A 60,469-nucleotide genomic window follows, 5' to 3' on the forward strand; every position below is an offset into this window, starting at 1 on the left:
TGCTTGTTTCCAGAAGGTATCTCACCAAGTCTAGCGATCAAGCTATGGGCATACTCACATCTTGTATTTCTTGTACTTTCCTTCCACATTTGCATTTGCATATGTTTGCCTTTCTCAGATGTAGTGTACACAATGAATTGGTACAGCATCCTGTGGTACCTTCACCTAATGCAATACTTATTACATGCTTCCCCTTTTTAGGCAGAATTGCAAAAACTAACCTCAAATTTGCAAAATTTAGAATTTCATGTTACCATTTTCTGTCAATGTATCTCTTTTTCCTTTAGCTTTGAGGAGAGATTTCTTTCTCAAATTATTACTGTTCAATAGGTAGCTATTTAGCAACATGTTTTTTGACCAGGCACAGTGCCTATCTCAGAGAGCTAATCACAAGAACAAAGCTGTCCTCCTACACATTTGATTGCAGCATCAAGGCAACAAAACCCAGAACATTAACTTTTTCAGGCTACCTATGCTTGATACACTTCAGAAATTAGTCTCCATTTCAGTTGAGAAGTTAACAAAATAAATTGACATGTTGGAATTTGACAAGATAGATGAGTTGCTTGCAATGAATCTTAGAGAAATGGAAATAATGATATTCCTAAAATATTTCTTTGATAAACTGTCAGGCGTCTTGTGTCAAAGTATAGGTAATTTAAGATGATAGCAGAAAAATACGGAAAAGCAAACATAATCCCTCTGAGTCAGCAAAGGCAGTTTTTCCTCATTGACAATTCAACCATGGCGGCATCAAGCTCTTCTCTCAGCTCTTTCCCATCACTGTTATTCTTTGTGGGCGTGAGCCATTTCCCTCCAGTCTGCCCACAAAGCCCCAGCAGCCACAAATTCTGATGAATGGGAGCACGGATCTGCATCTCACAGTCTAATCCCATGGCTGGAAGATTTATTTTAGGGACTACGTCAACAACTCATTTGCACTGCATGAACAGGAGGGGGATTGTTCCGCATGAGTAATGCTTGTTTGAACTGTAAGAATTACAGAGCGCTGTGGGTAGGGCAAAGGGACTGTTCTAACAGTTTAGAAATTTAAGTGTCTGTTCATGCCTCTGAATCTGAGGTGATGACAAGATGAATACAGCACAGATTTTTAGTTTACTAGTTCATAGCATAACTTCCTCAAGCTCATTTGAGAATTTGAGCCCACATTCATTTAATCCTGTTATTTCAACATAACAAATTTACTGCAATTACTGCAACAGAAGAAAATTTACAAAATATTAAAATTAAGAACAAAACTATGAAATTTAAGGGCAGGATTTCCATGTGACACACTCAACTTCCATAAATGAGAGGAGTCACACAACCAAATCTTCATGCATTGTTTAACAATTACATTCTGTCTCTCGCTCTCTGGATATACTTAGTTTCACAGTCTCCACTTAGAAACCTTTAACTGTTTTACATAGTTCAGGCTCTTACCACTTACATTCTGAGCACTTACTGTGTCTATACTATATCCACAACTTTTAATCATCTCAAATTATTCTTTTAATAGCTGTCTAGTTTAGAATACCTCTTGTGTTGCAATACAGGTGACAGATTACCTCAGTAGAAACACTTTACATGGAGCTGCATGAAGGAAGAAATTAGAAATTTTGAACTGTTTTACACAATGGATGAGTAACTTAATTTTTCTTTTCTCCAAGACAGAAATTGGCAAATCAGATAATATCCATGCTGGGTTTAAAGCACTCAACCTTGAAATCAACCAACCCACTAAAAATTACCTGCTTACAAGTGTCAACCAGTTATATGGAGAAAAAACATTGCCTTTCAGTAAGGTAGGTAGGCAATTTATTCACATTATGTAGTGCTATTTTACCTTTATGACCTCTCTATGACAACATACCATAAACTATATTTTCACTACATCTCCAAATCATGTTGTTATCCTTTCTATGAGACTCTTCCTGAGACTTTGGGCACTAAAATTCTAGTTTTATGGGACATATATCTATTTTGAGGGTGATTTCCAGGTGTTGATAGGTATAAACATTTAAATTGAGTATTTCCACTAAAAATACTTTGTTCCTTTAGCAAAAAGATGTGCTTATAGTCGATGGCATTTTTATCATGTTAGCTATTTATTAGCATTCATGTTGGCAGGCAACAAACATAAGACAGCTGTCTCTCTTGTGCTGCAGGAATACTTACAGTTAGCCAAGAAATACTACAATGCAGAGCCACAATCCGTTGACTTTGTGGGAGCTGCAGATGAAGTCAGAAGAGAGATCAATTCCAGGGTCGAACAACAGACTGAAGGTAAGCTCCTGCCTCTTCTCTCCCAACTCAAAAATATGTTGCTTTAGCATTGAGGAAAGTCTCTGTACCCAAGAGGCCCAAGGCAGGTATCCCACTCACCTCAGAAAGGTAAAAGAGATCAGTTCTCCTAAAGCAGTCATTCACTGACAAGCCCTTGCTAAAATTAGTACACTTCATCTGAACATGTGAGGAAGGAGGCTTACTCTTCTTTGTAAATCAAGGTTACCCCAGTAATCACACATTTGCGAATAATCTTAAGGTAGAAGCATCCTGTATCAGCACTTAAAATTTCCCTGGCTTGTATCTGCAGAAATTGTGCCAATACTTTGAAACAGTAAAACTGCACAAATGTGTAAACACCCTTTTGTTTTCTCTAGGTAAAATCCAAAATATGCTGCCTCCTGGATCTGTAGATTCGCTCACAAGACTGGTCCTGATAAATGCGCTCTACTTTAAAGGAAACTGGGCAACAAAGTTCGATGCTGAAGCTACCAGGCAAAGGCCTTTCAGATTAAACACGGTATGGGAATATCTTGACCTATATCCTAGACTGCAGGTGGAAAAAGCAGTGAAAAAAATGAGGGAGAGAAATTCCTGTCGGTCTTTAAATCCACATGAAATCTGGCATGAAAACTATTTCCCTTAATGCATACAGCTTATTTTCTTCATCACATCTTCAGCATAAAAACTGCACACACTTATTAGCACCTGAGCCACAAGTAAAATTGTCAGAAGCTGTCTTTAAACAAGTTTCCATTCTCTGAAGGCAGTGAAAACAGAGAGGTGAACAAAGATGGATGTGTTTGTTCTTCACATTTTCATTTTTAACCATACGACAAATCAGAGTGGAATACAGCTTCCTATAATAGATGTCATTTGATGCAGCTTAGATAGCCTGCCTCCTCCAAGTGCCTTTCCAGAAGACCAGAGGTCCTCTGTAGAACCTGTGTCCTATGACATAGAGCCATAAGGATGTCTCAGACACACTATGCAGCTTCTACAGCAAATACAATAAACTTCCACTGTGCTACTTGAACTCAGTCCTTCTGTGTTCAGTCAGAGTACAAATGGCAAACATCTAATTTTATTTGTTGCAGCATACAACTAAGCCAGTGCCAATGATGCACCTGAGTGATAAGTTAAACTGGACCTACATAGAATCAATCCAGGCTGATGTTCTTGAGCTTCCATACGTCAACAATGACCTCAGCATGTTTATCCTGTTACCAAGTGACATCACTGGCCTACAAAAGGTAAAGCAACTGAGAATGTAGATCACTTGAAAAAACAAAAGTGTCATTGTTTTCTTATTTTATGCCTGTGTGAGGTAAAAGACCATGTTACAGTCAGGTTTCTAGGAAGGAGGGTACTGATCAGGCTCAAGGAAAAGTAAATCCCAAATTTGGCCTAGCACTATGAACTTAAACCTCTTGGAGCTCCGACTAGATCTTTCTCCTGGCAGCTGGCATTTCTGTGGATTCTGATATTGATCAGTCCTGGCAACAGGAAATCAAGACCCTGAAAGACTGGCTCTTCTTCTAGCTGAACAAAAATGAGGACACAAAGCCAGCCTGCTGAGATTCACCATCTGTACAATTATGATTTCATTCTAAAAAAAACCAAACAACCACAAATTGGACAGCCGCCATTACTTTCCAGGAAGTCCAGAGCTAAAACACATGGACACTGCCACCTTCTGTAAAGAGATGGATCCTGCCTTTGGATAATAAACTTATTACATTCTCATTTATGTTAGTGAGTGTTCTATAGAAAAAAAAAAAAGCTCTTTTCAGTAAATTCTAAAATGTAGGGAAGACAGAAATATGACCAGTAAATCAATCAGACTACTGTCACTTGACACTGATGTTTTTATTCTACAAGTATTTAACCCTGCTATATTACCTAACAATTACTGAGAACAGCTTAAATACTGCATTGACCTACTGTAGAGCAACATACTCATTTAGTCAAAAATATTTCCAAATTGGTCTTTCACTACTCATTGTGTTTTGGGTTTTTTGGTTGGTTGGTTGTTTTGTTTGGTTTTATTTGTTTGTTTTTGTTTGTACTCTTAAAACAGCTTGAGAAGTTCTCCATTTAAGAAAAGAGAAGAAATAGCCCGTAGGGCACAGGTTTTTGAACACTTTGTAATTTTCTGATTTTCTTTTTACTAACTGCAGCTAGAAAGAGAATTGACTTTCGAAAACTTGTCTGCATGGACCAGCCCAGAATTAATGGAGAAAACAAAAATTGAGGTTTATCTGCCCAGATTCACATTAGAAGAGAAATACGACCTCAAATCTACTTTGAGCAGGATGGGGATACAAGATGCCTTCACTAAAGGTCAAGCTGATTTCACAGGAATGTCAGAGAAGGGAGAGTTGTTTTTGTCACAAGTTTTTCACAATTGTTTTCTAGAAGTAAATGAAGAAGGCACAGAGGCAGCAGCTGCCAGTTCAGCAGCACTGGCATCACGAAGTCTTGGTGCTGCTGTTATTTTTGTAGCAGATCACCCTTTCCTCTTCTTTATCAGGCACAACAAGACCAAGAGTATCCTCTTCTTGGGAAGGTTCTCTTCCCCCTAGAAACCCAACCATTACTAAATAGGCCCTCACAACAACTATAATGAACAAAATATACACCACGATGAGCATCTCATGTGAACTTCTTCATTTTCCTGTACTGTTCACAAATCTCTCAATGTTAGAAGAGAGCACATATTTAAAATAACCTGGAATTCAAGCCTCTGGCTCACTTTCCCAGCCAAAGAACCTGAAAATGGTAGCACTACACTATAAGCACCAAGCTGCGCACAGAACAACATTGATGCTTCTTTTCAGCACTTTCTGAACCCGAACTGCCACAATGCAGAACAGACTACGTTAATCTGAAGCAGTAATCCCCAACACACTTGCTTTGGTACATAAGAAGACAAGAAACAGGAAAAACTCTTTCCTGTGGAATGCTGCTGCATCTCCATCGGTTTCAGCTCACTAAGCTGGTCATCCCAGGAGGGCTACCTCACTCCCATTCTTTTCAGTTTTATACAAACTTTGTAGCCTGGCACAACTGATAATGAAATAAACCGGCAAAATCTGCTGTATTCCTAATACTGGTTCTTCTTTTGTGAATGCAAAAGGGGTTAACACATGTACTTTCTAATCTCTGCCGCACAGCAATTGGAAAATACTGAACGATATAGAATTGGAGGAAAACAAAATGTATGTGCCTTGAAACCTTCTCCTTCGTAACCTTTCCTGCATTCAACACTGTTGCCAGCCCAGCACTGCACTATTTTATTCCCATTTTGCTTTGTCACTTATTTCTCTGGTTTGAGGCAAAATCAACTTGAAGAATCAAGCCTGTAGTAATAGCTTCTTAAGTCCCTTATGGAAGATCACATGCAAAACTCCCAGTTCACACTTACTCCTGTCACAGCTCTTTCTCCCGAGGAGTAGTGTCCTAATTAGACATGCATATTTGTAGAGGATGCTCCCAAGCTCTCTGAATTCAGAACGGAACAGGTCTCATACAGGACTTGCACACACCCCTAGCATCTTACTAGAAATATCTCTTGGGATGGCAGGATTCCCTTTTCCTGTCAGAGAGGATGCTGCTGGCTGTCACTGAGTCCTTTCTGTTTTCTTCCATGCAACCAGTTGCTTCCAGGGTCCCTTCTGGCTCTGCTTCCCAGACAGGAATGCACATAGGAAAAGTGTTGTGAAGTGCGTGCTTTCCTGTATCCTTGTACAACCTCAACAGTGCTGTGTTCTGTCTGACTCAGCTGTGAAACAGAATCCCTGTGCATTCAGGTACAATTCTGCCATGCCCTGCTTCACGTCACTTAAGGCCTTCAGGCCCCCACAGTCAAGCCCCTTCAGCACTTCCTGATGTGCCTCAGGAATAAAGGCATGAAAGCCACACCTGGGAAGCCAAGGAGGAACAAAACCATGACAGCACACATCCAAACTTAATCACAGGCCTTTAAAGTCAATGGAAATGTTAGTCACCTATTTTTTTCCTTCAACTGTTTCAAGTGTGATTGCAAAGATGACAGAGTTAACATTCTTTTGGTGTTAGCAGATCATTATTAAGTGGCGAAGTCCACAAAACTTGGGGGACAAGTTGCATATTAGGGAACAACATTCCCTCAGGGTGAACAGCACAGCACTGGAGAATCTCGATCCTTGGAAGCGTTGTGGCTGACCTTATCTACTGATGGCCCTGCTCCAAGCAGGAGGTTGACCTTTGGGTGTCTCTTTGAAATAACATGTGATTCTCTCTCTTGTCAACATCCATTTTGCCTTCTCACCTCCTTTTTTCATCTTCCCTGGCATCCTTGCTTCTTGACTAGCAAAGGGGCTAGCTTGCTCACTCTCAGCACACTTCTTTGGAACTTGGAGTCGCTTGGCTTGGGCTTTCCCACCACCTAACCATTCAGCTGACCTTTCTCCTATCCTGATTTCTTGGTAACTTACTCATTGTACTAAAAACAAACCTTGTTTAATTTCTGGCATTTCTTCATTGCCTTGCACAACATTGATTTCTACCACTTTTTAGAAGACTTGACCCACACTGTTCCCGTAACCAAGCTTGCAGCAAAATGCTTAGCACACAGTAGTTTCCTTCCCTTCCTCCACTCCCCTTCCCCTGCCCCCCAGGCTCTTGCAGTTGTTGCCACCACCTTCTCTTTCCTTCACCATCCAACAGCAGCCCAGCTGTTTTTGGGGAACTGCAAAGTGACAACTACTGTGCCATGTTTGCCAACGTTGTATTTTTTTCATTCCGCCCTTGCTCAAGTCTGCCCAGTGGTGGTGTTGCAGTCCTTGCCCTCCATCACTACATGGAAGTGCTATGCACTAACTCATTTTTTTTGGTGTTTATCTCAAATGTTTCCCAGCCATGGTTGCACTGAGATTTCTTCACCAACACAATCAGTGGGGTGTCTATCCCTTACCCTGAATGGTCCTTCATGGTTTTGCCTCTGCTCATGTTCCTAATGATCTTCAGTCTGAAGATCTCTCAGAGTCCCATTCAGTCACTAAGGTCTTGAAGTTTTATGCTGATGTGCCTCATTTGAAACCCAGGATTCACAGTTGCACAAAGCCAGGAAAGAGAATCAGGCCTACAATATCTGTTTATACCCAGAAACCAAAAACGAGCATTCAGGTTGTGCAACTTTTTTACTAGAGTCATTTATTTAAAACAACAGACCAGTTGTCTCCAGAACACCGCTGGAAGGGGTGAGCTGTTCTGCTGTCCTGTCAGTAGGCTATTGTGGTGTAACAATAGAGCTGAGATTATAACTCCCATTGTCCTTTTGAAATGTCTAAAACTGAAAAGTGACAAGGTCAACAAGGAGGACAATATTGCGCAAGTTCTTTTGGGGATTTGGTAGAAAGGAGCTTTGGGTAGGCGGAAACAACCTGGTTGTAGGGGAGGAGGAAAGGGAGGTGCAAACAGTACTATATATCTAAATGTGTTTACTGCTTGACACAACAACACGGAACCTGACTGAGGACAAGACTTGAATCTTCTCACTCACAGGATCAGAGGTAAATATTTAAACCAATTTAAGTAATTTTTCTGATGCTTTTAAGAACCAATCTATGGCTTGAATGACTGTATAGGTAAATTTTACCATACCAGTGTTATAGTGCTTTATTCTTGCCTCATGTTTCTCTAGATGTCAACCCCTAGAGAAAAATCTCAGAGACTAAGGAATATTGCTAGTTCAGGGAAGACCTGATCATCAAAAACAAAATTTTCTCCGGGTAGTAACTGTCTCATTAATGAAATCTTCAGTTTGACAAAAGAGTGCCCTACTTCAGATTAGGAACAGATCATTTTTATTCTGCAAAGCCACTGCGCATCATCAGGCCAGGGACTCAGAGTAGTATTCATTTGTGGAAAATATAGAAATGTCCATCCTGATGCTCTCTTGGTCATGTTCTCGAAGAAAAGGAAACAAACTTGTAATACAGATTTTGTACTGAGAGCACATTGACTGCCAGAAGAACTGTAGTGGTTTGGCAACCACTACAATCGGTAAACACTCAGTAAATACCTTTAGACTACAGAGATTGCCTCAAAATTTTTGCAGCTCCATTCCATAGATATACCAGTATTAATAATAATAACACAATCTGGTCTCTTGACTGGAAAACAACATGAAGCAGGTACTATTGGATAGATATCTTAAAGTCTGGAATACTCATATCCTCAATGAATCTGCAAGTTTCTGGGCAAAACAAAATTTCTGGAACGTACAGAAGGGGTGGTAGCTCAAAATAATGAAAAAAACTCCATTGAATAACAGCTTTGCCATGCATCATACTACTCAGAATGGTTGTCTGGCCAGGAAAAGCATTAAAGCCTAAGAATTATGCCTAAATACTTTCTCTGTATCAGTTCTCAATCCCATACAGATCCAAAATGAAGTAGTGGTAAACTCAGGTATGTTGTGAACATATGTACTAAAACTTCCTTTAACTTACTCAGGGAACATTACTTCAATAAATCATTAGTTAAGGATGAAAAGGGAAACAAAAAAAACAATGCAGTTTGCAAATCTGCACTTTTTAAAACCAAAAGCAGAAAGAAACACAAAGAAAACTGCAGTTGTATAAAAGAGGATATAGCCCCAACTATAGGAAATATTCTCTGGGTAACAAAATACCTACAAGAAATGACTGTTCCTAACTGTTTACTGTGGCAAACAGTATCTGTGTGGAAGGTAAAACATACAGCTAGGCTATTAGTTGTATTGGGGGCATATGCATTGTGTTGCATATGTAACATTTCTCACTATCACGCACTGCATATATTGTTTTAAACATTCAAATAGTACAATTCTGTCTGTTGCCTCTTTCCAGGTTGCAGCCATGGAACTGGTGTCAACATCAATTGGCAATTTTACAATTGATCTTTTCAAGAAGGTGAATGAGACCAATAAGGGCAAAAACATTTTCTTTTCCCCTTGGAGTATATCAACTGCTCTGGCTCTGACATACCTGGGTGCAAAAGGCAATACAGCAACAGAGATGGCACAGGTAAGTTGCTCTGTTAAGCACACACCTCATACAATATCTAATTCCTGTACTGGCTGCAAAATTTAGCATTAAATAGAAAAACTGACACCACAATGACAAAGAACCAAGGCAGATGAGAGTATGCAATAACTGAATGGTAAATTTTATTAATTTCATCTTCTCCACTAAGAGAAAATGTTCTGTGAGTATCACACACTGAGCACAGAGGTTCTCTGAACCTGAATTCTTCTAAATTTTCCTGTACCTTCTAATTTATTCTGTGATTCTATGATTCTGCCACAGAAGGGATATTCCATTTGAGATTCAAATAGTTGACACTAGTATCTTCTAATTGGCAGAGGGCTTTCAGATCCCAGCACTCTCCCTCTCTCCCCTGGCCAGGATGCTTCTTTCTGTTTTGATTTACACTTTCATAAACAACTGCTTGACAATCCAACAGGAAAATAGGAAGGGTTTTCATAACTCCACATGCTCCAACCCAATCCATGCTCTAATGCTACATGGCCACATTGCTGGCTCAAGGGCTCAAAGGGAGCTGTGGTGCTCAGCACTGCCCAGTCTTCTCTGGGTTATCACACTCCTATTCAGATGCCTTCTGTACCATTATCGTGCGGAGAAACATTTGAGTTTGCTGAGAGCAACAGCTGTGGAAGGGAGTTTAGCTTTGCAGCATGCAGACAGGAGCACTGTGTTGATGCTTTGGGAGAGGGACAGTGCTACTCATTGTTATTGTATAGAATTTACATATATAACAGCTTCAGCATCCCTTTGATCAGTCACCTAAGAATCAGATAGCACTGCGAGTTATCATACATCACAAAACAAGATAATTGGATGTACACAAGATGTGCATTTGTCTTTAGGTCACACCATTTCCTTCACGTCTATTTATTACCTTTGGAAACTCTGCTTGCAGGTTCTTCATTTTGTTCCAGCAGCAGGAGCTGAAGAATCTTCTTCTGTGGCCAGACCTTGTCGGGGGAAACCAAAGAGAAGAAAAATGGTATCTATTAGACCTGAAATCCCAAGATAAAGAATCTCCAGAATCAAAATATCCAAAACATAGCTTTAGGAGTCCAGTATTTCTTGTCTGCACACCTCTTTAAAGTACAAAACCCAACATACTTCACAACAGGTGCAAGTTCAGTTCCTTTCACTCAGTCAGACTCTCAGAAGTATGGAAGGACTAGTCACTGGGATAGTCTGGAAGGTTTTCTATATGGTAAATCAGTCCAGTCATAAACAGAGCCCTGTAAATTGCAGTGATGGTAAACCTGGAAAAATAAAAAGAGAGAGGAACCCAAATTCCTTCCCCATATACACTACTTAGCATGTTTTAAAAACTTCACGCAGAAAATACAATTGCTGAATGTATGGTTTCTCTTTCCAAGGATCCTCAGTACCAGCAAACTGAAGATATCCATTCTGGCTTCAAAGAGCTCCTTACTGCCATCAACAAACCCAGAAGCACCTATTCACTGAGAAGTGCCAACCGCATCTATGTGGAAAAAACCCTTCCATTATTACCTGTAAGTTAAATCTCAGAGAGAAGTAAGAAAAGGTGCAAAACAATTTTCTCGTTTGAATTACTTGTCATTAATAGAGCAGATTTGAAGCTGATCTCGAATACTGCAAATGAAGAGCCCTGGACTCCAGTGATAAACTTAACTGGAAAATACCAGTTGGTCTGCTCACAGTATTTAACAATGCATTTCACTTTGACTATAGTGTAGGGCTTCCTTTTCAGGCAATATGGCTTTATTATTGGAATCCCCAATATATACAACTGTAAATGAGACACGAAAACAAGCACATCCATGAGATGCGCACAGCCTTCCTTGCTTCCACAAGCAAAAGTGGGAGCAAAAGAAGGGAATTTTCTGTCCTTTGGTTATTTCTTAACTATTAACTCACAGTCCAACAGAGAGTAACAAGCAAGATCCTGCAGTTCTCTATGCCCAAGAAGCTATCAAGAAGTCTAAGGGTTAACAAATTCTCTTTGGGACTGAAAAATCCAGTATAGAACAGAGCTTATTTAATTTTGTTTTTTGTTTGTTTGTTTGTTTTCTATTTTGCAGACATACATACAGCTCAGTAAGAAGTACTATAAAGCAGAGCCACAGAAGGTTAACTTTAAGACAGCACATGAACAAGCCAGAAAGGAAATCAATGCTTGGGTTGAAACTCAAACTGAGGGTAAGCTGAGCATCTTTCCTATTAAGTCAGCCTGATGTTGGGTAGGTGCCCTTGCTTCCTCAAATGCTACTGCAGCAGCCAGGCTATGCCTTCTGATGTGGACAGTGAGCAGAGATGCAGTGGGAGGACAGAGAAAGAGCAGCAAACTCCAATAGCTTCAAATACCTGATCCAAACTGCAGTGAGCTCGTTGGGGAGACTCCCATGGACTCCGCTGTGCTCTGCACTAGCTGCTCCTCAAGCACAGCTGCTGCCCTGGTGCTGCACCCACCTCTGCCTACCAGTGTGCTCCAGGGTAGGGGGAGGATGCCTACCTAGATGTGCCATCCTGCACTGGACAGGGGCGCTGGTCTCCTTTTACCTGGTGTAACCAGCTGGCAAGGCACTATATGGCTTTCTGCTTCTAGCTGCTTGCCATGAAGCTGTGACATTTTTTGGGAAAGGAGTCAATCCCTGTCAGCTACCCCTGAGAACAGGGCAGCAAACATCTTTGAAACTGTAAACAAACTGATTGATGCCAGGGGGTGCAGGGGGAGGTGTATTTTAGGCAGTAGGGCACTGAGGTATGGTCTTTTTCACTAAGGAGTTGAGCTGAGAGAAAAACCAATCAAAATAAATCATCACTGTGCTAGACTGGAATGAAACATGACTCTTTTGATCTCAAAAGGTAAAATCAAGGATTTGCTGCCTTTGCCAGAGACAGTAAACGCTCTCACCAGGCTGATCCTGGTAAATGCTATTTACTTCAAGGCAGACTGGGAAGAGAAATTTCAGGCAAATAATACAAATACGCAACCTTTCCGACTGAGCAAGGTAAGCGTCTCTGGTATCCTTCTTACTGTAAACAGCCTGGTGACAACAGCTACTGCTGAGATCTTTCAATTTTGTAAGTCTCTTAGGTATCTCTGTGGTAACTAGGCTCTCTGTGAAAAGCTGCTTTCAGCAAAATGTGCCTGTCCTCAAGTCACTGCAATATTAAGATGCTGCTCTGGTAAATATTAATGAGACTCAGGTAACAGCTACTGTTTCCAAAAGCACTAGAGTCACTTAAGACCTTTTTGTAAAGCAGTATTAAAAGGGCTAGATTGTAAAAACATGATTTTGAGAGTCCAGGCTTCATGGAGAAGAGCTACATGCCATGTCACAGGTAAGAATGGTGCCCAGGCACCTGTGCTGTGCAGCCCAGTTAGGCACAAATGTATCTGCTCAAATACAGCTGTAATGCAGTGCCCTGAATGGGTGCACGGTCGCATGCAACTAGAAGAAATGTTAATGGCATGTGTCCACAAAATATGTCAATGAATTCACATCAAAAGACAAGAGCGCTGTGCAGTTTCCACCATCTGTAGCTTCTGCCTTCTGACTGGCACATATATACCGGCTGCTTCCCTGAACAAATCGATGTAGATGTTAAGAGAGGTTACACACTCCTGCAAAGGTGACTTTGCCAGGAACCTTCTTCATCATGAGCCCCTTTGGTTGTGACATAAAGATCAATCAGCTAGTCACTTTTTCTTGCTAGCGGGAGGAGACCACAGAAAAACTGCATACTTCTTGTCCTCTTAATCCATAGCTTTTCCTCTACCATAGTGTTGTAAGGCCATATCCCACACATGCTCCATCTCCCTAATCCTTGCAAATATTTCTAATTCTCTCCCTCCCTGTTCTGTGGGCTGCTGTGTATGTTTTGGGGATAATAGAAAAATCAGTCAGTTCAGGCCCTGACAAAAAGCTCTGGAACAAACAACAAGATAGGCAATATTTTCCAGTCAAGAAAAGCTTTAGAAAATGAATCACTGTTATAAATCTGTTTACAAAAGTTTCTTATCCCTCCACTACACGGAGTCATCGTCATCCTTTTTTTTTCAAGGAATAATTTCTTTCTTATAAATAATTTACAGAGAAACACCAAGCCTGTGGAGATGATGCACATGAGAGCTACATTTCCAGTTCTCATCATGGAAAAAATGAATTTCAAAATGATTGAGTTGCCGTATGTGAAACGTGAACTCAGTATGTTCATCCTCCTTCCCGATGACATCAGAGACAGCACTACGGGTCTTGAACAGGTAAAGAAACGTGCTACATCCATTTTGTATCACCAACCAGTCCCCCTCTCTCAGGACATGCTGTTTGATCTGCTCCACTAGCTGAATTAATTTCCTTTGATACCTGCCTAATCCCAAGAAAGTTCATCCATACTGACAGCCCTTAGTTTGGTAAGAACTGAAGACAGCCAACACTGGGCATAGTCAGATGCTTGGCTCTTCAACAACCCTACGACTGACACCCAGTTTTACATGATCTGTAAGAGTTAAATCTCCCTTCACTGCACATTCAGTACTACACAAAACAACAGACATCTCTTCTCCATGGCCTGGAAGTTTATTCACCATCGTGTTCTCATTTTGTTTGCCCCCCCTCCCCCCATTTTTTTTTCTGTCTGGAAAGCCAGGATTTTGGTGAGACTGCATTTACTACAATAGTGAGATTTGCCACTGTAGTTGCTACCATTGCAAGACTCTTAAATTCTTGGCATCTATCATGTCAAGAATACCATTCATTGTTTTCCTCTATTTGATCTGAGGTGAACTCTGGTGACATAGTATCCAGGATACAGAGTGGCAGGGAAAAAATCTGCTGGAAGCAGTTCACTTTGAAATTGGAAAGGAGATATGGGCAAAATCAACATCTGTTTATATAGAACTGGACCAAACCACTCGCTGCATAACTGGGAATCTCCCAGCAATATCTTTCACATCAAGACCGAATTAAAAGAGAGGAAAGACCTACTCAGGGGATGGCAGTGGCAGGTGCTGAGTGACCTGTCTTTCTTTTGCAATTAATTTGGCAAGGGTGGTGCTCAAAACCTTGCAGCATTAAGTTTCAAATGCTTGTTGCACACCCTACCTCTGATAATTAGTAAAACCAATTTATATGCCATGCTTTCAGCTAAACATTAAATTTGCCATTTAAAAACTATTTAATTCATTAAATTGACATAAAATTGATGAATTCATAGTTAATTAACTGGTTTTTCCTTGCAAACATCAAATTCCTTCTCTTTCTTAAACGATAGCTGGAAAGAGAACTGACGTATGAGAAGCTGTCTGAATGGACTGACTCCAAGAAGATGACCGAAACTCCTGTGGATCTGTACCTACCTAAGTTCAAAATGCAGGAGACTTATGACCTCGGTGATAATCTGATCCAAATGGGAATGCGTGCTGCCTTCCACGATGCTGACTTCAGCGGAATGGTTGAGAAGGGTGGCGTGCACATCTCCAAAGTTATGCACAAGTCTTTTGTTGCAGTTGATGAGAAAGGCACTGAGGCAGCTGCTGCTACTGCTGTAATTATATCATTCACAAGTGCACCTATTAACCGTGTTCTGGAATTTAAGATTGACCACCCCTTCCACTTCTTCATTAGACACAATGCAACCAAGAGCATCCTCTTTTTTGGCAGATTCTGCTGTCCCCCATAATGAGCTATTACTTGCTCCCAGATAACACCCAAGGTTCACTGTATGATGGAAAAATGTGATCTGCAGTCTTAAAATCTCAATGTTAAGCCATATAGCCATATGTACTGAAAGCGTATTTCCTTTTTCTCCCTCCCAAGTAAGGTAGCACCTGGAAACCACCCTGTGCTTCAAAGACTACCCCTCTGCTGCTTCTTTCCATTGTCGTAATGAGACAACCCTTCACAAAAAACAGTGTAGAATTTTGCTCCCCTGCATCAAACCTGCTGTTCCAGCTTTGTTGTTCGAAAGTAAGGTGGAGCCATAAAAGCTCTCTGCACACAGGCCATCATCTAGCCCTATGCCAAATGCTGACTTCAAGGGAAATACAATTCATCTTCTTGAACCTCCCAGAGAGGAAAAAAATCCCTGAAAATAACCAAACCACACCAAACCAAACGAAACCAAACCAAACCCAACCCCAACAAACCAAACTCCAACAAACCAAACCCCACCAAAAACCTTGGAGAAATCTGTATGCTCTCCTTTTCTCATTGGAAAATGCACATTTGCCTTACAATTACAGTTTCCTTATGTTCGTTTCAAATTTAAAGACTCTTGGAAATTATCAAAATTTAATATAAACCCACAATAACCTCCAAATGCCCCTTACCTTCCCCTGTCTCACCAGATTTATATAGACACTTTACATTCCTTTTCTCCTGCCCTTGCAGCTTATGAAAAAAATGAGGCAGCAAGGGAAAACAGTCCAGCCCTTAACATTTAATCTCTGACTTCTAATCACCTTGTATTTTTTCCTCATTTTTCTAAACTTTGTAGTTTAAGGCTGATGAGACTTCCAACTAGCAAAAATGCTAAGAAAACTAAGAGCAACATGACACCTTGCTGGCTCTTACTGATATACAATAAAAAACCTTCAGAATTCAAATCTGCTTCCTCTTTTTATTTTACCTGCTTGCTGGCTAATATCTGCACAACTTCCAACAATACCTGTATTATTGATCAATGTAGGATTTGTAACTTATGAGGACATCTCAGCAAAAATAATCATAGCATTGACAGAAACACCAGTGAGATTCTGATTGATTGATGTTTTACTTTCAAATTTTACCATGACCTGCATTTAATAAAATAAATTAACTTGGAGTTGTACTTGTGTTATTCAAGACACTGACGAGTTACCTGGTTCTCTTAGAGCATCCTGTAAGGTGCACAGCTGGAGCATATTTCCATTCTTGCCATTCCAAATCAACCACCACATTATCCTGATCAACAAAGCTGAGAAACTTTAATACACTAGTGTCTTATTTCCACTAGGCTTCAAACAGCCAAAACCCGGTTATGCAGCATGTTATCCTAGGCATTTACTAAACAAACCTGTCACCGCACACTAGAAACAAAATGCCTGACTAGAGGCTATAGCCCAGAAGAGCTTGTTCCAAACATCCTTTTTGCCCATTGTCCTGGTTTTGTTAAAAACAAGTTTCTCTTTCAGTGAATTTTGCCTGTCAGCTAAAGCCTTCATATTAACTGCATTTTCCTGGAGAACCAGACACATGTTTTGGTAAACCTAGCAATGGAATGCAAACTCATTGATAAGCATGGATGGACATCTTGTGAGAGGGGCGACAAGAAACAAGTGACCAAGAAACTGACCAACTGTGTATAACATTCCATTCACGTGAATACTTCATATAAAAGTGGGAGACCACGAGGATCTCGTCCCTTTTGCCCTTTCCCTTTTTGCCTTTTCCCTTCTGCTTATGGCCAACATTAGAGAGGACCTTGCTAGTCGTCCCTGCAAACTCAGGCCTAGTGACAGACTGAATCCAGCTCCGGTTGGCTGCAGAGTCCAGTCCAGGACTTCGGGTGCCGGCTCTGCAGTTGCTGAGACTTTCAAGATTGGTTTTGTATATTTTGTATTATTTTCTCTATTCTTATTAGTAGCATTAGTAAAACATCTTTAATTTTTTCCAACTCTCTTCTCTCTGTCCTTCTTTCCCTCCCGATCGCCTGTCCTGAGTGGGAAGGGGGGAGAGGGAGGGGTAAAAGGGGGAAGTGGGGGGGGAGAGGAGGTTAACAATACATCTGCCAGGGTTTTATTGTCACCCCACAATCTTAACCCTCAACACCCATGTAGAATAATGAACAAGCAATGCTGTACTGGCACATCAGTTCCCTCTGTTGGCTTGGGAAGGCAGCAGTTGTGCTTTCCTGTGGCCGTAAGCAACAGCATAACGTTTTTTAGCCATTGTGGTGCTCTAACCACATGTCAGAGGACATTATCTAAGGCAACAAGATTTGAGTGTAGGAGTAAGGTACTATAAAAACATTTATTCTCTGCAAAATTCCACGTTCACAAAAGGTATTCTATCTGGAAATACATCTCCACCCAAAAAGGTATACCGGCACCTTCTTCCCTGTACGAAGTGCTCCTTCTAAATCAGGTGCCCTCCCTTGTCTGTAACCCTCAGCTCTGGGTTCAGCTGTCTGTCATCCAGGACCTACCTTGGTGCAGCCCAGTTGTGTGCTGTTGACTCAGCTTTACTAAGAAATTTGTTGTTTAGGCGTGGAAAAGCACACAAGTGAAGGTGGTGCAAAATAAGAAAAACAAAACTACAAACAAAAGATAAAATAGTTAGCATAGCAAGGCTTCAGGAGGAGAAACGCTTGCATGAGGAGGCATAAAATCTCAACTCTAAAAAACAAAATAATTGGAAGGCAACAGCTGACAACACAGAGGCTGAGCCTCTTCTAGGGAGCAACAAAGACCAGCCCTCCTCCACTTAAGTGACACCTGGCCAGCAAAGACTCATCAGGGTGGTAAGCATGTTAATTCTTAGCCTGGCAGCATGTTGATCTTGTCTCTCTGCTGTGTGTATTCAACAATAAGAAATGACTGAGAACTCCTAAATTGTGTACACGCAGTTTGAAGAGTCACTTCATGTGAGGTCAAAAGTTGCCCAAAGATGTGGGAAGAGTTCCATGCCAAGCCAAATGAAAGTTTTTCCCATGCTATTTTTGTGCATCCCGTCACTCAACCTCCACTTCAGGACTCTACAAAGCGATACCTCTGGGGCTCTCTGAGGAACTACAGCAGTGTCCACCAGCTGGCAAGAGGTGCAAAGAGTCAAACAGGATAGTGTTGGTACCATCACACTCTCAGTCTCAGCTTTGCTTGGGAGACAATGCTAAAGAGCACAGCTCCCAGTGTAAGACATACTTGAGATGTGGGTAAAAAGGATGAAAGGGAAGAAAATGAACCCGTCCAGGGGGAGACACTCTTCAAGGCTCATCTACTGTGAGCAACACTAGAAGCTGCTTAATTTGTGACTTCCAGTACTATTTTAATGGTAACCAGCATCTGGCTCTCAAGTCAGGCTAGCCCTTACAGAACCACATAACTGTTCTGACTAGAAGTGACCACTTGAGATCACCTGGTCCAACCCCCTACACAAACAGGGTCACCTAATGCAGGTTGCACAGGACCACGTCCAGCTGGATTTTGAACGTCTGCCTCCAGCAATGGAGACTACACAACTTCTCCAGGCAACCTATGCCAGTATTTGACCATCCTTACAGTAAGAGTGTTTTCTTGTGTTCAGATTGAATTTCATGTTTTTAATCTGTGCCCATTACCTCTTGTCCTCTCACTGGGCACCACAAGTCTGGTTTCTTCTTCTTCATTACATTCCATAAGATATTTATGCTTATAGATAAGATCTCCCTGAGTTTTCTCTCCCAACTCTCTCAGCCTATTGTCATATGAAAGATGCTTCACTCCTTAATCATCTTTGTGGCTCTGTTCGGTGGGAAGATATGGAAAACCATATCTTTCTTACATTGAGAAGCCTAGAACTGGACACAGAACTCCAGCCATGGTCTCATCAGCGCTGAGTAGAGAAGGACCTCCCTTGACCTGCTGGCAACATTTACCCTCATGCAGCCCATGATGCTGTTGGGTCTTCTTATTGTGAGGGTGCACTGCTGGCGCACAGTCAGCTTGCTGTCCACCAAGACTCCAAGGTCCTGTTCTGTAGAGTTGCCTTCCACACAGTCAGTCCTCAGTGTATACTGATGCTTAGGGTTATTCCTCCCCAGATGCAGAACTTTGCATTTTCCCTTGTTGAACTTCGCAAGATTCCTCTCCTCCCAATTCTCCACTGTGTTCAGGTACTTCTGAATGGCAGCAGAACCCTTTGGTGTATCAGTCACCCTTCCCAATTTTCTATTGTCTGCAAACTTACTGAAGGTGCACTCTGTCCCAGCATCCTGGTCATTAGTGAAGATGTTAAACAGTACCGGCCCCAGTATCGATCGACCCCACTAGTGACTTGACTACAACTGGTCTTTATGCCCCTAATTACAACCCTCTGGGCCTGGCTGGGTTCACTTATCTAACTCTAACTGAAGGCTGGTCTTACCAGTAAAGACTGAAGTACTGAAGGGATTGAGTACTTCAGCCTTTTTTATGTCCTCTGTCAGCATTTGCCCTGCACTATTCAGCAGCAGGCCTATGTTTTCCCTGGTCTTTTTGTCTTGTACTTGTAGAGTCCCTTCCTGCTGCTCTTCATGACCCTTGCCAGATTCAATACCAGACCAACACTGGCTTTGTTAACCTTACCTCTGTAAAATCAGACAGCAACTCTATATTCCTTCTGGGTCACCTCCCCTGCTTCCACATCCTGTACACCTGTTTTTTATGTCTGAGTTCAGTTAGGAACTCCTTGCTTATCCATGCAGGCCTCCTGTCACATTTGCTAGATTTCCAACTTGTCAGAATGGATCATTCTTGAGCTTGGAGGAGGTGAATCTTGAAAATCAAGCAGCTCTCCTGAACTCCTCTCCAGGGCCATAACCTATGGGATTCTTCTAAGCAGATCTCTGAAGATCTTTTGAAATCCAGGGCTGCAGTCTTGTTTTTTGCCCTGCTTCTTCCTCTTAGGATCCTGAGCTCCATCATCTCATGGTCACTGCAGCCAAAGCCAAAGTGACTTTTGCATTCATGACCAGTTCTTCCTTGTTTCTCAGTATCAGGTCCAGCAGAGCATCATTCCTTGCCGGCTCCTCAATCACTTGTGCCAGGAAGTTGTCATCAGTGTACTCTAGAAATCCCCTAGATTGCTTGTATTGTTCTTCCAGCAGATATCAGGGTGGTCCCCAGAAGGGCTAGGCTTCCTTCAGTTGTTTGAAGAAGGCCTCATCTACTTCCTAATCAGGAAGTCTGTAGCAGATACCCACTACAACAGCACCTGTGTTGGCTTGCCCACTGATCTTGACACACAAGCTCTTGACTGACTCCTGACCTGTGCCAAGGCAGATGCTCGTGCATTCCAGCTGCTCCCTCACACAAAGGGCAACTCCTCCTTGTTTCTCAGCCTGTCCTTCCTGAAAAGTCTGTATCCCTCCACTGCAGCCTTTCAGTTGTGTGACCTATCCCACCATATCTCAATGATCCCAATGAGGTAACAGCCCTGTTACCACATACAAACTACTAACTGGTCCTCTTTGTTGCTCATGCTGCCTGGATTAGTGTAGTGGCATTTCAGAGAGGCACTCAAGCATGCCAATTCTTCTGTACAGGCTTAAGAGGTTTCCCTTAAGGCTCTTCCGCAAGCACTTCATTCTTTACATGCCTATGCTTAAAGCGATTCCACTTTAGCTGTTTTGTTGATCACAATGTACCTCCTGTTTCCATCACCCCAGGCCCTTGGTGTACCTACCACAATAACAACCTCATTTGCTGTGGAATCACTCACTCCCCTTCCATATCTGGTTTAAAGCTCCCCTTACCAGCTTAGCCAGCCTGTTGACAAAGGTACTTTTCCCTGTTCAGTCACATGGATCCCCTCTTTTCCAAACATCTGGTGACCCTCAGAGAGGCCCCAAGGCCATGGAAACTGAGTCCCTGCTACCAACAACAGCAGTGCAATGAATTGTTAAAGCACAGGATCTGTCAAGTCCTCCTCAGGCCCATTCACCTCACCAGAAAGATTGAGGAGAGCATCACCTGGGCCCCCATGCCCTTAACCACTTCCTTCAGAGACTTGTAGTCACGTTTCGTACTTTTCAGGTCACCCCGGCAGTATCATTAGTGCCTACATGTAAGAGCAGCAAGGGGAGGGACAAGTGAGCCTCAGTACACCCTCTACAACATCCCAAATGCATGCCCCTAGCAAGCGGCAAATATATCCAGATGACAAATTAGGTCAACAGATGTGGGCCCTGTCCACTGCAGTTACTTTCAGTCCTCACACTTGTTAACGGCCTTCGAGATCTGGAAGGTGCATCTGTCAGTGCCGCAAGTTAAAAGTTGCAAGTCTTCTAGTTTCTGCTGTTTCACAATTGTTTCCCTGTTAGGCTGGGATGCCACACTTGGATACAGCGAGGGAGGTGGTCCTTGGAATTTGAATTTCCAGTGCAATGTACTAACCATGCTTACTGTTGTTGTTCCAAAAAGTCTGAGGGCTTCTGCAGGTAACAGTCTGGCTGGCAACAGGCGTGGACAAGGGAAGGGAAAAGAAGACAGATCTGCAGTACAGTAGCTCCTATGGCATTCATGGTGTTCAAAGGCTCCTCTCAGCAAGGACTATCCCAAGCACTATGCCTTCTCTCCTGTCTGCCACAAAGGATGGCTTCATGCTTTTGACAGTTTCATTTTATTCTTCCATACTGGGGAAAGGGTATTTGTTTAATCATCTTTCTGAAACGCTTCAAGGTAGCTAAGTAATAGGTGCTACATGACTGCATTTCTAAATAATAGCTTTAAAGAAGCCCTGAGTTTGTTCTGTCTCATCAAAATCTGTAACTTCAAGTTCACAAAATCCTCCTTGAAATGTCTCGGAGCTTTGAAAACTAAAGGAAGAATTATCTACAGGAAACTGCTGAGACAGGGCTCAATACAAATACATTGTGAGCACGTCACTAGGCGATTCCATGCCTGTCTAAACACAGTGTATTAACATGCTTTCAGTTTATGTTAAAATGAAAGATGGGCCTTTTATCTTCCAGTGCAAATCTCAGCTTCATAAAATAATCCCTGACACCTCTGTGGTAGGCTGACCTCATGACAAGCAGAAATGGCAGACACAGCACACAATAATAGAGACAAGAACATTTACAGTGCTGGTGTAGTGTTAGAATTCAAGAGAAGGAGACAAAAACCTCCTGCTTTAGAACTGAAATGCAAATGCATCTGTATTTTTAAAAGTTTTATTTTACCATCAGTAACAGGCACCTAAAAATCCCTTTTAAAATGTTACGTATAATCCAATACTTTAGAGTTCTATTGCAACAGAAGTGATACTTGATCTCATTTTCTTCCCGGAGGGACATAGCTGAATGGGATTTCCTGCAGACTAAAATCAGTAATTTGACTTAGTCTAGCACTGATATTAAGTTGTGCTGCTTTTTACTAGATGTAACTAAAAGAAGACTGATCTTCAATAAATGCCCAGATGGCCCACTCAGAGTGGACCCTGTACATAGCTCAGGTATGCGAGTATGACAATCAAACAAGCAGAAAGATACAACCTCATATCCGTGCTGGGCAAGATGAGGATGAACGATGGCTTCAAAAAAGGCCAAAATGACTTTATCAGTATGTCAGAGGAAAATGACTGGCTTTATCAAAGACTTTTTATGACCATCTGCCAGAGATCAATCCACTTCAGGTCAACAGGTCAGGTGGTGTGATGCTGTGACACCTTGTTTCTACCATTCTGGTTGCAGCAATTCACTATTTCATCTCACTATTTCCATCTGGCACAACAAAAACAAGAGCACCCCATCTTTGGCTGACTTGCTCCCCTTTGAAACTCCACTCTCTCTTACTAAACAGGATCTTGCAGCAGCTGGAATATACCGCAAAGAATGTCTACACAGTTTGGGTACCCTTTCTTCATTTTCCTGTATTTTTGGCCAATCTTTGCTGCTCTTACTCGTTTAGCTAAAAAAATAGACAGCAGGAGATTTGGATACATAGTAGAAATACTTCTTAAGCACATAACTGAACATAATAGAGACTAATACATTTCTGAAGCAAGAAAATAAGATAGGTATTCCAGGCACAAAACCTGCACGCACTTAAAAACAAAAGGTGTGAAAAAAGAGAGGCACATATTACCACTCTTGAAACCTTGTATAGCTTATGCACTGGTCAGATTCAAAGTAAATATAAGCACAAAAATGTAATTCTAATTCAAAATACAGATAAGTATACTTTATACTGCTGCTTTTTCCATATAGTCTGACTTCATGCTGGTAATTGGTTTACTTCGCATGTGCCACATTAGTGGGCAGAGGCCATTCCTAACTAACCATAAAAATATAGCAGAAAAGACATATAATGATTGCAAAGGAACTTTATCAATGCAGTTTAATCCAAGTCACACAGATAAGAGCAAAGTAAGCCAGCAGAATTTCAAATTACAATGGTTTAAAGTAAAACATTTGTGTACATGTAACTGTTTTGTATTACATGTTTGCTGGTATCCAATTTTACACATTCTATTGTTTGGGCTCTCTGCACCAATGCAACGAATAGTTTCAGTAAAAGAAATCATTACAAGCAGAGCTTCCAAGCAGTTTTGCAGCTTTTGGTGGATGACCTAAACTCTCTCAACCCACCAAAAGGAATAATAAGCTTGGTACAGTGCAGGGCCTGTAGGTGCCTAAAGCACCTTTATCCCCTCTGCTAGGAACAGCAGTCTCTTAAAACAACATCCACCAGTTTAAATGAGTCCAGTGTTCACTTTTGTTTCACCACTTATTTTAGGTGACTGTGGAAATACCTTCTAACCTTCGTGATCTGCTTTCTGAAACAGAAGAGAAAAAATGCAAAATATCACAAAATAAGGGCTTTATGTGACCTAAGGGCCACAAGTATTCAAATCCTTCCCCTCTCAAATTTAGCCACAGAATGAATAAGACTAATAGCCTATTTCAATATTCCCGTTTACCATATCTTTGAGATCAGTTCCTATTAATTTCCCCAGTTTGCAGAGTAAAAAGAAAAGGAAGCTGTAAAATTATTTCAACATGTCCCTTGCCAACATAGGGTGGTTGAATTATTTTCTTCAATTCCTACATTTTTGCAGGCCAAATGCCAAGGTTGTGGAGGCTACCTGTGGGAGAAAGGCACATTAGCCTTCAAGTTTCAGGATACCCACCCACAGACAGTGGCCCTGAATTGAGCAGGTCTCTCCAGGTTCTGAAAGAGGGTGATAGGGAGGAGAAGTAGGACACGCACATGAATACAAGATGAGGATGTAGAGAAGTAAAGGGAGGTGCAAGCATTTCTACATTTTCAAAAGTATTCATTGCTTCACAAACCACCACAGATCCTGACTGAAGACAGATCTTCACTCTTCTCTCCCTCAGGATTTCAGGTAGTGTAAATATTCATATCAAACAACTGGCTTTATTTTGGAAGCCTTACAAATTTGCGTTCAATTCTTTGGTACTGAGTGGTTAAATGATGGCTTAAAAGTCATGCAGAGGAAGGGAATGCTCATTTTTTAGTATAAAATGTAGCCCTTAGGAAAAACCTGTGCCAAGGCACAAGGGTCAGAATGCAATTCCAGGTGGGGCAAAATCTACACAGCCTGGGATGATAGAAAGTTTCCTCACCTGCAGGAAAGGTGCCTTAATCACCAGGCTGCTAGACAATTTAGGACCAGAGGACTAAGAACAGGCTGCAGAAGGGAATACACACCTACTAGTATTGGGTTTACACACACAAGACAGTATGACTCTGTAGCACAGTGTTTTGGATGCTCAGCATGAGGGGTGTTTTGTTCAAGTCTCTGCTTTATTACTATCAAATAACTACTGGATCAGGCATCTAGACTTTTCCTTTCGCAGATGACTGAAGTGGCTAGTAGACCAGTGAGCCTCACATGTTCTCTTTCTCAAGCCTGAGAAATGCTTGACTGCTCCATGCAGATTCAGTTCATCTACCCTCTGGAGACATCAGTTTGAAATTCTTCAGGCAAAAATGTTCAGCTCAGCCAGGTTCCCTAGATATGCTTTGGGAATATCAGCATCACCATGCACAGCAGTAAGAGATATAGCTGATTTCAAGGTTCCAAAAACGCTTAGGTATGAGCTAGGCTGCAGGGCATTCACCTCTGAAGTGCTCCTGAGAATGCTCCAAGGCAGTGGTGGAACCCTGGAAAGCTTTGAAACCAAAACTCAAGGATGTCAGAGACTCTGGGCAGCTCTAACACTGCATGGCAGGCAGCTTTGAGGACTGCGTTTTTTGATTAAACATGTAAATTGTGGGTGAAGATAGACTTAAAAGTTGATCTAATGCTTAACCTTTCACCTGATGCCATCTTACATTGACTTTAGTATGTTTTAGTAGTCCTTATACTGGTGAAGGCAATGGAAATTTCTGAGTTTAGCCTAATATTTGTTAACGGTATTAGATTGATCTAAAAACTGCTAATAAGCAGCACAGGTTTGTTCCAGATCCATGTATGGAAAAATAGTTTATTCCTGAGGCTGGATTTTTTTGTTTGCTTTGGTTTTGTCCTGTAAAAACATACTTGGAAAATGAAGCAGAAAAAGGATGCAAAATCTGTATATTCTGATAAGCCTGGGAAAAGGCATGGGAAAAAAACAGGGAAAATTTGTTGTTGTTTAAAAGACGAATTATTTGAGGTTGTACGTAAGATAGAAGAGTTAACTTGAAAAAGAGTAATTAGCAAATCCAGCTACAGCTGCAAATGTGGGTTTACCTACATCAAGAACACAGAAAAAATCTATAGATCTCTGGTATCCTTCAAGATACATGTAGTGAATTGCATGAATCCACCATGCGTTTTTTTCAGCAGAAAATAACAGTACAGGAAGTTTAAAGAAATAGAAAAAAGCTCAAAGCAGCACATGAGAAATTATTCTGTTTCACTCCCACAGAACTGAAGAATAATTCTATGAAACTTAAGCAAATGGGTTTTTGAAATAAGTTTGGTCTGTGAAAACATTGCTAGCTAAAATTGTGCTCATCTAATGAAGCATAAATAAAAAAGCTGAGGACATTGAGGAAGGGAAGAAAGAGGGAAAAATAACGCAAGTCTTAAAAAGAGACCCACTAGCTGACTGTATTCGGTCTCTGTGCAGTATTTTACCCATTACAGGGGCACCCCCCTCACTGTATTTGAAAGGGTGCAGGAAATCTCCCACTAGCAGCTTTGTATTTTTAAAAGAAGTGAAGAAGCAGTCATCACCTCTCTCTGACACTCATTTGTCTCAGGCTGTATCAATGGAGTCTCTCTCAGTGTCAACCAACAGCTTCACTCTGGACCTTTACAAAAAGCTGAATGAAACTTCCAAATGCCAAAACATCTTCTTTTCTCCTTGGAGTATTGCAACTGCTCTCGCCATGGTCTACCTGGGTGCAAGAGGTGACACTGCAACCCAGATGGCTGAGGTAAGCTCTGAAATGTCCAGTATAACACCTCACATAAATTGCGTTATTCTTCTGCCTGTGAGGAACAGGAGGCAACAACATGGGAGAACAGTGTCCTGCCATAATGTTGGTACAGGAAATAACCTCACTCAGGCTGCCAGCAGCTCTGCAGGCCACTGTTCTCCTCCTTCATTTCCAAGACCTTCCTGCTCTGCACTACCCCTGCCTCCAGCTTACACCTACAGCTCCCAGAGCATTGCAATTATCTGCCAGAGGGAAGCCACTGACATTAGACTCTACTGCTGGTCTTGCTTTGAACTCTGCCTTCTATGTCTCATAAAGAGACATCTTTAGTAGCGAAATTAATAAGGAGCTAAAATAATCTAGAACAGGGAGTGTTAGAGATTAATCACAGTTTTTAGATCCCTGTTGGTTCTGGCAGCAGCGTACCTGCTTTCTCACACTGCATCACAAGTTAGAAAGCTCTCCTGAACACGTTTGGCTGCACTGGAGCAGTACAAACACCTTTGCTTGTGACATAGTTTGTCCATAAATAATGTCCATGAATAATGGAGACATAGTGGTACTGAAAACATTATTTCACTTTTGCACACTGTTGCAGAACTTTTCAGTCTTGTATTCTTTTAGGTTATACGCATTTACTTAAACAAATTAAACATAGAATTTTATATTTTTCTCCCAGTGGTAAGACTCTGAACTGCACTATGTTCTTTGTTGTGCTTGGTCATGATCCTAAAATAAATTCCATGTAGCCAAGCATGAACTGATCATTTATCTAAATAAATTCATATTTGAGCCATAATATTGGTCTATTATTAAGCAGTAAATGTCACTAAAATCTATATAATAATGAGTTACAGAGACAAAATTGAGAGTAAGGTCTTGTCCTCAATAACTTGGGTAGACTGACTATCATTGGGCGTGGCTGGTGAATTACCATAGAAAACGAACATAATTACATAACCCTTGGATACATTTATCTTTAAAAACCAAGCTGTATTTATGAACATTTATCATTACCACAGGTTCTTCATTTTAACCACACTGCAGGAGAAGAAGGTTCATCTGATGCAGCAAGGCCTTTGGGGAGACCGAAGAAAAGAAAGATGGTATTTATTACAACAAAAGACTCAGAGAAAAAAATCTCCGAGAAAGGGGTACTTAATTACAACTGCTGCTTTAGCATTCCAACATGTGCTTGTCTTCAGTCTATATCTATTGTCTCACTTCAGTAAGAACTATACATATAAAAAGTGAATAAGGAGATAATGTTACCATAAAACTTATTAACTCAGGCCTTCAAAATCTGAATTGAGGGACTAACATAATTTTGATCGGCCCTAATACTGTGTTACTTGGTTTTAGATGGTCTATGGCAAGATCAACAAATCAACCATTCTAATGTGCGTAGGACAATTTTATCTGTTATCAGTTTCAGGTTGTGGTTTGGCTTTTTTTTTTTCTGTAGTGAAAAACAACTACTACGTTCACACCTGACTGCAGCCCTACCCATTAAACTCCCTTCCACCTTTTTCATGTATGGACACATCAGGCAAACAAAATTCCACTTTAATCTAACGCATGCTGATTCACCTTTGTTCATCAGCTCCCCAGAGAGTTGCCACCAGGAGGAAATGCCCAGATCTTCTTCATCAAACGAACTCCCTAAGCACCAAAAGGCCTGTAAACTCAAACAAGCCACGTTTGTTTAGCCTAGGAACTAAAAGAAAGCTCAAACAAAATAGATTAGACAAACTTGAAATAAAAGGGGCGAGGAGGTGATATTCTCTCCCTAGGTGGTGGGGGATGAATCTTCAAAATGAATCATTACAGCCACATTCATTTTAGCATTCACTAACTTTCTGAGTTGTGGCAAAGTCTGCCTAATCTGGTCCTTCAGATAGTTCCCTCCATTACCTCTTCAATCTGTTCCCATCCCCTAGCAAAATCCAGTGTCTCCTACCCTGTGTCTTCTAGCTCCTTGCTAGCAGCCCACATCTCAGCATGAGTAAGACAAGACCAGAGCAAGGAATGTCACCTGATCAACCTTACGACAAGTCACCCCGAGTCAGTGGCACAGACTCTCAGTGTCTTATGTGCAGGGCATGGTATGTGCCCTGGAGGAGGGGACTGCAGCCAAGCAGCTGGCGGGGAGCAGCTGACAAGTAGCAGGTCATTCCTCTGTTAGCAAAGCAACAGCTGGCAACAGCTGGCAAGCAAGCTCATGCTCCCTAAAATCATCAGCATTAACATCCAGGACAAGCTCCCTCCAAAATCCAAACAGCAACAACAAAATTAATGTCAAACAGAGAAAACCTAATAGTTGGTAAGTATACAGAGTGTACAAACATGCAACATACTCAAAAAACAGCTCCATGCCCTGAAACTCCTTTCTAATTAAAAGAACCGAGACATTTTAAATACATGCAGCTGCAGCAGATGCAATACTTCAAATAGGAAAACAAAAAACAAAAAACAAACAAAAAATCCCACAAAAAACAAAACAACAACAACAAAAAAAACCAAACAAAAAAAAACCAAACCCAAAACCATACTAATTGGTGTCTCTTTCCAAGGATCCTGAGTACAATCAAGCTGAAAACATCCACTCTGCTTTCAAAGAGCTCCTGTCTGCCATCAACAAACCCAGAAGCACCTACTTGTTGAAGAGTGCCAACCGATTGTATGAGGAAAAGACCTACCCATTACTACCTGTGAGTTGAATATCTCTACTTGAGAATATTTTGACATTAAGAGCGATTATCAATACAGATGATAAAAGTTTTCCAAATGATAGTACGGTGGTTTCAGTGAGGACATGAGAACAGCCATATGGGGCTAGCCTCACACAGATAAGAGGTTCGTCTATCTCTAACAGTGGGCAACAGTTTAGGAAGAACAAGGCATGCTGTGTAGTGATGTTTATCCAGAATCTGCTGCAGTCACCAAGCGACCTGCAGCTCAGGATCTTCCTAAACCAGAGTGAATGTCTGCTTAATAGACCTTGATGGCCTGTTTGATGGCCTGTTCTTTCAGGAAATTTGCAGACTTTTCTTTTGAATGTACCGCAACCCTCAGCACGAGGAGTTCCACAGCTGAACCATACACTGTAGGAAGTACCTGATTTTGAGCCTGCTACCTGTTGGTATAATTTTTGGCTTGTTTTTCCTCTAAAGGATGCTTTTCCATATCTCTGGTCATCTTCATCCCCTGTCTCTGTATCTTTTAAACTTCTGAGGCCGGGGAGGCTAGAGCTGCACAGAGAACTCAGACAATGGTCACACCACAGCTTTATACAATTGTATTCTAATATTCTCTTTTTCGTTCCCTACTCCTTCATTTGTTGATCTTAAAATGGTATTTGTCTTTTGGGCCACTACTGAGCAGATTTTTTTCATGCAGCTGTCCATTATATCTTCAATATCTCATTCCCGAACAGAAATTATCACTCCCTGTAGCATCCCCTTCACTGGGAGTTCCACATCATTTACAAATGTTTTAATATCGATATTTTCATGTAAATATTTAGAGCTGTATTTTACAGAATAAATATTTTACCACAGATGCCAGCACATATCCCTGTGGTAGTCCAGTAGTAATAACTGTGAACCCTATTTCCTCCTGCTCTTTGTTCCCAGTTGTTCAAAGAAACAAGACCTATCTCTGTAGTCCTATGCATGCTCAGCCTATGGTGAGAAGTCTTACAAAATGCCTTTTGGTAACTCAAATAGACTGTAATGGCTCAACCTTGTTATTCACATATTATTCACCTTCAAAAAAACTCCCAACAGATTTGTGATTTAGGACTTCCTATTACAAAATGCTGTTGACACTCCTCCAATACTTCACGTTTATCCATACACCCACTAGACCTATTCTATTAATTCACCCCGTACAGACTCATGAGTTTGTAATTACATGTATCTTTGACATCTTGTTTAAAACTGACATTATATTAATCATCTTACAATTTCTTGGAAGGTGGTTTTGAAGGAGATTACTATTCTTTGATCTTGAAGTTTCTTTCACCCTCCTGAGTAATTAGCAATTTGTCCTTCTGAATGCTTATTGCTCATTCTCTCCATAATCTCACAGGCTTTACAGAGAATGTAGAGAATTTCCTGCTGGGAATCTCCATTAACTGTTTCATGGCAGACACCAATGCAAACATTAACTCTGAGTTTCTGCCATGACTTTATTCTGCCATAATATTCCCTTTATACCTGATCCTTCATTGTCCTCACAAACTCTTGGCATGTTCCGCACCTCTGAAGCAAATCTAAAAACCTTGTTTTGACTTTATATGGGACTATTCTTCCCTCTTGTGCTGAGCCCTATATCATAAAGCAGACAAAAAGTATTCAATTTATATAAAAAGGTTATCTTGAGATTTTTTTTTTTAAGAGAAGTATGCTTGTTTGATGAGATATTTCAAAACTACAAATTTGCACTTTGGATTTCAAACACAAAGGTATGAAGTACAAGTTTCCTTGAGACTGAAGTTTAATCAGTCCTCACTTAACATTTAGCATAGAAGGTATCAGACCTTATTTTAAGGGTTATCCCATTTCAAACAAATTATATTTTCTTTAATTATGTATTAGCAGACTGTATAATCTGTGGAAGTTGTTATTTCTAACACTTTTATAACCCAAATTTAACTAAATAAGCATACATTTTCCAATCTTGTCTTTCAGAGATTCTTACAGCTCATTACAAACTATTACAATGCAAAGCCACAAGCTGTAAACTTTAAGACAGGTGCAGAACAAGCCAGAGTGCTCATCAATTCATGGGTTGAAAATGAAACTGAGAGTAAGTACCACTACAATGCCTTTTGTCTTGTTTCACTTTCAAAGCATTTGTATTTCCACATATATTGCTCTTGCAGCCAAGGATCCATTAAAGATGGGAATTAGGGGAGGTGATGAGCACAGTGCAGTTAAATGGTTTGAAGAACGACTCTCTCCAGACCTAACTGCTGCTCCTTACAAGGTCTTTCCCTTGATTCTTCATGCTGTATGTGGCCTCTTCTGAATTATTTCTCTTTAGAGGGAGACACAGGTAGATACTGAGTTGCTCCACTCCGATTAATGAAGGTTTTACTTCTGCATTCTTCTGCTTGCAACCACCTTCACAGAACATCCAAGCTATCCACATTACCTGCTTTGCAATGTCATTTACTATCAAAATTGCAATAAATACCTTAAAAATATAGAAATGCTTCAAAAGCCATTTTTACCATATGTGTACCATGAAATATGTACACTAAAAAAACCTTCCAAATGCAAACATTTTTGCTAGATAGGTAGGCACAGAGAAGGCACAGTTAAAATTGGGGAGTTACACAGTGACGCTGGAATAACAGTCCTATTTGTCTGATTTTGAAGGGAAAATCCAGGATCTGCTGCCTGCAGGATCTCTCAATTCTCGCACTGTACTGGTCTTAGTAAATGCCATTTATTTCAAAGGAAACTGGAAAAAGAAATTTCTGGAGGAAAATACTTCTGAGATGCCCTTCAGATTAAGCAAGGTAAATTCCTTGTCTGTGTGCCTATTGTCATACATCAATATGTCTATTACAGAAGTGCAAGAAACCTCTAAACATCTCACTTGCATTTCATATGCCACTGCAACACTACTCACTGCTGGGCACGTGGTATAAACTCAGCGAGAATGGCAATTGTGAAAATCAGTCAGCATTATCTTATTTACAGATGGCCATGAAAATATGATTTTCACTTTAATTAATACCTCTTCAGTACCAAAACAGTTGAGAAGACTATGGTTAAGTAGCTTAACGACAAGAGGAAATTTCCGTAAGTACCAAGGTCCCATTTTCAAAAGGGACTGAGTTGCTCTTGAGAGCAATGTTTACACATCTACGTCTCTTTTCTGCTTTTCAGAAACAGTCTGTACTCTGAGTTCAAGGAAATTGAACCAACTCTTCTTTCCTCACACACCCTGGGTGTTGCCTAAAACCTCAGAGGGAATTTTCATGGGGGTTTGTCATTTTAGCTGAGTGTGCGTGGATGATGTATTCAGTACACACTGAGGGCACGCTACTGAGCTAACAGTATTTAAACATTCATGCACCGACGATTCACAGTAGCTGACTGCATGCGTATTTTTGGACTGTGTCAAAGGCAAGCAAAAATATTTGTCAATGGAAGCATACGTCTTGTTTGACAGAGATTATGAGTGCAAATACCTTTTGTATGCCAAGCAATGTGAAGCAATTGTGCTGATGATGTGACTGTGTATCCGAAACTACTACGCTATACGTGTGGTTTTAGGATCTGCCGCGGTAGATGGTTGTGGTGGGCTGACCTTTACTGGCAGCCAGGTGCCCAACAAGCTGCCGTATCTCCCCCTTCTCAACAGGACAGGGGGAGAAAAATAGAATGAAAAACTCATGGGTTGAGATAAGGACGGGGAGATCATTTACCAATTACCATCATGGGCAAAACAGACTCAGGGAAATTAATTATATTTTGTCAATTAACCAGAGTAGGATGAGAAATCAGACCAAATATAAAACATCCTCCACGCAACCCTCCCTTTTTCCTCAGCTGAACCTCTCTCCCAACTCTTCTATCTGTCTCCCAAAGCAGAGCAGGGGTACAGGGAGTGGGGATTGTGGTCAGTTCAAAGGTTTGTCTCTGCTGCTCCCTCCTCCTCACACTTCTCCCCTGTGGGGTCCCACCCACAGGACACAGTCCAATGTGAGTCCTCTCACAGGCTGCAGTTCTTCAATAATTGCTCCAGTATGGGTCCTAACATGGGGTGCAGGCCTTCAGGAATGAACTGCTCCAGTGTGGGTCCCCTGTAGAGCCACATGTCCTGCCAGAAAACTTGCTCCTGTGTGGACTCCTCTCCTGAGGCCACAGGTCCTGCCAGGAGCCTGGTCCAGCACGGGCTCTCCTGGTGTCACAGCTTCCTTTGGGCATCCACCTGCTCTGGTGTGGAGTCTATGGTCTGCAGTGAGAGATCTGGTCAACCACAGATCTCCATGGGTTCTAGGAGGACAGCTGGCCTCCCCATGGCCTGCACAGGAACCTCTTTGCTGCTTAGAGCACCTTCTGCCCTCCTTCTTCACTGACCTTGGTGTCTGCAGGGTTGTTTCTCTCATGTTTTCTCACTCCTTTCTCCCAGCTGCTATTGGGCAGCAGTTTTCACCCATTAATAAATATGATATCAGTACTTCTCAGCCTTGGCCAGTGATGGGTCTGTCCTGGAGCTGGTTGGAACTGGCTCTGCCTGACATGGAGGCAGCTTCTGATGTCTCCTCACAGCAGTCATCCCTGCAGCCCCACCACTGCCAAAACCTCGCCATGTAAACCAAATACATTGGTGCACAGAGAGGTTTTAATTCACAGGTTACCTGATACAAAACCAACAAACAGATAAACTTTTGCACTCAAATGTAACTCACACATAAAGAATAGTGGACATATTAGTAAAAAACTCTGTGAACATAATAGGAGTTCAGAGGACTACTGAGTAATCTAGCTTCATTTGATAATCCAGTTCTCTATGGTTTTGGTAAGAGGAAAAGCCAGCACAGGTCATAGAAAATATGGTTGAGAGGTAGAGACAATCAGCATTGCCTGTATGGATAAAACAGGCAAAAGAGTTGACAGCATCCAGTGGAAGAAAGTCAACATTTTTCCCTCCAGTCAAGGTCCTCACTCCACAAGTGTAATATTTGGGAGAAGACATGAAACAAAGTAGTAATTTGCTTATCAAAACTATCCCCTTTATTTTAAAATGAGAAATATATTTCAAGTGATTCAGTTGGCAGGTATGTGTCTATGCCAGTTTATTGTAAAGATCACAATGACTTTGAAAAGGGGGTGTACGTGATATTGTCCAAGGGAAAGGGTACTGAGTAATACAAACACTGCTCAGTATTGTATTTGTTTACAAATTTTTGCTTTGAGTTCAATGAAGCAAGTAATCTTTATCAACCATTTTAAAGACTGAAGTAACACTCTTTTTTATGATTGAATTTTTTCACAGACCAAGACTAGACCAGTACAGATGATGTTTATGAGAGATACATTTTTGATACTCCATGAAACAACCATGAAATTCAAAATCATTGAGCTGCCATATGTGGAAAATGAACTCAGCATGTTCGTCCTCCTACCAGATGACATCAATGATAACACTACTGGTCTGGAGCTGGTAAAACTGACCTACCATTTCACCACATACTCTATGAGACAGTAACAGAAACAGATGAAAGAAAAAGAATGAGCATCAAAATCACAGTAGAATAGGTTCTGATGCATGCATACTTTGTTTCATAAATGATAACACCATGGTTTCTCATGCCCTCAGGATTCAGGGCATCTGACAACATTGCAAACATAGTATTTACTTAAGAGTACACTGAAAAAATATGTCCATACAACCATCCTAGCCTACTTTGGGTCCCCTTTCCTATTGTTAGAATAGCATAAGGAAAGAAAGGACCAAATCCGAATGACTGTGCCCTAGAATCATCTTCTTCTGAGGGCTGTATTGATTCATTTTTATGTCACTTGCAGTCTGGATTTGCACCTGATATTTTGTGGTGAGGCTTCTCAAACTAAGTGTTGACTGCCCTGACCCAGAAGGTATCAAAAGCCATTCATGATCATGCCAGGATCAGTTTAAGATTCTAAACAGATCAGGGCAAACATCTTTTTACGTGTACATGAGGTCCCATGCATTCCACTTACTTGCCACTACTGAAAAATCAACCATACAGAAACATATTAATATCACTATGAGTCACATATTGCAAAAAAGCAATACTCTTCACACCAGGAAAAAAAAAAATTAACTACTCTCACAGTTCAGGCCTAAACCTTACCACCTTTAAACAAATAGAGTATAAGTCACTGACACTCTGATCTCACTCACTGCAGGTTGAAAGAGAGCTGACCTATGAGAAACTGGCTGAATGGACCAAATCAGCCAGCATGATAAAAGCTGAAGTGGATCTGTACCTGCCCAAATTGAAGCTGGAAGAGAATTATGACCTTAAATCCACTTTGAGCAGCATGGGGATACGGAATGCTTTTGACCCCACTCAAGCTGACTTCACAGGCATGTCGGCTAAAAAGGATCTTTTTATCTCAAAAGTTATTCACAAAGCTTTCGTGGAGGTCAGTGAAGAAGGTACTGAGGCAGCAGCTGCCACAGGTGTTCTGGTGCTGAGATCAAAAACACCAACAGTGACTTTTAAAGCTGATCACCCTTTCCTCTTCTTCATCAAACACAACAAATCTCAAACCATCCTCTTCTTCGGCAGACTCTGCTCACCCTAGTCAGAGTTACTCCTTGCCCTGCAGACCAGGAGATAACTCGCTTGCCAGCTCAGAGGCAAAGTGCAAAACCTGAAAACTCCTGCTGCAGCTGAGGGGAGTGGGACCTGAACCCTTTTTTTTCCATCTGATCACACACTCCAGGGTCCCATGGCACAGCTCCATCTGTGCTTCTCTCCTGCCCCTAAGGGACAACCATGGCAGTGGGGAGCACACAATCCCTAGCATCTGTAAAGCAAACCTGGTCACCATTCAGACCAGGCCCCCTAGTGTAGCTCAGCCCCTTAACCCCTACCAGCTATGCCATTTCTAACCCTTCCCCTCACAGTGATGTGTATGTGTGCTAACACAGGTCTTCTCCTCACCCTTTTGACTAGAGCCCTGTGTTCACATGTGGTCTTAGCACTTAGTCCCACTCCGCAGCAGTTAGACCCTACTCCTGTTTAGCCCTTCTTTAGGTCCTTGCAATACAAAACGTGGCAGACCCTCCCTACCCAAGGCCTGTGGCCCTCACCTTCCCTTCACATCCCAGCTCTGAGTCTTCATCAGCTCCCAATTTCACCTTCATTGGCATCACGCCCCACTCTGCTGATTCCTCAGACGAAAACAAAACGGAAGAACCACAAACAAACAGAGAAACCCCCACACACGAAACAAACAACAAAAATAAATCAAACCAACAAAATAACAACAAAAAACAAAATCAACCAACAACAATATAAACACACACGGACCAGAAAAAAAACAAATAGACCTCTGTGAGAGCTATTTACTGCACTCAGACATGTGAGGAGGGGCCAAAGCCCGTGTGCTCTCCGGTTACAGCAACACCTCACTTTTCGTTCAAACAACCTCCGCTCCAAAAATAATTAATAAAAATAATAATATTAATAATGACCCCTCATGGACTTGTAGTGTACTCTCCCAACTCTGCCACAAGAGGGAGGCAGGAGTGGAAAATCATCGGCTGTAGCGAGGTACGGGGAGTAAGGGGAGCTCGGAGCGGTCTTTGCCGCAACGCCCCAATGGCCCTTGGCGGCTGCGGCCGGGAACCACTGTGCCCAGCGGATGGAGCCCCGGTCCCGGCTGACAGCGGGGCCGAGCGCCCGCCCTTTCCCCCGCCCGGCAATGCTTCCGGGGAACGGCAGGGCCCCGGCAACAGGGAGCGCGGAGCCCGGGCGGTGAGTGCGGCGGCTCCGCTGTCCGGGAGATGCCGTTTTCTACGGGAAACCTGCGCTTCTGGGTTTTGTTTGTTTGTTTGAAAAAAGCAGAGGCTGTACGGCGTTGCTTCCCCCCCCCGCCTCCTCTTTCGTGACGTGCTTTCTGCTTCTTGCCAGCTGGAGTCGCGGTGGTGTGCATGGAATGCTTTGTCGTGTGTAGGAGTGACGGGGGCACCGCGGAAATGTGGAGTTTTAACGTGATTCACGGTGCAAAGCACAGTCAGGGGGCGGGAGAGCGTCTTTGCGCTCCTTTCCTGCTCCCCAGCCGACGCCCTGGCGAGTGCCAAACCTTCGGCTTCTTTTGCCTGATCTTGGGGCGGGTGGGGGTCCTCCCTGCCCGTCTCCGGCCCCTGGAGAGGTGCGAAGCCATTACCTGCAGCTGTCGGAGGTTTTACCCTGCGGAATGTTTTAACGCCCCTCCCAACTCTCCAAATCCTAAATGGCGCCTTGTTCCTTCCATAAGGGGTGTTTTGGTTCAGGGGAGTGGGAAGAAGGACGTCTGTGCTTGTAGATGTAGCTTCCTCTGTGGAGATGGACACCGCCTGATGTTCCTCACCTCGAGTTCCTCCTCTGGCTGCGTTCAAAAAAGTCGCCTTGTGACTCAGCTGAGGCGAGGTGGGGAGATATCTGCATGTACTGGGTGCTAATCCATGCTCTAGTTTGGGTGGCACGTCTCTTTCAGCTGCAGCCAGGAGAAGAGCTGCGCCCAGCTCTGCCCAGGTTCCCCCAGGGTAAAACCAGTCGCTAGGAGACACGTATGAACTGATGAATTTAGATACAGCCTTTGGGATGTCCTGTTTGTTCAGACAAGCCTTACTGCTTGTAAAGTCTGTCCTAAAGCATAGGCGTCTACCACTGAGGATATAATGGGTTCAAACTGGAACACAAGAGGTTCCACTTAAATTTTAAGAAGAAACTTCTTAGTGAGGGTGACAGAGCACTGGAACAGGCTGCCCAGTGGGGTTGTGGAGTCTCCTACTCTGGAGACATTCAAAACCTGCCTGGACACCTTTCCTGTGTAACCTCATCTGGGTGTTCCTACTCTAGCAGAGGGATTGGACTAAATTATCTTTTGAGGTCCCTTCCAATCTCTAATGTTCTGTGATTCTGTGATATATGCTGCAAATTCATGGCGACAAGAAGACAGAGGGTCAGAGCATCCCAAAATCTCCTCACCACTGACCTACAGAGCCCACAGGGAGACCAGAGTGAGGAATGGGCAAACCCTCTGATCACTGAGCGTTTTGCAGCAAGCAGTTTGCAAATGACTGATAAATACGTGCTTGTATCCTACTTTTTTTTTTGCTCCTTAAAGTGTTTTGTATCATCTCCAAAACCACTCTGATGAGAAGGGTATAAGTAGTTACGTTGCTGTTCCTCAGCCGCAGAGAAAGCATGGATGATTGTACTGATACAACTCCTAGACTTGTCTCTGAGCTGTTGAAATATTACTCACAATTTGACTAAATGCACTGATTTTTCAGGTAGGCAAATAGTGTGCATTGTGTGCCTGTAAGTCCTGAGCTGTCATGAAGTCCTGCAAAAACTTCCTAGATAATACTGCTTGCTGCTACTACCATTACTGTGCGTTTTGACCTCGAGGGCAAAAAAATCTTATTGCTAGCAATCTGACAGATATTTGGACAGTAGGAAAATTCTGGTCTTTATTGTGACTAACATGAACCGAAAATGCTAAGTGCTTCCTACTTATGCAGTGAAGAATGTTCAGTTAAATTACTCATTTCAGATGGAATTGGAGGAGTGTTTTCATCAAATCTCACTTTTCTCCCATAACTGGAAAAAAACAGAACAAAACAAGACCAAACAGAACCACACCCCCCCCCCCCCAAAAAAAAAAAAAACAAACCAACCAAAAACAAAGAAACAAACAAAACCAGGAGAAAAGTTACTACTATTTATTGCAAAGCTGCTTAGATGGAAAACTATACATGTAGAAACTTGTTCTTTACCTGTATTTTTTTGAGAAAATGAATCAGTAATATGAATTGGGTGTTGGTTTTGTATTTTGTAGCAACATTAACACTAGGCACTGCCTTAAAGGAATAACAAAACACAGAAACCTTAACTACCAGTGGATATCTTACAATGTCTGGTGATACTTATCTGTAGTGAACTCAGCATTGTAGTATTAATTGCTCCTTTTGTGGGTGTGTGGACAAAATCTCAGGTTAGTTAACTACCTACACAGCTGATGTACGTAGAGTATGACTGGCATCCTTAGACGTGTTGAAGTGTGTGTGTACCATAGTTATCTATAAGCAGGTTTTGGTTGGTTTTTTTTTTGAGTGTGTTTCCGTGTTGTAGGCAATAAAATGGAATTGAAATGGACTTTGATTTTTCTCTTTGTACTAGAGCAGGAAATTGCAGTAATCTGTCATGCTGACCAAATAACTTTTTTTTCTTCTCTTTTTAATCTTGTAGGTCAAGTAATTCTGCTGACTTCTACCAGACTGGCTGTTAGGGTTAAGACACAGTGTACACACATACAAGCTGAAGGTAATACTGAAGATTTATAGACTTAGAGAAGGTAAGACTTTATAACTCTGTCATTCTTATGCCTAACTATTCTCTAACATGCTCTCGTATTCCTATGAAGGCAAATAATTGTCTTTGTGAAGTCAAAAGAGACTTGTTTTAATAAATCCTAAACAAAATACTGTTGTATATGACCACCTCAAAAGATGTAATATTATTTACCCAGTGAAGATCTAATGACACCAGTGGGAATTGCTCTCTGCTACAGGTATGGGATTGAAAAATCAAACAATATATCCCTAAAATAACTCAAGTGCATAGTATGGGATTTAAGGTGCTTGTTCCTCCAAATGAGTTTTTCAGAGAGTTCATAGTTTTCCAGCCTAATTATAACATTTGCTGCATAGTTTATGCTGGGAAATGTAAAAGACAGAAATAACTTATCAATTTGTATTCTAATAAGTTTGAGCTGTTCTTGTTTTATTTTTTATCTCCCAGGCTCTGAACCATGGATAACCTCTGTGCAGCAAATACTGCTTTTGCAGTTGACCTCTTAAGAAAGCTATGCGAGAACAAAAGCAGGCAGAATCTATTCTTTTCTCCTTTCAGTATTTCTTCTGCTTTGTCTATGATTTTGCTGGGTTCAAAAAGTAACACCAAAGCCCAAATAGCAAAGGTATGTCTAAATAAACTTAGTGTATGGAATTTGATGAGACCACATGAATAACAAGTCTGTCTGTGACCTGCAATTATGCTAAACTATTATTCCCCTTCTGGTCTCGGAGGTCAGAGGTCTTCTTTTGATATATATGAAAGCAGTAACTGTTGTTATAGGGGAAGCTTCCTTCAGTATGAAATTAAGTGGTTCCTGGGTTTTGTTCCGTAGGGTTTTTTTGTGTTTTTGTTTTGGTTTTTTTTTTTTTTGAGATTGAGATTGAGATTTAGCATGACATTAAGAGGTACCTCGGATTTTTTTTTGTAGGCTTATATTTGGATAAAATATTTTCTTGTATTATTTTTTTGGGGCTTAATATCAGACTATGCATGTTTTGAAGATGCAGCGAAGCACACTTTAAAAAAATTAGTAAAATCCATCCTGTATACATGTCAAAATGGTAGCTCCACCTTGGTTTCATTTTTTATAAACTTGCTCACGTGGCAAGTAGCATTTGGTATATTTCTTGCATATGCAATTGGCAGTATTAAATGTGTAGTCAGTCATTTTTGTTATTATGTTTGCCTCTTTTGCGAAGTGGAAGAGGAGCATAAATACATGTTTTGCTTTCATTTAAATCTATAAAAGTTTTTCCAAAATTATATTCAATTTATGTTATATTTTATTGTATTTTATTATGTATACCATATCATATTCTATTATTGCCGTTCTTGGAGATATTAAAAAGCTGTCTGGACATAGGCCTGGGCTATCAGCTGTAGATGGCCCTGTTTGAGCAGGGTCATTGTACCAGGTGACCTCCAGAGGTCCCTTCTAACCCCAACCATTCTGTGATCCTCTAATGCTTGGCTTGAGTGAAGAAAACTAAATACTGCTGACTCTTCTGCTTCCTAATTTATTAGAATCATAGAATCATAACCTACAATGTCTGGCTGGCCGCGTCATACGTGACTTGCATGATAAGCCTCAGGTGGGAGGCATCAAGTCACAGTTTTTAAACCCAGAAGTCATTAAAAAACAACTGTGTTGAAGCAAGTGTCTTTAGACAAGGCAAGGACTCTGCTGAGGTTGTTTGTCTTTCTACAGGTACTTTCTCTGAACAAAGCTGAGGATGCTCACAATGAGTATCAGTCACTTCTTTCTGAAATTAATGATTCAAACACCAAATATATACTGAGAACTGCTAACCGACTTTATGGAGAAAAGACATTTGAGTTTCTCTCGGTAAGCAACCATTAAATTTGTGGCATTTTTAGTATAATGTACTTGCTACCTGTCTCCTTTGGAGGTCAAAGGCAGGCTTTGGGTCTTAATTTCCAAATTTTCTAGGCTGAGACCTACCAATGTGACAGATTGTGCCAAAGCCTGGTATCTGAGCTCAGTGGAGGAGCTCCTTTTAGGTAGCTTGTGACCTGAATACACAACTGGTGCAAAGCACTGTAAAATCTATCAGACTCTAAATCTGCAGGGTTTCATGATCCATTAATATTTTTGGCTGTGGTAGAAATGGTTGACATATCTCTTTTCCCTTGATAAAAAAAAAAAGAATATTGCTCTTCAGCATGGGCAGTATTTTGTAGTTTTTCTGTTATGTAAGTCATCCAGAGAACATGCTGAGAGGAGTACGTGACTTTTAAGATTTCCCTTATCAGAAGATCTAAATAAAGATAATAGATTTTGTGTTATACACATTCCATTAGATTCTTCTCTAGAAGCAAGATGATGTAAGGCCCTCATCCCCAGGAGTGATTTACAGTGATTCTTCTTATGAATAATGCAGGTGTTCCATTTATCTAGTAGATAAAAATGACATGGATCGTACTCCAAAACTTTGCATCTGTGTAATAAAGTTCTAACTATATTAAATCAAAGATAAGGTATCTGTTTTCCTCTCTGAGAAAAACCAATTTCCTCTCTGAACTAAAAGCTTTCTCTTAGTCTGTGAGGCTTAACAATGACATTTATGTAGTGAGAAGCTTACAAAATCATGTGGTTTCTCACTGAAGCCCACCCAACTAGCTACATCATATCTCAAATAATTTATGTAGACCTGTCACGGAGGCACCCCGAGGTTAATTTAAGGGACAACAGGGTCCAAAACAACTTTTATTAAACCGGTGAGAAACAGGGTTTTAGCACTCTGAAAGTGACTTAAATACAGGTTCGGATATCAGTTGAGGAAAATTATCTAGGGGCAGCAACCACTACAACAGGCGGTCCACAGAGTGCATGCACGTGGCTTCACTCAAAACAATGCTGGAGTCGCCCCTGAGTCCTGGAGAAGAACACACTTGCCCAGACCCAGTGCAGGATTATTTTTAAAGAGATACATGTACTCGTAGTGAGTACGGAAAGTGTACACTCGCGATTCCGCGAGGGTAAATTTATAATACACTCGCAATCCTGCGAGAGTTAATTTACTTACACGTGCGAATGTGCACGGAATATTACACGTGCTTACGTGGAAGCACAGGAGGAAAATACACTCGCGATTGTGCAAGCAAAATAATTTATAGTACACGTGCAAATGTGCACGGAAAGTATACGTGCTTGTATTAAGCACGGAAAGTACGTGTGCAAATGTGCACGGAAAGTTACGCGTGCATATGCGCACGGAAGGAAAATACACCCACGATTCTGCGAGGATTAATTTTACACGTGCTCATATGGAGCACGGAGAGTTATATGTGCATGTGTGCACAGAAAGTATAAATATACTCGCAATTCTGCAAGAAGTTTTACTCACAGCCGTGGCGGCGAGGCAAGCGCAGTCTCCATACTGGGGAGCGGGGCGGGGGCCGTGGCCGTGGCTCCTGGCAGCAGTGGCTAAGCTCATGCTCCAAGAAACTCCACGACAATGGGCAGAGTTTCGACGAGAATCCCGTTTTTGTTATCTGATCTGACCTGACTGTAGGCATTGTTCTGCCCCCAGAAGCCTCCCAAAAACATCCCCCATCCTGGGCGTGGGTGCCCAGCGGCTTCGGCACTCCCTACCATTGCTAATGACCCTGGTCAGGGTGCTCTGGGGCCAGACAAAAGAAGCTGTTAGCCCCAAGTTGCCGGGAGAGAGGGACATGTGCCCACTCCTCCATACTGAAGGAGGGAAGGGGAGAGTGGGGGCAGAGGGGGGGAGAGAGGGGGGGTTGCATTCTGCCACAAGACCTTTCTAGCATAGTCAAGCCATTTGACTTAATAATGATCAGTGGACAATTTCTAGTCCAAATAGGTGGTATAAAACCTAATAGGAATGCATCAGACAAAACTTTAATGGTTCTATATGAAGCTGGGGGAGGAAAGTGGGCAGATTTTCTCCGTATATTTAAGAATCATCTGTGGCTGAATGGGAGTAAAATATATTGTTGCAAACCTGTTCTGAATGTCCATATTAGTCATTTATAGAGTCAAGTGAGAAATTCTACCATGCTGGACTAGAACAGACTGACTTCAAACATGCTTGGGAGGATTCCAGAAAACAAATAAATGGCTGGGTAGAGGAAAAGACTGAAGGTGAGTGCTTTGCAGAATGCCCTGTTGTATTTAATGGCAGACAGGGCTTGGGTAAACAGCTATTTCAAGATATAATACTGTGAATTAAAAAAAAATAAACCCAAACATTGAGCTCTTGCTGTGTTTGGTATATAATTCTCTTATCTATTGTGTATTAATTACAGAGTAGATACTATATTAGATAATAATTAGATGTCAAGCTGTTAAAAAATGGTTTTTTTCTATGTATCATAAAGGTAAAATTCAGAACCTTTTGGCGGAGGGGATTCTTGATTCACTGACCAGACTTGTGTTGGTGAATGCCATCTACTTCAAAGGCAACTGGGAAAAGCCGTTCAACAAAGAGAGAACAGCAGAAAGGCCATTTCATATTAACAAGGTATGATGTGCTAAAACACTGACAAGACATTGTTACTCTAAAGTACTCAGAAATGAATATATTTAACTCTGAAAGAAAAAAAAGTCATTCAAGCAGAATTACCTTGGATAGGCTAGATGAAATTCCTTATACCTCTTCCCGTTAATATGGACACTCTCTTTGTTTAGTTTCTGCTAAGTTACACATAATTGCTAGAAATTTTAATATAACAATTAAGTATTTCTTTCATTCTGTCTCTTTTTTCCTTTACCTTTCTTGTTTGAGAGAAGTAGCCCTCTACATAGTTACAGAACTTAGAACTGAGAAGAAAGCAGTTGAGTGAAGCTGTCAGGCTGAGAGTTGTGAACAGTTTCACAGCAGTCAGTGAACTTGATTATTTTAGCATGGAACTGGTATAGATAGAAACGTTCCTTTAGGTTTTAGGCTGAAAAGAGCACTTCTACATGTGCAGAAACTTCTGAATGTAAGTCTTCTTCAATCAATTATTATTTTAAGATCAGAGTCTTTGGGATCCACGTAACTATTAGAGAAAGTTGCAAGATGTAAGGTTGGGAAATGCTGCCTTGGCTCACCTAGGAACTTGCTTTTAGATATGTAAACAACTGCCCTGTAAAACTGAACAGTTTAAGTTTGTACTTTTATCCTACTAATGCTTAGCCACTGGTAAGCTGTAGAAGTCTATGAGTAGGCTCAAATGAGCAACTGGAAATCCAAGGTGTAACTTGAAGTTTTTAAGCTAGTTATTTTACAATCTGTCCAGTAGCAACGAGTTACATTAACATCCCAGGAGCCTTTCCAGCATCCTGTAGCATTATTTCTGTGAGTCTTGCACTTGTGACTCACTGAATGATTTTCATATGCTGTGTGGCCTTTTTTTTTGCTTATCCATCCTTTACATGTGTCATTGGTGCTGCAAAATAATTTCTGCTGTATTCTGTGGGCATTGTTTCAATGGGCTTTACCTGAAAAACAAAAAAACTGCTTGCATCATCATTATCTCATGAAGATAAAGGAAAAAGGAATGAAACTCTTAAGTGAAAAGGAGGAAAGTAATGATGTAAACAATAGTAGCTCCTACTCCATGTGAAAATGGAAGGAAATAGCAGAGAAGAAAACTTAGAAGGAAAATCTTTTCCCTCCTTACTATCCATGTGACTTCTAGGAATTCAAAATAATATGCTCAGCTTCTTGGCATTTTTATAGAATCATAGAATATTTCACTTGGAAAAGATCTTTAAGGTCGAGTCCAGCTGTTCCAAGTTCATCTCAAAACCATGAGCACCACATCTACCTGTCTTTTAGACCCCTCCAGGGATGGTGACTCCACCACTTCCCTGGGCAGCCTGTTCCAATACCTGTCAACCCTTTCTGTGTAGAATTTTTTCCTAATATCCAGTCTAAACCTTCCCTGGTGCAACTTGAGGCCATTTCCTCTCAGCCTGTCACTTGCTTCTTGGGAGAAGACACCAACCCACTCCATGCTACAGCCTTCTTTCAGGTAGTTGTAGACAGCGATCAGGTCTCTCCCCAGCTTCCTTTTCTCCAGGCTAAACAGCTCCAGTTCCCCAGTTCCCCCAGCTGCTCCTCATCAGACTTGTGCTCCAGGCTCCCCACTAGCTTCCTTGCCCTTCTCTGCACTCTCTCCAGCACATCAATGCCTTTATAATTTTAAAATATTTTAATTACTTTTTGTTATATCACTTAGGGGTACATGACTAAAAATGAAAATATCTAAATTGAAATTACTTTGTATTCATTTAAAGCAAGGAACACAAGTCCTGCTTCCTACCAGCTCTGTTTAATACTTGTCACTAGTTCTTAAGTGAGCAAGTATTTGTCCTTGCCTCTTTGCCTTAAAGGAAACTTCACAGACATTTCCATATTAGTAATTAAAAATTTAATCTCAGGGACTCTTACTTCTTAAATTCTTTCTTCTTAAGAGACGTGGTGGGACTGTGCTCTGTTATGTGCTTAGTTCTCTTCAGTCAAATTCTAAAAAGCCCCAGGTAACTGAATGCCTGCTTTGTATTTTGAGACCAGCATGTTAGCTCAGTACTAACTATTGACACCTCTTCATTTTTAGAACGAGACCAAACCTGTGCAGATGATGTTCATGAAGGCTAGCTTTAACATGACCTATATTGGGGACTTCCAGACCAAAATCCTTGAGCTCCCTTATGTTGGTAATGAACTCAGCATGATCATTCTGCTCCCTGATACAATCCAGGATGGATCCACTGGCTTGGAAAGAGTAAGTTGTTGAGCTAAATGCAAAGACAGGCTGTATCCTTCCAGGGAAGGGAGTTTGATACTGCTTATAGACCTGCAGTTCAATTCAAAAGCTGTCACGTCATTGGTACTCAACACCTGCATGCCTTGTGCCACCACTGGTCAAGCTGTGTGCTGCCCCTCGGGCAGAGGCTCTGGAAGATGACCTGACCCTCCTCAGAAGCAGAGTTTAGCTGTGGTTATGGTAAAGGCATAGCATGGTGAGCATTGTATACAGTGAGAGAGGATTTGGCGGAGCTCCTAGGAGGTCTGTTCTCAACAGCTGGCAGATTTTCTCTGGTCCGCTACCTGCAAACAGGCTCACAGGAAAGTATAGGATCTCTTTTGTTATGGAGATATACAAGTTTTGGCTATTTTGTGCTCTGGACAAGGAAGTTATTTGTAGGGCTTTCTAACACTGACTGCAAAGGGCATTGTGAGCAGACTTTTTCATCAGCCTGTCAACCTGAAGGAGGATCCTGTGGTTAAAAGACCGAAGAACTGGGATCAGATCCTTTGGGACCTTTTCATATCAGGTCTTATCTGGCTTTGCTTCCCATTTGAAAAACAAAACAAAACAAACAAATAAACAAACCCCAAAACACAAACCCAAAGCAGCACCGCAACAACAGCAAAAAAAAAACCCACAAAAAATCAAGGAAAACACCACTACCACCAAAAAACCCCAATCAATCTAACGTTTTATAAAAGTAAACAAGTAAACTTTATGTGGGACTGATCTTTATTGTACCTGCCTAAAAGCATGTAGGATTGATCTCGGATGGGGCTATATTCTCTAGTGAGAAGTGTAACTTGCACTTTTGGCTTGAGACACTAAATACTGGAAAAAAATATACATATTATGCACTATGTAGACAAACACAATAATTGCCACTTTTGGCTATGTGAAACTGACTTTCTTTTCATTTTAATTATGTAACTTTTGGTTTTTCTTCAGCTTGAAAGAGAACTTACATACGAGAGGCTGATAGATTGGATCAATCCTGAAATGATGGACTGTACAGAGATGAGGGTGTCTTTACCCAGATTTAAACTGGAAGAAGACTATGATCTGAAACCCCTTCTGAGCAGCATGGGAATGCCTGATGCGTTTGACTTAGAGAAGGCAGACTTCTCGGGAATCTCAGCTGGCAAAGAGCTGGTGCTCTCTGAAGTGGTTCACAAGACCTTTGTGGAAGTCAATGAAGAAGGCACTGAAGCAGCAGCTGCCACAGCAGGGGTGATGCTGCTGCGCTGTGCAATGATCGTTCCAGATTTCACAGCTGATCATCCCTTCCTCTTCTTCATCCGGCACAACAAAACTTCCAGCATTTTGTTCTGTGGCAGATTTTGCTCTCCCTAAAAAGGAGATGTCTCGGCAGAAGAGCCGCCATTACACGATAACATTCTGTTTCTTTAGAATAGGGCTACTCTTTTTGCACTAATTGTCTCTTTCAACTGTGCCTGAATCCACTTCTATGGCCTTCATCTCAGGCTTGAATAGAATAACAGAACCACTTACACACAGCCACTGCCATTTACAACTGTGTTGCCCTGTGCACCTTAGTACAGAGCTCTCTGAGTTCTTGCTGGCAAAAGAAACATCCCACTTCTTCAGTGAATGCTTTATTTGTCCTTGTAGTCTGCATTGCACATCACTTTTTGTGGCCACCAGCCAGCAAGTCAGGCAGTGATGTCTCAGAGGGAAGGAAGAATTTAGTTTTGTTTCTGATAAGGCTGGAGTACATCTTTAGTTACCTTTTTTGTTCTTCCAGGCTCATCTATTTAATGTCTTAATAACATTCCCTAGAGATGAAAGGAGGCTTTGTCAGCCTGTTCCAAGTGTTGCTAAGCATCCTGACTAGACAGTATTTTTTGGATAACAACTGGACAAGCACTTAGGCCAAAATGGGAATAAAAGTACGTCTTCGTACCAAATATCCTTGTATGGTATTCAGGTGGTGAGGATCATTGTTTTGTCACCACAGGACACCTGATTTTATTACCCATCACCTACCTTATTAGTCTTCTAACAAAGAATGTAATGAAAAAGCATATGGTATCTATGGAATATTTAAATGACAAAGCTTTAAGTTTTTGCTGTTGTTGTATTTTTCCTATTCATAGTTTCTGAAACAGTTTAACCAAAGACACAGCTGAAATAGCTTTCTGATTACAGTGGTTTGTTTTGCTGTTTCTGTTCCTGAAATAATAAAAGAACTGTATATGCTTGTGGGCCTCTATTTCTCTTTTTCAACCATAAATTATGTATATTTTCATCTGTAGTATGAAGATAACAACTTTTTTTCTCTGACAGACAACCACCTTCTCTGTAGCTTGTTTGTAATTCACTGTTCGACATGAGATTTTTCTGAATACTGCAAAGCTGTGGTGCTTACTTGTGTTGCCATGAAGTTTGAGGTTTTGTAGCAAAGAGCCTTTACAGCAAAGGGGTGCTGAGCCAAGCATTTGGTTTTGGGCAGGACTCTGTTTTTGTGCACCACTCCAAATCAGGGTTCAGTGATCATCCTCCAAATGGTGCCAGATTGTGCAGTGCTTAACTCTGCACATAGCAACTCAGCTGTCTCAAGTGAAGAAAATAAAAGCATTATATGAGGGGGTGGGGAAACCCACCCACCAGTTTAGTCACCTTTAACTCCAGTTAAAGAGCCAGTGCTCTGCACACAAAGCCAGAACAGGCAGGATGGGTGGGGTGTGATCCTGCTGATGAGCTGATGGAGAAAAAACATGGGGTTAAACCAAAGAGAACTTTCTATGCTGTTATTTTCTTTACATTAATAAAACAAATATATATATATATATATATATAAAAGAAGAAAAATAAAAGAGAAAAAAAAAAAGTAAAGATGACTGTGCCCTAGACGTTGAGCGTAAATAGAGCAGCATGATGGGAAGATGGAGATGCGCTACCCTGGGTGGCCTCCATGAGCTTGTTCCACGGGGCAAAAAAGCGACCCAACGTTGTACCGCTTGTGCAGAAGGGTGCGTTGGTTTTGTCTGTTTGTTTGTTTGTTTGTTTAAATCACGCTCCTGTGGCTCTCTCCTCCCCTTGGCGGGACAATCCAGGCCTTCCCCGCTGCGGGCGCGGCCGCCCGCCCATCGCCGGGTCCCGGTGCGGCGGGGATCGGCGGTTCCCGCAGCCTTTCTCCGGCCAGGTAGGCAGGGAAGCGGCTCTCGGCTGTGCCGGCGCTCCGCAGGACGGGAGAGAGTTGGGGGTACCCGTGCCCGCGGGTGATTTGTAGAGGAATAGGGCCGTAACGGGGCAAAAAGTGGAATTTTTTCTTCCCCTCTACCTGTCCTGTCCCCCGCGGCGGGGTCTGCAGGGCGGCTCTGGGACAGCCTTGGGGCAGGGGCTGTAAATCGGGCGATTCCAGTGAAACTCTTGCATAGTGGGGTGGGGTAAGTAAATGAAAGTGAAAGTACACTTTAGTGTGTGTTTGTGTTTGTTGGGGGGGGGGGGGGGGGCGTTGTGTGTAGGGGTTGGGAGGTTTTTTGGTTTTGTTTGTGGGTTTTGGTTGTTTTTTGTTTGATTTTTTTTTACCATAGACCTAGATAAAAGGTCCCTGCAAAGACGCAGGGAATTTTGTCATATTCTAGTGAAAGCAGTTAGTGTTATTTCACAGTTCCTGTAGAAGAACTGTGCTGGAAACACCCAAGCTGTGCTAGAAATACCCAAATTCCTCCACATAGCTGGGCCTGGACAGCACTTGTACCAAACAGTATTACTAGGCTGCTGCCATCGCTGCTGGGGGCAGATGCAGAAACGCCTGTGTCTAAAATGAAACTGCTAGCGAAAACACGTTAGAAACAGCCAAATGCAGAAGTTCTGCTGCAAGCAAGCAAAGAGTAGCAGGAATCTGAGCTGGGAGGGCAGGAAGATTTTACAGCATCAAGCAGTACTACTTTTGGGTAGGTTTTTGCACCTTACTCAGCTCTCACACCTGTCAGCTCACCTCACCCCAAGTGCCTCCTAGGGAACATCCCACCAAAATGAAACACAGCTCTGCCTGCACAGAGTAAGCCCTGAAACTTTGTCTTTTCTGTGCTTTGCTTCTTGCCTTCTTGGTATGTCACCCTGAGCTACTGAACTCCCCTGGCTCTCTGCCCGTGGGTTTAAGGCCACCCAGCCCTGTTGGGACTTGGGTGTGTTTGTACCTGGATGCAGTGTGCAGGTAGCTCACTTGCTCTTGGCAGGACCTGCTGCTGGAAATAGTGGTGATTTGCACTGCTGATTTGCACTGCTGAAGGTAAGCGTATAGTTCAGTCTTTGGTAGGATTGATACCTTTTTGTGGGATGATTTGTGCCATGAAGACGTCTACGTCTCCTTCAGCAGGTGCTGTGAGTGCTCACTGTGCAGGATGCGGGTAGAAGACTTGCGAGAAAGCTGCATCACTGAGCTCTCTGGAGTGCGCTGGGTCTGTGAAAGACTTTAATTTGCAATCGTGCCTTCCCATTTCAAGGTAGAAGGCAGGGAATTTTTAAAAATAATGTCTTTAAAGTTGGTGTGATAGGGAAGGTTGGGATATACAATTTAAGTGGAAAAAAACCCCACTTTTTCAATGTGACTGTTTTCTCTATTTTTTTTCATGTACTGACAATGAAATTCTTCCTGTTTCTGTACCGAGCTGCAACCAGATTAATCCAGTCTTTGTGAGTCACAGAAGGTTAGACTAGATTTTTGCAGAGTGTTTTCCAGAGTCTTTCCTGGCTTTTGTTTTCCAGCTATAACGATGGAGAACCTGTGTAATGCCAACACCAGATTTGCACTCGATCTGCTCAGAAGGTTTAATGAGACCAACCCAACGGGAAATGTTTTCTTCTCCCCAGTCAGTGTCTCTGCTGCTCTGGCCATGGTCCTTTTAGGGGCCAAAGGTAATACAGAGGCCCAGGTGGTGAAGGTTGGTAAAAATAAATAAATATATATTGCTTTTCATTTACATTAAAAATTGTTGTGTTTTGGAGGAGGGTGTTATTTTTATGTGGTCAGGACAAGATTTCTCTCATGCTCACTGAGTCTTCCTTAAGGTCTTCTGCCTTAAGTACCTTCTGCCTGCCCAGCTCCTGAGCCCTCTTTCCATATTTGCTATGGCCCTTGTTTCTCACTTAATTTCACTTGTTAATTCTTGAAGTAGGAAACTAATTTAATTAATCAGTCTCCATTTAAATTGGAGTTTCCAGCAGCAAGGTCTTATCAGTTTTGATGAGATGTTTCAACAAAGAACTACTGCTTTGTAATATAAGGTTGCAAATGGTATGCTTATTACTGATAACACTGTGTATTTTATAAGAAACACAAAAATAATATGTAGTTTTATATTTAAAGCGTAACCACTGTGATAATACATGATGATGCTACTTAAGTATCAGTATCGCAGTAACAGCTGGGCACTGGGGTTCCTCAGAGGAGCTAATCCCACATGCTTACTCTTACCATAGCCTTAGGTAGAATATTTTTTAAAAACCCTCATTATAAATTGTAAAAATGGTCAGGTAGGAGTGTGCCAGTTTCTCCTGAGGCCTCCTGCATGGAAGGGACTTGGTCATTATTATTTTTCCTCCTTTGTTAGACTGATAACTGCTAGCGCAGAAAGGCATATGAGACTTCTCATTGCAGTCATCATCTTGTATTTGCCCATGAATAATTTCACCTTTGTATTCTGGACTTTAGGAGGAACTGTTTTACACTGTTGAGTGGTGCAGGGCTTACTGAGTAAGACAATAAAATTATTTTCTCACTACTTGTACAAACAGACTTTGAACATATATTTCATGTAATCAAACTGACAGCCCCGCCTAGGATAAATCTACAGACAGCAGAAATCAAGCAAAAGGAAAAATACGTATTTCAGCACAGTCACCTTCAATAATGCATGTTCCTGTACCACAATACTTTACTTATGAAAACATAGCTAATTAAGGAGGCAGTGGTTGCTAACTGTCAAGGGCTGTTTGCAAGCATATAGAAATTCATTTCTGTGATCATAATCCTATTGTAAGTTGCCTGTGTGATGTTTTGCTCAGCTATTTGTATGTACAACACAGCTTGCATTAATGTGGGCAGCAAGCCCTGACCAAAAACACAGTGAGAGAAAACAAGGGCTTTCTTTTGAATCCAGGGGCTGTTTCACGGCGGTCTTCCCTACAGAGATGATTTAAGTTTTAAAGCACACGTCCTTGCTTTGGTCTAGTCTTCCCTGTCAGTGATGTCTGGCAGCTCCTGCTGTTGTATCTGTAAGCCTTGGCTTGCCAGCTTCCCTCTGGGGAAGCAGGTGCTGGCAAAGAGAAAGTGCAGTGATGCATTTGATTTTCAAGATGTTACAGTTTATATAAATATATAAGCAGTTACATTTTCATAAAACCATAAAAGATAATTTTTCTTAGTTTTCTTAAGACCTCACCTTTCTTGAGTGCTCAGATAAGCCCAGTGTTAGTTTTGATTGTATGTTCTGAAAAGCAAGACCCCAGGTTCCCTTGGGCCAAAGGGAGAAGCAACAAGCCTAAAGTATCTCTATGGCATCATCTCTCTTTTCAGCTTCCCACCTGGGAACGAGTCCTTGTGCCCAGAGGTCCATGGAGGGGAGGCATTCAGATATCATGTGGACAGGACCCTGGGTTATGAACAACACAACCAGCTTCAGCTGTGACTATGTATAAACCAGGAGCTTAATACAAGCAGCTGACACAGGCAGTGTACCTACCACCAAGAAACAGTTTTGTTCATTTTTTGAGGTTTATAGAAGCCTCTGAGCAGCTTCCAGCCTCTTCTCTTTCTTCAACCTGCCTACCTGCTGTATCAGACCCACCCCATAGATAGATAATGCATGTTCTTTAAAGACAGTATTAGCAGCAGCTAGTTCACCTTTTTTATTTCAGACGCTTCATTTTGATGAAGTTGAAGATACTCATTCAAGATTTCAGACTCTGACTACAGATATAAACAGAAGCAATGCTCCCTATCTCTTACGGCTCGCCAATCGGCTTTTTGGAGAGAAGTCCTACAGCTTTTTGCCGGTATGTTGGTGCAGATAATGATGGTGCTGTGGAACCTGGTGGGAAAATGCAGCTACTTGAGTATTTATGAAGTAGAAATATTTCTAGGCGTATTTCTAAATGTCACTGGGCAGCTGGCAAAAGTGGTGCATACATAAATATGCATTTCCATGTAGGCATCTGTGCATCTCACCTAAAGGATGTTACATAGCAAATCCTTTTCATTGCTTATTTGATTCTGCTGCTCTTGGGCTCAAGAGAAAAATCACTTGTCTAGGTTCTTAGTTTACAGTAACTATCATAACATCCCACTCTGTTGCAACCAGCTTTTTAGGATGCAACCAGCTCTGTGGTTGTTGCAACCAGCTTTTTATTATTTTTATTGGTCTAGTACCACTATCACTTAAATATTTTTGAAAACGCTTATTTATTTTGGAGGGGAAGCCCACCATGTCTAAGCAACATGATACTTACTCTTCACCAGTGAATTACACCTTTGTGTGTACTTAGGTTGCTATTTTTATCCCTTTTCAGCTCTTTCAGAGAGTTTTGTTTTATCCTAGCTGTGTTTGAACCTGTTTCAGGAGAGTGGCAGGTAAATATTGCAACACCTGCAGTAAGCACCCCACCAGCTGTATACATGGCAGATGTACTATGAGGCTTAATCTGAAAGGAGCCGGGGGGAAACCAACCCAGCTCCAGAAACCCCCCAGGCAGTGCACTGCTAGAGCCTCACCTCAGAGCAGGTGATAATCTGTTTGACATGCCCCTTGGCTACAACATAAAGAGATGTTTTCTTATCTGCATGCAATGAAAACTATTCTTATCACTCCAAAATCTAGGATTTCCTGACTAATACTCAGAAATTATATGGAGCTGATTTGGCAGCAGTTGATTTTCTTCAGGCTCCTGATGAAGCCAGGAAAGAAATTAACCACTGGGTAGAGGAAAAAACTGAAGGTAAACTACTTTGGTTAATGAAGTAACTTTGAGAGCAGGGATAGGCTTTATTTTCTACTGCATTTAAAACAGTTTAAGTTTGCCCTGGGATATTCGATTGATGCATTGACAAAACCAGAAAATGCCTAAGCAAGATATTTATACAGTTCCATGTCTTCAGTTAGATTTCCATTTTCTTGTGTTCAGGCCAATGAGTGCAGAAGAGATGCCTAAACATAGATTTATACAAATGAGTTGGAGAATTTGTTTTAGACAGTCCCAGTCCATATCATATATATATTTCTAAATTCAGTAATCCTAACTGTGGGAGTTTTTTAGTTCTTGTATGATGAGTCATACGTGACAGTTTAAGCTAAAATATTACATTTGCATCAAATTACTACATATCAAAAGTTTTATAGTAGTATGCACTATTAAAAAGTATGGTGAACCAAAGAGGCAGGTACTCAAACACTTTGTTACAGGAACGGACTAAGGTTTTTATATTTGTAGTACTTCCGTGGCATCAGTTTCTTCATGTCTGTTTTATATGACGTTGCCTTATTACAAGATTTTGTTGTGACTTCTTTTTTTCTGCCCCCTCTGAAGGTAAAATCCCTAATCTGCTATCTGAAGGCTCAGTTAATAACATGACAAGGCTTGTACTGGTGAATGCTATTTATTTCAAAGGGAACTGGGCAGAGAAATTTACAGAAGCCAACACTACTGACATGCCATTTCGGTTAAATAAGGTAATACAGATACATCTTGGTAGTATATATCTAAAAAAGAGAGGTCAAACAATATAGGTACTAAAGTGAAGCTTTGCTTACAGATAAAATAATAAGAATAATAATGTTTTTCATGAATGTTTTAAGTTCACACAAAAGAGGTTTTTATGGATTTTAGCATTTTTCTGTATTCAGCCATTTGTTGTCTCACTTACTGCAACACTATCAGAGAAAATTCTCACCTATAGATTAGGACCCTGCCTGTTCTCAGCAGATTTTGTCTGCTCACAGCTTCCGCTGCTGTGTACTGTGCCTATTGGTGATGCTACGTCAGCAGTATTAAAATGGTTAAGCCACATTTTGGTTAAGCCCCATTTCCTTGTTCTACATTCTGCTTATAACAGCTGTACAAGATACTGTATATGGCCATCTGCTTTATGCTGAACAGAGCTGATCTTTGTTGACGTCTCATAGTGTAATTTTTGGGGCTAGCACAATATAAAGGTAGAACAACTTGAAGGAATTGTTTCTGTTTCTGCAAGGCCTGTGCTATAGAAGCCAAAGAAGAAATGAGTATAATACAAACTCATTATGTCTTCAGATTAAACTGTTGCTAAACAGGCAGTCAGGAGTCTGACAAAGGCAGTTTTATAATCACCTGATATGATGGCAGAAGAGTTTTGGCATTAAAGCAATTTTTAACTTACTTGTTTTCCATCAGTTTTTTTAAATTAGTGTTTGCTTGATTGTTACATTTGGTGCCTTTTATCCATCCAGAATGAAAGCAAGATGGTGAAAATGATGTATCAGAAAAATAAATTTCATTTTGGGTATATTCCTGAAGCGAAGATCCGTGTTTTAGAGCTGCCTTATGATGGAAGAGAACTTAGTATGATCATCCTGTTACCTGATGACATTGAAGATGACTCCACTGGACTGGAAAAGGTAATCTAAGCTAATGCAGTTATTTAATGGATAAATCCAGCCACTCAAAATTGTAGCCTTAATGAACTCAAGTTCTCAGACAATCTCTGTCAAGCCTATTTTTTTAGGCCATACTCTACTAGCACTGCAGTAAAGAATATGTGCACATGCTGCATCAGGAAGAAGAGTTGTGTTCTGGTTTTGTAGCTTGTGTTCCTATGTCCTTTGGCTTGCTGAACTGAACCATGAGGGAAGTGGCAAAATCAAAATTAACTATGAGAATAAACTTGCCTTTTTTTTTTCTTTTTAAACAACAGAACTTTTCTTTCATTACCTCTCAAAGTCTTTATTTTCTTAGACTCAGTGAGACTGTTTTCCATTAAATGACCAGGAACACATGAGCTTCTTTGAGGTCTCTGATGATTATTTTTGTTACTTTTTAAAATTAAGTAACTCCATTAACAGTAAGAATTACTTGGTTTAGTTGCCATCAGTGTGTGTTTTTCCGTTCTGTACATTGCAGCAAGAAGCAAATGTCTGCATTACTTTGTATAGTAAAAAATGCACTGACTCCACTTAATAGCATTTGGGTATGGTTATTTTTGTATAGTTGATTTAGAGTTGCATAATACTTCGTAAAGCCTTGTAAATGTTACTGAAAATGAAATACTTCTACACTGGTGATATGTAATGATCTCTGTCTTTTTAATTCTAGCTGGAGAAGGAGCTCACTTTAGAGAAGCTCCAGGAATGGACATGTGCAGAGCATCTGTATTCCACTGATGTTCATGTGCATTTGCCAAAGTTTAAGCTAGAAGAAAGCTATGACCTTAAATCAGATTTAGCTGCTATGGGCTTGTTGGATGTATTTGACAGTGGCAAGGCTGACTTGTCGGGAATGTCAGGGGCACGTGACCTCTTCCTCTCTAAAATTGTCCACAAGGCTTTTGTAGAAGTGAATGAGGAAGGCACGGAAGCTGCAGCTGCCACTGCTGGCATTGCTATGCTCTGCATGGTGATCGAAGAGGATTTCAATGCTGACCATCCTTTCCTTTTCTTTATTCGTCACAACCCAACGCAAAGCATACTGTTCTTCGGCAAATACGCTTCGCCATAAAAGAGAACTTGGCATTTGCAGACCAGTTCCTGCTGTAGTCAGTGAAATCTTTGCTCCTGAATGAGTTGGATTTTGATGTAGAAAGTTAGTGCTCTGGTCTTGAGTTCCTCGTAACTTTGGCTGAGATTCTGCCTTTACCATTGAAACAATCCCAGAGAAACTGAGGAGTAATTTATTTTTCTTTCTTGAGATTGAAACAATCTTGAATAAATAGGAAAATCTTATCTGTGGAGAGAAGAAGTCTTTTGAAATTGGACTAGGAATAGAAATACTCTTGGAACAAACTTTTGTCTTTTAAACAACAGGATCATCCTTCATGTATACTTTAATGGGTTTCTCTGTGGTGACAGCCCCCTCTTGTAATAATTTATAATAATCTGGTCATTCCTTATGCGTGGATACTAGGATGTTCTTGCAAAGCTATTCTTCTCCTAAAGTCTTGCTTTTCGAAAATATCTTAATAAAATATTTCTAGCCACCACAGGCATGTTCCTGAACAGCTGAGTTTACCCAGTTCTGTCGTGAAATAGAAGGCCAGATAACATTTGTTTAGAGACATCTATTAATAGAGAAAGGATTAAGCTATTTAAATAGAAGTAACCCCTTCCAGTCATTAGTCAGAAAACTTGCAATACAGCTTTGAATGGAGGTGAAGATATTAAAAACAACGTTAGGTGACATGTTTAAAGAGGATTTTTAAATTGTATAGTCTGGTGTCATTTTAGTTATTGAAAACAAGAAAATGTGTCAGGACTGAGAGGTTTTAGGTGCCTGACGCTCATGGGTGCTTCTGCAAGTTCAGAAACTTTCAGTATGACATTAGATTCTGGCCAGAGCCTATGTGATCCTTAAAGTTACTTCAGTTTCCCAGAGGATGACTGTTTATAATCTGCAATAAATATCTGATGTGTCTCCTTATGTAAAAGGATTCAGTGTTTATTGAGCTGACTTCCACTACCTCTTTATACACAAACCTTTTGTACTGTACAACAGCCTTACACCTGTGAGCCACTGTAATTACATACTGTTAGCATGCTGTGTTTATTTCTGGAGCATATTTGCTTGGATCATGTATATCTTGGGTACTGTAATGTTTACCTGTACAACCTCAGTTCTAAGCGGGGCACAACACTTTCTGTAATTGCAAACTGTATATTAATTCTGTCATTAAGCAACAACTAAAAGTATTTTCATTAAACTTGTGTTCAGAATGGAAATTTCCATACACAGTTTAGTCTTTCAGAGTGCAAAAATAACTGTCTACCTCAAGGCTAGCTCCAAAGACAACCACTGGTGCAGCAGGTGTGATCAGCTGTATGAGGCCTTGGCCTGTTCAGAGTAGGTGAAAACACTGAAAAACAAATTACTTGGTAGAAGAAATGATTGTGTCAACCACCAGCTTCCCCTGTAAGTGCAGTCACCCCAGCTGCTTCCACCTGAGGGGAGAGAGGAACGGTTTATATGAAATGATGCAAGCACTTGGTCGGCACATTAGTAACCACGTTCTGTGCGTTAGCAATACCGCAGTTGCGAAGGCCCCGGTAAATTTGTAAAGGAGAGCCTGTATTGCAGAGTGAAGATGTGAATGTAACCCTTTCTGTGCTGAATGCTTTGAAAAAGACAATGCTTTGCAAATAAGTGAGAAAAACATTAGCACAAAACTAACATAAAAATTGGGAGTGGTTTGACGCTGCCTGAGTTCTGGGTTTCTGGGCCTTCGTCTTCAGCCTTTTAGCAAATAAAGCTGCTGCTGCCATAGATGGGTTTTGACTAAGTGAGGTTCAAAAACTCTGTTGTAATTACATCCTTATCTTTATATGCTTAAACTCAGTCAATGCATGCAAGATACATGACGCTTGAAGGCTTTTAGCGCGGTAATTACTAGGAAATTAGAAGGAAGATAAAACCTTGCATAATAGTACAAATCAGTGTAGCTTTATGAGGAGACTCATGTATTTCTGTATTACTTTGGTCTCAGTATTCAGAAACTGAACTAATACATTGGTTTTCTACAGACCGGATGCACAAAATAAAATCTTGGCAATACGAATCTCGAAGAGGCAGCATCATTTGCTTTATATTCAACCATTTAAAAACCAAAACCAGCAAACCTACTGGCAAATATTCCTCTCCCACAGTTTATGTCCCACAGTAAGACCATGGTGGGTGTTTTTCCTTAATATTTTTTTCTGTGTTCCTGTCACAAGTGACTGACAAGGTCTGACTCCAACAGGGAAAAGTGGAAAGCCAACTGTATTCATATTTCTAAAAAATTAAAATACTGCTTCAACTAGCTCAGGGAAAGGACTTGATTTTTAGTACTACTGAATGAACACGTCTCACTGTGTTCAAAGCTTGGTAATTTTGCAGTATGAGATGCTTTAACTGAATATTAAGGAAGAAACTGTAATTTTAACGGGTTAAAGATACAATGTACAAGATGAGAGAATGTCACATCAGAAGGCTCAATGTAAAGTGACAAGCCTAGCCTTAGTCTTAGCTAAGTAGCAGTCATAAATCCACACACAATGTACAAAAATACTTTCCATATATAAAATCTTTTGTTTCTATCAACCTAGGAGACTGCAAGATTAGAAAGTCAGTGTGACTGCAGTTATATTTCCCAGGGGGGAACCAATAAGTACTGGAGCAAGAACTTCCCTGCTCAAAACCAATTTGCAACAGGCTGCTGGTTTTAAGAACACAACAGCCAGTTTCTTCCAGTGGAAGAGAAGATTACAGCAGATGGAGTTCACTCTGCATTTTGGCCTCTCCTAAGCAGACCAAAACTTAGAGCGCTATTTCCTCACTGTGATACGATGAGTAAGCCAGACTTTGTACTGCTGCTTACAATAGCCCTTTGATTTCAGTAACTTCAAAATAAAAGCACCACCCACCACGGCCATTTGGCTGCTTTTTATCAGATTCAGACTATTTAAGTTGCTCTTCCTAGAAAATAAATATCATGGTGTGGATAAGGAGTTTTAAATCACCTTATCCTAGAGATAAATTTACATAGATGAGTTGACTCAGAGCGTGTTTAGTAATACGTTCACTGTTAACTGTTGTTATGTATTTATATAGGATCAAAATGCTGGTGAAGTATATAAACCTGATTAAGTCCCTAGATGTCTTGGAGATAGATATTTGTCTTGATTTTTTAACATGGTTTCATTAGACAGGGGTAGGACCAGTGCAATTCACTTGAACCTATTAAGAAGGTGCAATTGAAATCAGAAACTGGCTTTTATATATTTTTTAAAATTTTTAAAAATTATTTTTAATTTTTTTTTATGGTAGCGAACCTGTCTAGCTCTGTCATGTCATCTTATGGTAAGAAGTAAATACATAATCTTATCCATATTAATGAATGGGCCTATGCAATTCCTGAGTACTTTATAACAATAGAAGACAAAAAACACAGCCAAAATC

The 60,469-nt window shown here is 41.1% G+C and overlaps 5 protein-coding genes across 5 annotated transcripts in view; all 5 read left to right on the plus strand.

Annotated features, from left to right (window-relative positions):
- LOC308038306 (serpin B10-like) overlaps window positions 1-4,871 on the plus strand; it is a gene marked incomplete at both ends in the record, with an annotated part of 6,442 nt that extends 1,571 nt beyond the window's left edge. The window contains 6 exons of the mRNA XM_080340696.1: window positions 1-16; window positions 1,671-1,805; window positions 2,169-2,286; window positions 2,664-2,806; window positions 3,384-3,539; window positions 4,467-4,871. The exon at window positions 1-16 is cut by the window's left edge and continues 98 nt beyond it. Coding sequence (XP_080196822.1) covers window positions 1-16; window positions 1,671-1,805; window positions 2,169-2,286; window positions 2,664-2,806; window positions 3,384-3,539; window positions 4,467-4,871 — 973 coding nt within the window. The remainder of the gene's footprint in view (window positions 17-1,670; window positions 1,806-2,168; window positions 2,287-2,663; window positions 2,807-3,383; window positions 3,540-4,466) is intronic.
- A 2,923-nt stretch (window positions 4,872-7,794) lies between these two features.
- On the plus strand, window positions 7,795-16,037 carry LOC308038305 (heterochromatin-associated protein MENT-like). The gene is made up of 8 exons (XM_080340695.1): window positions 7,795-7,841; window positions 9,162-9,338; window positions 10,255-10,341; window positions 10,730-10,867; window positions 11,417-11,534; window positions 12,201-12,346; window positions 13,435-13,602; window positions 14,613-16,037. Exons 2-8 carry the CDS (start codon window positions 9,171-9,173, stop codon window positions 15,018-15,020), a joined length of 1,233 nt encoding a protein of 410 aa, XP_080196821.1. The 5' UTR covers window positions 7,795-7,841; window positions 9,162-9,170; the 3' UTR covers window positions 15,021-16,037.
- A 10,237-nt stretch (window positions 16,038-26,274) lies between these two features.
- LOC308038311 (heterochromatin-associated protein MENT-like) lies at window positions 26,275-35,771 on the plus strand (the record flags this gene model as incomplete). Its single annotated transcript, XM_080340701.1, has 7 exons — window positions 26,275-26,451; window positions 27,477-27,560; window positions 29,028-29,165; window positions 31,149-31,266; window positions 31,842-31,984; window positions 34,474-34,641; window positions 35,370-35,771. Exons 1-7 carry the CDS (start codon window positions 26,284-26,286, stop codon window positions 35,769-35,771), a joined length of 1,221 nt encoding a protein of 406 aa, XP_080196827.1. The 5' UTR covers window positions 26,275-26,283.
- Window positions 35,772-39,992: 4,221 nt separating this feature from the next.
- Window positions 39,993-47,677, plus strand: LOC308038307 (serpin B6-like; the record flags this gene model as incomplete). Its single annotated transcript, XM_080340697.1, has 6 exons — window positions 39,993-40,160; window positions 41,247-41,384; window positions 43,550-43,667; window positions 43,904-44,046; window positions 46,130-46,297; window positions 47,273-47,677. The coding sequence occupies 6 exons, from the start codon at window positions 39,993-39,995 to the stop codon at window positions 47,675-47,677; spliced, it is 1,140 nt and encodes a 379-aa protein (XP_080196823.1).
- Window positions 47,678-51,063: 3,386 nt separating this feature from the next.
- LOC308038312 (leukocyte elastase inhibitor-like) lies at window positions 51,064-57,037 on the plus strand (the record flags this gene model as incomplete). The annotated part of the gene is made up of 6 exons (XM_080340702.1): window positions 51,064-51,234; window positions 53,210-53,347; window positions 54,169-54,286; window positions 54,875-55,017; window positions 55,774-55,941; window positions 56,636-57,037. Exons 1-6 carry the CDS (start codon window positions 51,067-51,069, stop codon window positions 57,035-57,037), a joined length of 1,137 nt encoding a protein of 378 aa, XP_080196828.1. The 5' UTR covers window positions 51,064-51,066.
- Between the last annotated feature and the right edge of the window lie 3,432 nt (window positions 57,038-60,469).

Source organism: Nesoenas mayeri (assembly GCF_963082525.1).
Source record: "Nesoenas mayeri genome assembly, chromosome: 2".
Taxonomy (NCBI): Eukaryota; Metazoa; Chordata; class Aves; order Columbiformes; family Columbidae; genus Nesoenas; species Nesoenas mayeri.

Coding starts and splice junctions, on each gene's coding strand:
- LOC308038305 (XM_080340695.1), top strand. CDS start 9,171: ATGGAACTGGTGTCAACATCAATTGGCAATTTTACAATTGATCTTTTC. Junction 9,339..10,254: donor CAGCAACAGAGATGGCACAG/GTAAGTTGCTCT, acceptor CTCTGCTTGCAG/GTTCTTCATTTTGTTCCAGC. Junction 11,535..12,200: donor GGTTGAAACTCAAACTGAGG/GTAAGCTGAGCA, acceptor TGATCTCAAAAG/GTAAAATCAAGGATTTGCTG.